Source organism: Nyctibius grandis, chromosome 5 (genome assembly GCF_013368605.1).
Source record: "Nyctibius grandis isolate bNycGra1 chromosome 5, bNycGra1.pri, whole genome shotgun sequence".
NCBI lineage: Eukaryota > Metazoa > Chordata > Aves > Nyctibiiformes > Nyctibiidae > Nyctibius > Nyctibius grandis.
In genome coordinates this window covers 37,236,028-37,308,116 of record NC_090662.1, presented here as the reverse complement: position 1 = coordinate 37,308,116, position 72,089 = coordinate 37,236,028, and the positions used below count along the sequence as shown (strand labels likewise).

The following is a 72,089-nucleotide window of genomic DNA, read 5'->3' as shown; positions in this document are numbered from 1 at the left end:
CTCCTCTCTCAGCCAAGGTGACCCAGATGCCTGTGACTGTGTTGATGTTAGTAACAAATTCTGCTTGAAGTTCCCATAAAGCAGTAGCCTTCTCAGAAACATCTGGCAGAAGTTATCACACAGTAAGAATTGGTGCACTCAGCCTAGTTGCTACAGAACAGCTTTTCACCTTAAAAGAAATATTCCATAGTCACAGTGAGAGACCTAACTGTTTACAATGTATGACCCCCTCAAAAAATGAAAAAAGACCTTTATGCAGCAAGACAATACTATTTTCCTTCTAGGTACCCCATTAAAAGACTTTGGTCTTCCAGCAGATGAAGAAGCTCCAACAGTCCTTACCCTAAGTTTTTGTTTGGAAGAGAGAAAGAATCATGAGATAAGATGATTGTTAACAGCTTCTGGTTTTTTGTTTCTGGCTGTTTTAGTCCCTGCATGTGACTAGAGACTAACCAGCTGACAACATAGTTCTGACTTAAGAGGGACATCAGTTATTTCTTCCTTTTAAGTTTATTGTATGTCTAAGTGATTTTGAGAATGATTATCCTGTTTAAATATCTTCCTATCTGTTATAAACTCACATAAATATTTGGTTTAAAAAAACATCTTCAAAGTGTCTCCTTACAATCAGTAACAAACCCTTCCCAGACAAATACAGCTGGATGTTTTGAAATTCAGCATGATGAACTGTGAAAATGCAAACCAAAAATTGTTAACTGCACATTCTTACACAGCTGGATTTTTGAGGCAGTATTTCCATCCTCTGAAATACAAGCTGTTTATACTGCAAGGACTCTGGCAAAATGTGCAGTCCTTGGTGGATGGCCGAATGCTGACCGATGATGATTACAAGAAGATATTTTGATTTTCAGCCTGCTGTAACAGAAGACCTCTGAAGGGGAAGGAATGAAGGATGAAAAGTAAGGCTAATCATCCTTAAATTGATTGTAAAAGTGTCAATGATTTTAAGAGGAGATTCATGTTGCAGGTTTACATATCAATTTAAGAAGTAGGATCAATGATTTTCAAGACGTAGAAAAAGTAATTACTACTATGAAAACTTATTTAATTGCTTCTTAGAAAGCAGCATGTTTAAAGGGACATTAAATAACTAAAATCAAAGTATGATTATTATCTAAGTAAAATTATTCTAGATTCATTGCATCAGTAGTAGAAATCATTACTTTTAAGCATTAAGTGGGATACACCAAACATGAACATTTCTTTTTCCATGTCTGCAAACTATAAGGATAGAGCAAATTTTTTATTTACATACAGAGACATGCAGAACAAGAACTGTAGTACTACAGAGTGGTCAGAGAAGTGATACTCAAAGTGTGCACACATTGAATGACATGGTAGGTCACACAGGCCTCTTTTTGTCCAGTGAATTTCCTTTTGCCTGCTTTCAAAGCAAGACGTGCAGGTATCTGGATAGAGCTCATCACTGAGAATGGTTTTGCTACAAGCACCTGGTAAATATGTTCTGTACTGTAAGCACAGTTCCCTTGCACATCAGCTGATTGCTACACTAGCAAAATGTTCCAAATCAAGAGGATTGCAGTTGTGGAACCACGCAGGGCCGAGGAGTAGTTAGGGTGAGAAAAAGAAATCATAAACATTTTTAGTCAGACCTCATTAGTGAGAAGTGCTAATTCTTCTTGCTCTTTGCATAGCCAGGGCATCCACATTACTGCTAGTTTTCTGCTATGTGCTAATATTCAAATGCAATCAAAACAGAACTTTGCATAAGACTTGCCCTCTCATGCTAATGGTGAATTTTGGGAGTCTAAGAGAGACATCATAGATCTAAAGTTTAAGCTTCAAACAATGTGAAGAGAGAGCAAGTTACAGTTGGATCAAAGGTTTATTACCAGGGCTGAGCACTCAATGAGAATGGATCCAGAATGGACAATTTCTACACAAACACCTTTTATTTAACTAGCACTTTCTCCTGAGCAAACATCAGTCTGGTCTTAGCAGAAGTTAGAGCCACCATCAACCTGCTTTGACTTGTGTCTCTTTGCCATGACCCCAGGAGGCTGCTCCCACCCTCCTCATTTACCCCAGGAATGCCTCCCCTGCTGGATGGCAGGAGGAGGAGATCTGCACCGTGTGCTTTCTAGAAATGTCAGTCCCAAACATGAAAGTCATACATATCGTCACAGTATATCTCAGCGTTAAGCCAGTTCTCCAGCTTTTCTGTGCCCAAAGAAAGAGGAATGGCCAGTGACAGTAAGGCTACATCAAAGCTTGAAGTAGAAAACTGTCTTTATTTTCTCTGTCTATCAAGCTGCTACTATGCTCCCTACCAAAGAATTCAGTGGGTCACGGCTGGAGTGTTGAACAAACTGTGAAGTCTGGACCTAGCAAATGGGAATTTTAAATATTTACAGTTATTATACTATGAAGGAGTACAAGTTACCCTGCCCAACTAGAATATGCCAGATAATAGAACTATGGCATGCCTACTTAAGTAGCAGTTATTTTGATAATAAATGCTGATATTAAAAAAACGTCAAAAATAATTAATTTATATAAAGTTGCTAATGCCCACTATTAGATGTTGTTAAAGTGACTGGAGAAAATGGAAGAAGATGCCTGTCTGCATATGTTTTATATTAATACCCAGGTTTTAATGCCTACATCTAGTTTATTCAAAAATATATCTTTGTTTCAAATAATTACAAGTTCTTTTATTGTCTGGTTTATCTTTCCTGAATTGCAACCAGAACAAGATCTGAATGTGTATCTTTTTTTTCAGGTTTGTTTTGCTTTTAATGTTATTATTTAGTAATTCAGCTGAGATGGCTTGAAATTAAATTTAACTAAAATTACATTAAAGTGGAACAAGAATCACTAGACAGTATTAAAAAGAAAAGAGTTATGCTTGTTGGTTTTGCCTGAATAAATCAATTAGAGCAGCCTATTGAGATTAAGAGCAACTAAACAGATCTCTGGCATAAATATCTCTGCTGACTTTAAATGAGGGCCATGAATTTACTCTGTTAGTATATACTATAGGATGGTGCAGTGGGGAGTAAAATAGGGAATCATAGTCTTTGTAACATAGGTGACATCAGAAGAGAAACATTGTCTGTGGACCTGCTTCTCTACAGATCATGGCAACCACAGTCATCAGTTCTTTTAACAGAAAATGAATTCCACCCCATTCACAGCTACATTATATGTTTACAAGGAAAGCAAACATTGACTAACTTCATTTAAAGCAAGTCACACCCTCCCCCTATTTTTAATAATTTCATCAGCAAGAAGGCATGCTCTCCTTGGTCATAGAATCATAGAATGATTTGGGTTGGAAGGGACCTTAAAGATCATCTAGTTCCAACCTCCCTGCCACATGCAGGGACAACTTTCCACTAGACCAGGTTGCTCAAAGCCCCATCAAACCTGGACTTGAACACTGCCAGGGAGAGGGCATTCACAGCTTCTCTGGACAACCTGTTCCAGTGTCTCACCACCCTCACAGTAAAGAATTTCTTCCTAAAATCTAATCTAAATCTACACTCTTTCAGTTTAAAACCGTTCCCCCTTGTCCTGTCACTACTTGCCCTTGTAAAAAGCGCCTCTTCTGCTTTCCTGTAAGCCCCCTTCAGGTACTGGGAGGCTGCTAGAAGGTCTCCCCGGCGCCTTCTCTTCTCCAGGCTGAACAGCCCCAACTCTCTCAGCCTGTCTTCATAGGAGAGGTACTCCAGCCCTCTGATCATCTTTGTGGACCTCCTCTGGACTCATTCCAACAGCTCAATGTCCTTCTTATGTTGGGGTCCCCAGAGCTGGACGCAGTACTCCAGGTGGGGTCTCATGTGAGCAGAGTAGAGGGGCAAAATCACCTCCCTTGACCTGCTGGCCATGCTGCTTTTGGTGCAGCCCAGGATATCGTTGGCCTTCTGGGCTGCAAGCGCACACTGCTGGCTCATGTTGAGCTTCTCATCAACTATCACCCCCAAGTCCTTCTCCTCCACATATTGGAGTGTACGCTTACAGAAGGCTGATCTAGATACAAGTCCTATTTTCCTTGTCTTTATCACAGAATGCCAGATTTAGCCTTTAAATGCGCATTTTTTCCTTTTTAATTTCCTCATTGTTTTTTTTTTAAAGCATCTTTTAAATATTGAGAAGTGTGAAGTAATTGCCATAAAAGCGCAACTTATTACTGGGTGGTTGAAACCGGATGTTTCTTCACTTTTTCAGTGCAGCAAATTGCCAAACCAGCCCTGTTGGGATGAACAATGCTCCATGACTCCCTGGGGGTTTGTTACAGTGAAGTTAAACTGCACTGGGAAAGTACTGACAGATTTTTAACTTCTTTGCGTGCAATTAAAAGAAGGAAACAAAATGAATGAACACCACATGATCCCCTGCACTCTCCAGAGACTACCCTACAGAACGTTCTGTAGATGACTGGTGGCCCACGGAGCACAAATGAGGATCTGCTGGAAGAGAGATGGTTTTGTAATGAGCCTGCTTTGCTTGGAAGTGAGTTAAATGTGCATTTCAAAGCGCATTTTGCTACCACATATTTTACATTCTGTACAAAGCTCATGTAGACTTTTCTTTAATTAAAGTTTAAGCACTTAAGAATTCTTGTAAAATCACAATAATTTCTGTGTTTTTCACACTGTACCAACCCATAGGATCGCTTCATGGCATCTTAGGAGAAATGCCCAGGCCATTAAAGAGGAAACATGTTGATGTTTCTCAAATCAGGATACTAAACTCAGAAAGTACAATAGGCCTTTTTAGCATTACTATTGATCTAAATATTACAAGACATAACGGTATTCAAACTGGTTGTGGTTTTTTTTATTCCTTTCTTATTTATAAATGATTTTTTGGACTATACAATTTCATAATCTGATTTACTTGTTCATAAAATATAAAATACAAAATACATCTGATTTCATTGCTGTATAATACAGACTGAAACATTTTTTGCACACAGAACAAATAAAGGGATGACTATGTTGTGCACTTTCTGATTACGGATATAAACAGGCTGGAAATTATGTGACATATTATGCAGAAGAGAAAAAAAGCAGTAGTTAGACAGAAAGTATAGACAGGAACTTTCAGTGTCCTGAATACAGAGATACATGCTCTTCTCTGAATAGGCTTCACAGCGTACATTTTTTTGAAAACTACTCTTCCAAGAACAGCCCATTTTGCTAAAGAAACCAGTCTTAAATTCAGAACAATTTTGGATTTGTCTATTTTCTTCTTCCTTTAAACTCTCTTTCTTTTTTTTTTCAAAAAAGGAAAACCTATCTGCCCCAGAGTTGTTTTAACCACTGCAATGATCCATAATCAAGCAATCAAGGTTCTGCAGCTCTAAAGCTGAACTGACTGCAGCAACACTGATCAGAAATATGGTGCTTTATGACAGCTGGTTTTGCTTTCAGATATACAACATATACATTTGATATACATCTCCCTTTACTATACTGTTGCTTGAATGTAAGTTCTTAATTTATCTGCACTCTCAGATAACATCCAGAAGTAACAGTCAGAAGAACTAGTGGGAAGGTGAGGTTCTGTAATAAAATTTTCTGTAAGTAACTCACATACACAGAGGTCATGGAATGATTTTTAAAAGGCAAAAAAAAATCCAACAAATATATATAAGAAAATGTATTAGTTGGCTATTGGATGCAGGTGAAAATACTTTCTCTTTCTTATGCATTTTTCTTGATATAACAAACCAACAGAATATCTCAGTTGCTTTTATTCTTACTTGGGTACAGTATAACTAGTATAGAGTTTTTTAATTTTATTGTATTGCTTGAAGTATCAGTTCTTCAATATTTATCATCACAGGCATTTGTATCCATACGAATAAAGACCTAATGCAGGATCAAGTTGTGAAAATTAAATGGATTTCACAAAAGTGCAAATCCAAATCTCACCAAAGGAAATTTACAGATCTTACCGAATACTGAATGAGATTCGTGATGGATGACCTGATGCACACTAAGGACACTGAACTCCATCTAGGACTTAAAAATTCTAGGCAGAGCATTATATGTATGTGTACGTATATATACGACCTTAAGACTGCCAAAATATAGCTAAATTGTTATAGCCTTATTTTTATTTTTAGCAACATATGTTGCTAAATATGGCATGAAATCATATTATTCAAGCTATTCAAGCAAATGTAATGAAACCATTTACCTTTAGAAAGGACTGCTTTCTAATTATAAAAAAGAAATATCATTAAAATCAGCAACATTGAAATATTTGCTTTTAACCACAGAAGAATTAGAATTATTTACTTTCTTTCAAGTTGTTTTCCCAGCTGTGTACTTAACTGTGTTTATGTCATGTTTATTTTAGTGGAAGAAATATTAATTTTTTTTAGGCATTAGTGCTACAAACAGTTTAGACTTAAAAGATCTTCCCAGGGCTTCTGTTTAAAAAATACAGGAAGTTACAACTACTGGACCTGTGGTCATACCAAAATGGTCTGAGCATGGTGCCCCAGATGTAAGGATTGCAATGTATAAACTGAATAAGCTTATAAAACGTCAGATACATACACGTGTGACAGAAATCTGTCTGTTGAATCAAAGAGCCCTTTAGCAGATGAGATCTAAACAGATCTGAAAGCTGATGTAAGCTACATTCACTTTTAAAATAAATGCATTCTTAACAGTGAGAGTAATTTATTAAGGAAACAAAATAATTAGAATATGTTTGAAGGTTTTGCATTGTTTTATTTCAAGGTGATAAGATTAAATAAGCTACTACTTTAAAAGTAAAACACAAGGATCATGACTTATTTTTTACTATTTATTTTTGATTCTTTTATTTTTAGAATGACTGAAAAAAGGATCACCTCATCTAATTTCAGCTGCCTACAAGCTAGGAATTTAGTCTAGCCACATTTCTTAGGCTCCCTTTATAGTTAGCATTACTTTCAGAAGGAGAATCATCTTCCCTCTTCTAAAGAAATCATTACTACTTTCAAAGCCACTGTGCAGTCCTGTGCCACAACTTCAATAACCAAGGTTGTGTAATCTGCAACCCCCCTGCATAAAAAATGAAGTAGTTTACATCTGCCAAAGCCAGGTTTTCATTTCCTAGACATTTGGCCATTTTCTTCTCACTCATCCACTTAGACTGTTGTGCCCTCTCATATCTTAAGTACCATATCTTTTCTCCAGAAGTTCAGTAATGTGCAAATGACTGCAAGGAGGAGTGGCAGCATGGGGACATTGGCCAGTGCGTAGGCTCAGTTGTATCAGTGGACTTCATGCTGTGAGTAGTGTTTTGGGGAAGTCCACCATACAGAGTAAACTATACCATATTCTTAAAAAACAAGCTCCCTGATCTTGCTCTTTCAGTTCAGAACAATACAACTGAATAAGGTAGCAAGATTTGCCACAGTATTATAAACAGTATCATGCATTTCATAACACTGTAATTGTCTTTTTTTTCCTTCTAATTTACTTTGAGGTTAGACACAGTTGTCATATCTTGAATACCAACAAGAGTGCCAAGAATCTTCATATTACGCAGTCAAAGCCAACTAATGAACTCCTCAGGAAAAATAACCTACCATAAAATGCCAAAGTAAATAAAATGTCTGGCACTTTCCAACATATAGTTTTCACAGATAACTTTATTTGGCCAATTCAGCTTCTTATTCTTGAAGTCTTTAGGATCAAATATTGCTTCAGGAACACTTGTGACTAGCTGTAGAGAGGCTGAAAGATGATAATGTTTGTAGTATCACAGACAATGAACCCATTGATCAGCATGACAAAAACTATATATAACATAGAAAAAGCAATGAGCTGCAGAATACAGCATGAGGCAACTTTCAGATACTTTTATGATCTCTAAAGGGACAGTTTAGCCACGGTAGATGTTTACTGAATGGCAGAGATACAATACCTTCAAAGTAATAAGACACAAAAATTATTTCTTTGCTGTCACTTGAAACAGAAAAATGAAATTAAGTGGATAAAAATTGTGTTAATGACTGTATCAAAATAATTCAGCCAGCAAGATTTCATCAGTGGTGCAGAAGAGATGAAATGAATGTCACTTAATCTATGTTAAGTGTGCAGAGTGCTATACAGAAGTGGGAGAAAACATGGCACTTCCAGCTAGTTTTCTAATCAATGATGAACAGAGATTAGGATATGCCACTATATAAGAAACACTAAACATCTTCCATGGTCAGATTTATTCTTTAGAAATTCCTCTTTCTAAATGAGAATCATCTGGAGCTCTTCCACTTTGGGAAGTCAAGGCAGAGTAGTAGTTAGATATAAATCCATACCTTACCACTGACCTCCATAGCCAGGTCTGTTCCAAAGAGTTGAAAATCTAGAAATATCCAATTCCATCCTATGTCCAGCCTAAGGACAATATAGGTTTGCTCTCTTCAAGTGCTGGGAAGTCAAACTTTTAGGTGAAAGAGCTGCCTTTTTTAAAAATGCTTCTACATAGAGAGCTGATATGAAGTCATTCTTATGCTGTCAGTTGATAATGCTTAGAATATGGTCATATGCTATTTTCCCTAAGTTGACAAGCTCTCACAATAAACATGTCTTCTTCAATGGGAACCAGAACAGTAAAACCATACAAATGGCACTGTGGTCTCTTAAAAAAATTAAAGAGTATGTATAAATTCAGTAAGGATGGATAAGTTCTTGCTACTTTATGAGAAAGGTTATTTATTTATAGATAGATTTCTTAAGAATATTAAGAGATTTAAGGACATTATTCAAGCTTGTTTGTTTGTTTATTTGTTCAGTTACAGAGCAGACCATAAGTATTTATAGACAGATTGCACTGAAACAACCAGCTTCTGGCAGACAAGATTGTGGCTGAACATACTGTGTGAAGAGGGGTAATATTAATCGTCAGTGTTTAATACAGCAACCCAAAGAGGCCATCTGCCTGTCATTTGCAAGCGTTTCATAAAACCTACTGAAGCATAGACATGGATGGCTTGTTGGAACTGTGATAAGAGCCAGGAAAAAAAGTAATATGTATTAATTATACTAATTCCTAATTGCTCATCCTTTAGGAAATAAACAATACTGTTTCTACTGAACATGAATAAAATGTTTAAAAATGCAGATGGGTGTGTGGGCACAATCAGTTGCTTACAGAATGGTTGAAGAAATTCAAGCCTGACATGTGAATCCCTTATCCAATTATTGTTCTTCCTGCTTTTTGGCTTATGGTAACTAAAAAAAAAAAAAAAAAAAAAACAGAAAAAAAAAATAAAAAAAAATGTTATTTGATATGAATACTTTATTATTGATTAAAAGACAAAACAGGCAGAAAAGATTTACAAAAAATGATGATTAATTAAGCAAGGCCAGCCTGATTCTTGCGGCCTGACTCATCGTTTGGTCATGATGATGAGCAGCAGAGCTAAGCACACAATACTGGTTCACTGATATCACTAATGAAAAAGGAAGTACTTAGAGAGAAAAACAAAATCAAGCCAACAGGAGGGCCAATGTTCATGAGTCACATTAGCTTTTTGTTCCCCAAAATTGTCTGCTGAATGAATTTCAGGTCTGCATAAATACAAGGAGAAACTATATAAAGACATTTGCGCTCCTAATCCCAAATATATTCTTTTTCCTCTTGAACTCTGAGTCTTTGTCATTTCTATTATATTACACTTATTCTGTCTTACAGGCAACTATCTCCCTTTCAGCGAGCAAGGTTGGGTAATTAGCAGTAGTGTCAAATTTATGTCTACCAGGGACTTTAATTACCATAGAGGAGGCCTAGTTTCTTTAGCAGGCAACCCGGTCTGGGACACACTGTTGTGATTCAAGTCTTCTAATTCTCAGGTACATACTACAGAAAGGAAAATGTTCCTAAACTTGCTATCTCAACTGTTTTCTGTTGCATTGATTTCTATTTCTTTTTTACAGTACCACAGTCCTTCTTAAGCTGAACGAATGTGGTCAAAACACTGCATAACCTTTTTTACCTGTTTTCTGAAAGGATGGGTCTACATTACATAGCTTCTTCCAGGGCCAGACAGATCTTTAGCCAACTAGTTGTGATCAGACCACTAGAAGACAGGCTAGGATGACTACAGCTTCCCCTTTCTCTCCTACTAGCATTATTTATCACCACTTGTGCCTGATGATAACCCCATTCACAGAATGTCTGGCTCAATCCCCAAATCAGACATTTTTTCTTAATTAGCTGATGACTGTTCACAATATATTTTCCACTATTCTGGTCTCATCTCTTATTAGCAGAAGGGGATTTGATTTGCTTTTGATGCAGAGAATATGATTTACTTTAGTCTGTTACCTTTGTAAACAGGACCCATTGTTGGAAATAGTGTTGCAGAATATTACCTGTGTGGAAGATGACTGTATTTCACAGCGGTGGCCAAAGGCTCAGACACTGCCTGACAATTACAGTTCTGCAGCACTCTCAGATGGAGGTAAACTATTTTAAAGGTGATTAAGAGTATGTACACAGGATTACATTAAGACACTTAACCTGTTCCTGCTGATCAGTTCATCACTGATCCATAAAAGAGTATGTGCATGTTCTTAGTTGATTCAATGGCAAGGTAAAGCACATTATTTTAATATGTACTAATTCTACTAAGTCAGATACTTTTAAAAATCTGTGAAGTACCCAAAACTACATGCAGTCTTTCCCAAGTACAAACATCCCAAAACAAAGCAATAACCCACTTCTTTTAAGTTACTACCCACCGCATGTTGCCTATTTTCTTTCCAGTTTAGTTTAAAGGTTTCCAACCTCTAAGCTTATCACAGACAGTAGATATTTTAAGTCTTTTGGATGATTCCCAGAAATTAATTAAAATAGATGGCTCAATCTAGGACTGAGCCACACCATTGAAATGCAGCATACAGTAGTTTTCAGACTGGAAGCCTTCAGTACTGGACTACAGCTTTGTCACAATGGTGGAGAGCAAGAATGCAAAAGCTGCTATAACCATACAGAATTTGATCGCTACTGCTCTCCTGTTAATGGAGGTCTCCCCCTCTGACAACTTTAAAGCTTTCTGATGAGATAAATGTTTCTGGAAAATCTTCTGTGAGATGAACTTATAATATATTGTTCTACGTGATTCAGCTTCCATGGCATTTTCCTAGGCAAACAGAAATGTAAGGCGTTTTAGAGACCTTTAGGACATAAGATGATAAATTGCACCACATTTCAAGGAAAAAAAAAGGTCCTTTTGATCAAAAACAACATTCACAGCACCTTTATTAGAAGCTGAGACACTATGCAGGCAATGCAGGTAGTCTAAAGCACTGCAAGGTGAACAGTGATGAAGTGTACATTATTTTTACTTCCAGCTCATTGAAGTCTTCCATTGCTATTAATAGAATTGAGCAAAATATTTCTAATTTATTGCCATTACCAATAGACAATGCAACCTAAATATTTATTACATATAGCAATGCATGTAATACCTGACAGACATTGCCTAACAACTTTCCAAATTCTAAAACAAATAAATGAAAGTCTACAGTAGCACGTATTCAGAGTCTACACCAATGCAGGTGGTGCATTAGTGTACAATTAAGACTAGTTTTTGGTTCTAAAGATTAAACTTCACCATTCCTGCGCCTAACTGTGGCTCTGTTAAGTAGTAAAAATAGAAAGGTATCAGGTGACAAGCCTTATTTTCCCTGGAAAGATTATAAAACTAAGCAAGCTGTTTTCTTGTGGGAGAGGATTTGTGTTTTAGCTAAGTATCTCATTCAATTTGAACAGCTCTTCTGAAACTTTTAATTTACCTGTCTTTCCACCCTTAGTAGCGTTTTCTATTGCAAATGTTCATAGAAATTCTGTCAGTATTCTCCTCCTGTTTTCTTAACACTTAGGGCATTGAACTCTTTTGAGAGGCCCATTGTCTTCCTTTTCCCCTAAAAAGGAAAAAAATTGTTTTCTCGTGATACAAAGACACTCTCAACACAAGGGCTACTTTACCTACGATCAATAATATGTTAGAATATTTTGCTGACAAGATATTTAGCAGATTTTCCCACTCCATTTTAGTATTACAAAGACAGGGTGAAGCAAGCTTTCAGCTTGCAGATGGATAAGAGCTGAGTTTTTTAGCTTCTACTTTTCCCTAGCAGGGCTCTAGCTGGAACAGCTTTCAGTTTCTGCTCAGCTCTGTATTTTCCCTCAAAATTGGCTTTATAACCCTACCTTTAATAACTATAGAGCAATAGTTACCAGCTTTCTTATAACACATCTCACTTCCCATGTCTTCCCTTCTTCCTCATTCCCTCTCTCATTCCTCGTTCCCAGGCTCACAGCTTGGACTCCAGCCCAAATTATTTTTCTCCAGGTCAGAGTTATCTTTCCACAGTGTGTACTAAGGGCAGTGAGACTGGGCCAGAAGAAATCCTGCCACATTCACTGTATGCTAGCAGAGTCTTGCTCAGCTTGGTCATACAGCACATACATAGGAGAAGCCTAACTGGTGGAGCGGCTACTTTCAGCTTCTGGTTGAAGGAACATCTGTAGACAGCTCTGCAGAAGCGTCCTCTGGATCTCCACACCTCTACCACATATAGAGTGTTTCCAGGAGGAAAAAAACAGAAGCTTTGAGAAACTCAGAGAAAAAGACATAAAACATTTCAAATCCTGTGTACTAGAGTTCAGTTTCCCAGCAGATTAATGCTCCATTGGCATGAACATTACAGATGTTCAAGCATTTTGGTTAATGGGCAATCTGAAATACACTTTGTTGATCAAAATGTTTTATTTGAAAATTCAAATGTTTACAATTGTAATCACGTGCAAACATGTCTTCAAAAAGAGGTAACAATCTTTTAATACTTTCATTCTCTTCATATAGAGCTCCTGCAATACATGTTGCAGTCAGCATATAGCTTTCGCCAGCTGAAAACTGCTTACTTTTTTCGGTATGTAATCTATCTTTGCCCAGTTGTGAACTGCACATTAATCACAAATTCAGTGGAATTGTGATTGTAGTGCTGATATTTTACCCATGACAAACATGTTGAACCATAAGTCTTTCCTACTTTATGTTCAGTCAAGTCCCTCTCATGCAGCAACAAACTCATCCTCCCCAATGGTTCATGAACTGCATACTGAATAATAAATAAACACAAACAATGCCAAGGTCTCTACTCAGGAAATATTTACAGAGATGCTGCAGATGCAGAGGTGGCAAGAAGTCAAGCTGTGTACATATAGAGCTGGATTTTCTTGTACCGCCTCTGAAGTACTCCTTTGTGCAATCTCCTCCTTTTGAGTTCCCTGACAATAATAATCTTGCCTTGTCTGTATTTTTTCCAAACGGCTGAACATGTGATCACTCAAAAAGAAAGTTGCCATGAAGTGTTTCTCCTGATTCAGCCAAGTCCAGCCTTAGTCAACATAACCTCTCTGTCTCTGAGCTTTAGAGCTTTAGATATTTTGGTTTGAATTCACTTTCCCAAATACTCACATGTCCAAAGAGGCACCCGGCCACAATACCCTGCAGATTGGTTCCTGTCTTCTAGCATATTTTAGCTTTACTATCTCCAGTCTACCACCAGCCTGCTTCTGGGTTATGGTTGGCTGCATAAGCTAGAAGGGAAAGAAGGACTGAGAACAAGTAACAAACATTCTCTGTTGTACAAGCACAGGTTTCCCACCGTAACTACCTTCCTTCACCATCAGCAGCCTACAGTTCACAGGTGCTGGAGAAGCACTTGTCCACACTCTAGAGCACACATCCCTTGCTGCAGGCTCCACTTCAGGGCTCAGAGAATGAGTTTTGTGCTGTTCAAGCCAACCTCACGGCCTAACTTTACTCTGTACTCCTCCCTCTTATTTTCCTGGTGCACTGGCCCTTGTCTGATTCCCCAGTAATTCAGTTCAGCTCACTGAAACAACAGCCTTTGGAAGCAGCAGACTTTTTTTCCTCTGGGTTAGTTTGCTGATGGTTTGGGAAGCTCACCCAGCTTTCAGAGGGCTGGACAAGCACTAGACACAGCTGGAGGGAAGCAGCAGGGATGTACAGCCAGATGGGTGAGGAAGGGGGGACACCACTGCCTCTGTAAAAGCAGCTAACAGGTAAGTTGGTGATAAGATGCCATACCTTAAGGGGCTTCTCATTCTCCTCTTGAAACTTTCACCTCTTTTGGAAGTAAGGGAGAGGTAATAATAAAGGCTCCTTTCCCATAATATTTTATCTTTAAATAAGAGCGACATAGGAACAAAGTTTTTTTCTGGAAGAGATTGTTCACCTTGCTATCTGCATGTATTACAATATTTTGTACATACCTAAGACATAAATGATCCTCTACTGGCCTTTGGGAAAAAAATCACCTTTATATGCATTTTGTATACTAGAATTTAAGCAGAAATGGGCATTTCTAGTCAAATGAATATATGTAGTATTTTATCAGCAATTGAATTAAATCTATAATTCAATCTATAAAATCCATACCCCCACTTTTAGATTAATATTTGAAATTAATAATGGTCCCTCACAGAGCACATACCAAGAGATGAACTTTCAAGAGCCCCCAGGCATCTTGCAGAATGCATCAGTCTTGCATTACTTAGAATGAAAACTACACTGCCTGGGTCAAGTTGCTTGACTATTATTTTGTTAGACTCCTAACAGATTAAAATTGTCAGTGTTACTAATAAACTGTAATGTTCCTCTAATTTTATTTAAACATGTTTTACATTAATTATAGTTTATATTTCATAAATACATTTTAAAATATTTTAAAATTATTATGAGTTTTATTAAGATGCAGTAAAAACTTAAATTCATTCATTAATAAATAGCCATGTTTATAGCATCAAAGAGCCATGCCATATTTCCTGGATGGAGGGTGCTTTTTGAACTTGATACAGAATTGGTGGCAAAATACCTTTAATCTTTTATGTCAACTCTAGCTTCATAAAAACGATAGAGTTCCATGTAACCAATTAAGGAGCGGAATGACAGTAATGGACAGAACACTAATATTTCCATTTTTCCAACCAATTTCATTTTCCTATTCTCTGCTTAACAAGCTCACATTTGGTTTCATTTCTGGTTTTTGTTTATCACAGTCTTTTGTCATTATTTAGAGGGAGTTTCTATAGCACAAATGTCCAAAAAGATCCCGTAAGGAGAATTCTCAAGCAGTTCCAGTGTAATTAGGTTAAAAAAAAATGAAATATGCATTTCATTCCATGGCAAATGCAAATGTTCAAAAAACATACAAGAAAAATGAAATTACATTAGAAGAATTATTCTTTTGAAAGCAGTGATTAGGAAACAGTGTTGGCATAGGTGAATGAACTGAATCAACAGTTTATTCTTTGTTCTGAAGCATGTTCACAGATTTCCTCTCAGCTCTTATCATAAAATATAGCACTAATTGAAACTTAATAATTGTCATGAATCTATCTTTGTGTTATTAAGATGTATATTGGTAAGGTTATTAATTACATGTGTTATTTGGAAGATGATATTTGCTAGCTATTCACTATCAATGCTCTCATATTTTACTTACTATCAAACAAACTTTAGGTGATGGCTGGATTCAATCTACTGAGAAGACTGCCGAGATGTGGAAAGACCCCCAAAAAAATTGCAGAGAAGGAACTGCCTAAGTTTGAAGTCATATAGCAGTTTGCAACGAGGCAGAACAAGAAAGTGCTTGTCACTATTCCAAATGTAAAGTACCAAATTAAATGCCTGAAAAGAGAAAAGGAAAACACTGCTATGCCCCTAGTTACTACCTATCAGTCATACCAACCATAACAAGTTTTAGTCATTGAAGTAGCACAAGTTTGCAGGAGTTTTAAAGAAAGTTGAAAATGATAGAATATATTGGCTAATTGTCTAGAACAGGAAGTTACTAAAAAGTTAAATCATTTTTTCAGGGCATTGTATTTTTGCCCATGAATCAGATTATTTTCTTGAAAAACAAAAAGTCAAGAAAGTGATAAAACTTGTATTCTTCTTCCAGTTCAGAAATAAAAGTGAGATGGAGAGGATCTATTAATTCTAAATCTTTGACAGACTTGGTCATCTCCTGATTCAGTTAAACTATTAAGTATAGCCAATATTTCTTCCATATGACAGAGCAATTTAAGCACCTGGTATTTTTATTGCTTTTATTAAAGAAGTGAAGAAGGGTTTCTAATTCAATAGAAAAGGAAATCTGGTTTGCGTGTAAGTGGATCCTAATTTCCAATCAAATGCAGCTTGCCTCGACTTCCAAGATATGTATTAGTTACTTAGTAATCAAGAAATACATTGTTTACATTTTCTATGTTGAAACACTTAAAAAAAAAGATTTATAAGTACATGTAACACTGTAAAAGTTATTCAACTTAGAGATTTTATTTTTTTTGTATGTCAAGGTGAATCTTCAATTGTAAAGGTTAAATTTAGCTGAAAGTCAGGATTCAAATGAGTTATATTGGTGATGCTATTATACAGAACCTTAATTGAAATGTAAATATGCAAAAGATGTTAAAACCAAATACTTAATTGAAGTTTTCCTGATCACTGATTTAAATCATGATTTATGATCAGTGAATTAAATCACTTAGATTAAATTGAATGTGGCAGGGGGGTTGGAACTAGATGATCTTTAAGGTCCCTTCCAACTGAAACCATTCTATGAAATTTGATTAACAGGCATAGAGCAGACAAAGGCTGAAGTATGTATTGTGATAACTGAGAAACTTATCAGTAGACCAGACCTGAAAGTGAAACAGGCAGACTTTTCTCTGAGAATTCAAATATTGAACTGCTGTTGTGTAAATATAGACACAATCCTCACACTTGAATAAAAAATATCTTTTTCTTCAACTTTGCATAAAAATATTGACTTTCCAAACAAGTATTCAAATAAATTAAATAATTAAGAACTGGTTTTCATTTCCAGTTGCAATGTTATGATAACACTGTAAAAAGACAAATTAGTTATTTTTTTGGTGTCATGGATTAGTTAAAATGTGGCCCTAACAATCTTCTGGACTTCAACATCAGTAGGTTATCAAATGTTCCAGTTTGTTGGAGATTAAACCAGTGACATCAACCATAGCCTTTTTTCTAATTACACACAATAATGTAAGCAGTAAAGCCCGTGGATTTACACTTCTTCCTAAAAGTAAGCAATCTGCTGTTCTAATTCTGGCTTTCACTAAGCTTAAATCAAATTATATGCATGTTATGACATATCCAGGATAAAACACACAATTTCAGAATCAAAAGAATTTCTCGCAACCGCATGTTCCGCTCTTTTTCAGAAGACTCCATCTCAGGAATGTTATTACTCCTAAATGAAGCTAGATCAATTTTTAATTAATCATAAAACACAAATAGGTTTTTTTATTATTACATGCAGAAGGGCTTTTGTTCTACCCAAACATACTCAACGTTGAAGCTAAATTCCTAACCAGAGATGGCTTACTAAGTCATGTGTTGGCATGATGTTAGCAGAAACGTATAATAATGGATTTGACATGGGTTTTCATCAGGGTCATGCTGAATTCTTAGCATCTTGAAGGCCTTCATCTTCCACGCCTATCTGTAAAATGCATTATACAAAGACATAACCAGAGCCAATGACTCAAAAAGAAACCATACTAAATCAAACTGAAAAAAACAGTGGTTACATATGGGTAGAATGAGTAAATATTTAAACAAACTATCATGGGAAACAGTGAAACACTACATTTCTTACTATTCATAACCTGAATACATTGCTGGAAAAACAGACTCTTTACAAGTAACTGTTATTGGAGGGGTGCCCGTGTGAATCTCTCTGCCTGTTTGCTTAGACAACACGAGAAGGCATCACAGTCCCTTCTTTCCTTGAAGCATATGGAGTAAATAAATAGTTAAGTGTTGAGTGTCACTGAAATGATCCTGGCACTGGTTCTGCCACCTTTTATGTCAAATGGTTTTAATTTACGTCACCATATTTGATCAGGCATTTTGTGCATGTCTGTGTTCTTGAATTTAGTAATGACTGATGATAATTTTGATGATAGTAAATATTTGTTTTAGATTTGGGAAAGTAACATTTGATTAGTAGATATTTAAAAGGAAATCAAGTCTTTCTTAAAAAAAATGTTTACCTTGCACTAAAGAGGAGGCCTGCTATTTTCATTTCTCTGTAAATCTCATTTAAGACATTTAGTTAAAATATTCATTTCACTCCAGAACCGAAGGTACATTTCTCATCCCAAAGTAGAAGCAACTGTTACATAAAATCTGGGGTGGGGGGAAATGTTGAGGAACAGGGCAATAAATGTGTATACTTTCCGGTTTTCCCACTTACCTGAGATGGTTTAGAAGGTGTCTGTCGTTATCTGTCTCTCTTCCTCATTCTTTTCATCTATGAAATGACAATAAATCATAGGACTCATCTTCATAAAAGCTCTTGCAAATCTGTGCATAGATATTGATATATAAGAGCCGAGCAATATTACTATTACACTCCTCTTCAACTAACTCTTGAAAGTAACAAAAGTTGAAGCTACGCCAAATCAAACAGCATTTAAGAAAAATTTAAATTATCAATTCTTTTCTCATCCTTTCATCTCAAAATGGTGGAAAAGTTCCAAACTACACTGCACAGTCCCCAGGTCTGGCACAAAAACAGTACTTGCAAAGCACTTTTTCCTCTGACTGCCCATGACAAAATAATCCAGGCTTGTCACAAAAACAATTCCTGTGCAGTACTTTCTTTATGACTTGCTGTGAAGAGTTGAAGGCATTTCCTCAAAGGTTTTCAAGTTTGTTTCACTTCAGCTTTCTCCCTGTTGTTTTCCTTTCCCGGGGGTAGTTGGCCCTAAAAGTGTCATTACCTGCAAGTGGATCTTTTTGCCTGAGGGGAAGGTAGATCCTCCTGCCTGTCTTGAACCTTGCAGGACTCCAAAGAGACTTTTCTGGCTTCACGTAACTCTTCTAAAGGTTGGTTGGCGAACTCTCAAAGCCAGAAGAAAAGGACTTCAAAGGTGAAACAAGACAACGTAATGCTACAACAATCATTTCACTAACAGAAATGATCCATCAGTCATATCTGCAACTTTTTTGTGACCAGAAAGGAAAAGGCTTTTTTAGGTTATAGCTGCTTATAAAGCCTATAAATGTCATTGTGAATTAAGTGTTTGAGAGCAACAATTTACTACCACGCAGTGTGCTAAACAGTTTGGAATGAGTGTACTGATCCCAGGCCAAACACAAACTCCTTAAAAGCAGAACGGTGCATCCACACAAAGTCCAGCAGAGCTTCAGATCAGAGTTCAGACTTCAGAACTGCAAGGAGGCTGCTAGAACTGTATTTAACCATAGTGGGTAGCTCACTATAAAACATCACCATGCATTAAATTTGATATATCACTTTTAAATTACAAAGTATCAAGTTCTTTCAACGGAGGAATTCATGAAGGCCTTGTTTCTTATGGATCTTGCAATGTTGTATTTCCCCCTGTCGTAGTACCTCCAGCTTCTCTCGTTGTGATGAGCCCCCTTCGCCTGCTACAGAGCTACCCGTCTCCCCCCACAATCCCTCTCTATCCATGTCCCCTACGCCCAGTGCTGGGGCTGGTTCCCAGCTTTGCTATGCTGTATGCTGAGCAGTGTTCCTCTGGTGACTGTCCAGCAACAGGACAAACAGAGCGGGCTGCTTGCAGGTTTTCTCCCAGGAAGGATTTCTCTTACCCGGCTACAATACGCACTAAATTTTAGTAACTTAATAACAAAAGGTCTGTTCATCTGAGAAATGTCATTAAGATTGAACAGGAGAGTAAAACTTTGTTTTCATGGAACGGAGATACACAGACACGCGGACAGAGTGATTACATAGCCCTTATTGCCTTAGAAAACCTGCTTAAAGATTCTGTGTTAAGGAAACCCACATAAGGAAATCTGTATTCATCACCTTATACTTTCAAAGAGAAGCTTAGCAAGGGTTTTTTTTTTTTTCTGATTTGTTTTTGTTCATTTACCCTCTACTCTATGTGGATGCATGGGCAGATAGGCAAAAACCAATGGCATGAGGTTCAACAAGAACAAGTGCCGGGTCTTACACTTCGGCCACAACAACCCCATGAAGCGCTACAGGCTGGGGGTAGAGTAGTTAGAAAGCAGCCCCGTGGAAAGAGACCTGGGGGTGCTGATCGACAGCCGGCTAAACATGAGCCAGCAGTGTGCCCAGGTGGCCAAGAAGGCCAATGGCATCCTGGCCTCTATTAGGAATAGTGTAGCCAGCCGGTCTAGGGAAGTGATCGTCCCTCTCTACTCGGCACTGGTGAGGCCGCATCTTGAGTACTGTGTTCAGTTCTGGGCCCCGCACTTCAAGAAAGATGTTGAGGTGTTGGAGTGAGTGCAGAGGAGGGCGACCAAGCTGGTGAAGGGTCTGGAGGGTCTGACCTATGAGGAATGGCTGAGGGAGCTGGGGTTGTTTAGTCTGGAGAAGAGGAGGCTCAGAGGTGACCTTATTGCAGTCTACAACTACCTGAAGGGAGGTTGTAGTGAAGTGGGAGTTGGCCTCTTCTCCCAGGCAACTAGAGATAGGACAAGAGGACACAGCCTCAGGCTTCGCCAGGGGAGGTTCAGGTTGGACATTAGGAAGAATTTCTTTTCAGAAAGGGTTATTAGACATTGGAATGGGCTGCCCAGGGAGGTGATGGAGTCACCATCTCTGGATGTGTTTAAGAAAAGACTGGACATGGCACTTAGTGCCATGGTCTAGTTGACAGGGTGGTGTCAGGGCAACGGTTGGACTCGATGATCCCTGAGGTCTCTTCCAACCTGGTTGATTCTGTGATTCTGTGAAACCACAAACACAAAAGAAGGTTGTTATTTTGTATGACATCTGACAAATGCCTTTGTGCTGCTGATCCCACACACCAGATGGTATATTGCCATAACCAAAACTGGGGCTGACATAAATATTGTCCGTACTTGCAAATTTTAATTATTTTTGGATGCAAGACACATACACATTCTTTTTTCTCTAGGAAGCTTTGTCATACAACTTTGAAACAAGAAAATAACTGCTAATCAAAATATTGCTCTAGATTTTCAAACATTCTTAATTAGTTTGTGTAACTGGGATAGGGACAAAAGTAGCTTTTGCTTCTTTTTTTTTTTCAGTGTGGGTGATTTTTACTTTTAAAAAATCTTTGATGACTTTCTGTGTTTTGTGATACGCTTGGATGGATGTGAGGATAAGTTGTAAGTTGATTTCCCTGAAAACCAGGTTAAATCCTCAGGCTGAGTGGGACAGCTATTAGCAGCAGGAGGTGGCTCTTTTACCCGGTGGCGACATGCAGACCCAGGCTTAGCTGAAAGAAACCTGAGTTTCCAGTAAGATCTCCTTCCTATTAGATTAGAAACACGTAAATTGGGGGAAGGGAGATTTACACAGAGGAAAAAATACATTTTTGGCTGCTGCAAAAATTAGGAGAATACAGAAGAGAGCTCTGTATCCCCAGACAGCTGCTGTAGGCTACCTGTACATTTCATTTGATACAAGTGACTGTCTCACAGAAAATCACTGTCAGAAAGCTCACAAAAAGTTGCCATCCACTGACAATATCTACACTAAAATTAACAATTTTAACCAATGTTACTAAGCAGCATTGAGTGATTCAGGGGTTTCCTGCTCAGGAGAAAACTTGTCAGTCATATCTGCCCAGGAATGGGGATCTAGGTTTTCTCAACTTGGGCAAGCTGAAGTGGGACGTGGGAGCTGGCTGCTCAGAAAGGCTGTAAATAGTCAAGACCCTGGGAAACCCAATCTGACTTCAAATTTGCCTCTGCTTTGGGCAGGGAGATTGAACCAGATGACCACCAGCAGTTCCTTCCTATCTTAAGTACTCCATGATTCCCTGACCTTTTTTACAAATGTGTTTCAACAGTTTCTGATTCATGCTAGTTGAGACACAATATCAACCAGAAATAAGCTTACCTATGTTTACTTTAGTTCACAACCTTTCTCTGTGCATGTTTATGACAGTTATCAGTTACAGTACTGCCCACTATTTTTTCCATTATCATTTTCCTTTCACACCCACCTGTAAGCACTCCTCTTCTCTACTGTCACAGAAGGATCTCTCTTCTCCCAGCCGTTCGGGCCCCAGGACTGGTCAGTATAAAAACAGAAGACATGGAGTCACAGTTCACGTGTCAGGTTCAAGACCCAGCACAACTCCCAGCAGCAGTTTTTTTCCCCTTGCTCTGTCTTACACTGGGGCATTCCCAGTGCAGCAAAATCTTTTGGATATTTGGTCAGTAAAAAACAGGTTGTCTCTTTATTTATTATGCAAAATGTAATTATTCAAAGGTTTATAAATTGACTACTTCCTCACAAATTCTTGCAAAACAAGGAGGTGCTAGAGCATTTCCAAGAAAAACTCATTGGAAATGTTAACACAGGCAATACTGGTTGTTCATTTGTCTTTTTTTTCTAGATGTATTTCAGAATGTTTCAGAAATGTCTGACACTTCCTAAACAAACATCAGCTGAGGCAGATAGACAGTGTGTGATATTTTTGCTCTGACTGTGAAATTTTCACAAGTTTATAAGCAACCAAAACCGAGGATTTACAAAGGGGAGTACTTGGTGACCTCAACAAAATATGATGTTATCAGCCCTTCCAAAATTAATCCCTTGGTCACTGCTTAAGAATTGGTATGCAAACTAACAATCTGGAGCATAAGTATACCTGAGAACATACCGTCTCTCTAACATCAAGTACCCACCAGCCATGTACTGTCAGCCGAAACCAAACTGAAAATCAAGTCTGTCTAAAATCAAATTTTGATATGTCTTCGTCTAAATAAAAGCTCTGAGAGGGAATGCACATGTCTCACAAGCACTGGCTCAGCTCAGATGATATTAGCCATTACAGGAGCTTTGCCAAACTTACCACACATATTTTTGTCTAACATACCAAATATTTTTCCTCCAAAAACAACTGAACTGTTCCTCCACAGCTATGACAGTGTTCAGAAGAATGTGAGAGAAGTAGATGATGGCTGAAAACTCACCACCAGAAGTGAACAGGCAAGGTTTGAAAATAGGGTGAGTACTGGCTGTATCCTCCCAGTTTCCCACCCAAAACATCTGTAGAAATGCAAAGATTAAATCATCCTGCAGCTACTGACGGCACCAACCAAACTAAGGAATAAAGAGCATAGATGACCTGATAGACTCAGTAAAACTATTCATACATACTACCTGAGGACATGCTTTGATGTTTGGCTGGGTGCAAGCCATGGGTAACATCACAAAACTCATGAGCAACAAAAGGATAAAAGAAAATGTGCTGTTACTGACTGTTCAAGATTAGAAAGGTAGCAATGGCCAAAGATGAAAAAGACTAAGTTGTTCCAATATAAAAAAACAACTGACTCTCAAAATTCAGTTCTACAAGTTAGGAAAGTTTGTCTCTGCATTTCAATTGCCAAAAAAAGGAGTTATTACTAAAAGCAGATTCAGATTCTTTCTTGGATCTTAATCTTACCATTGTCTTCACTCACACTAGCCTTCGTGACATCCTACTGAACACAGACATGAATATAGAAATCAGCACTAGCAAATCCAGAGAGAGACGTATTAACAAATTTATGTGAGGCCAAGAATAACCATAAAAGACGCCCAAATTGTCATCTCCTTGCAGCTTCTCCCAGTGTATGATCATAATTATTGTAGCAATGCCAGAAAACCAGGGAGCTATATTTAAACTCCAAAGAAGGTATTTGGAGTTCAAAACGCTAATTATATTTACGTAGAAAGGGAAGGAAACCTCATAATAACATACATATGGATTTTATTGGCTTATTTGTGTTCATTATAAGCAGATGCTCTCTGTAGCCAAAAGAACAGGAGTTTACAGCAAGAGAAAAGCAGACTTGGCTGGTTAAAGCACAGCAGTTATTTTACCTCACCATGTGTTGTTTTTCAAGCTTCTAGCAGTCAGATGTCTGCCAGAAAAACACGGTCATCTGCGACGGTACAGGGAGTTGATCAAATAATAAAGGTTTTGCCTGATAAAAACTGATCTAGTTCTAAAGGCAAAAGAGTAAAACTCCTTCCACAGGTTAAAATGGTGTTTTATTTCACTGCTTGGAATGTAAGCTTCCTATTTAAAGTATTTTACTTAATAATACAAATAAAACGCACTGATTTTGTTTCTGTTTCCTTGAACACAGTAGTAGATACAATAATAAACTTCAAAAAAAATCAGCTGAAGGCAGATCTGACATTCTTCTGACATCAAAATTTGCTCGTTTGTAAATCTCTTCCCTCTGGTTACTTCCTGCCATGAAGGATAAAGATGTGTGTGTCCTGGGCAAAAAAAAAAATGGTAACTTAGATACCATCATGATCTCAGGCAGCCTCAGATTTTTCATTTTAAATTTGCAGTAGATCTGGAAAGCCTTATAGCCAAAGATACAGTCCAAGAAAGGAAAAAATAAGATCAGTTCAGGGAACAGTGATAATGATGGGATGAGTTTACCTAAATGAATAATAGATGGAGGAACGTCCATTCTGTCCTGCATTTTTAAAGCTTTTTGAATCGAGCAGGTCAGAAGACTCTAAAGTGTCATTTACCAGAATTATCCAATACCATTTTAACCTCAGTAATACCTGCCAGTGTAACTCTGTTTAGCTTCTTATCAATTAGATCAGCCATAAATGAGGCTATACTGGCTCCTAAGTGAAAGTACCTGCTGAAATCAATTATACCATATGTGCACAACCATTAACACAGCTGACTACAGTCCTCCACACTTAAAGGCACAAATGGCAGAGACAATGCACAGGATCTCCCACTTTTCCTTCTTCAGGGCCTAGGCATTGTAATCTTATTCTCAGCTGTTCTGCTTATAACAGGGTGCCTCAAGTAAATGAGGCTTATGCAGATAGGCTCTCTGTCTCAGTAGCTCTCTGTCTCCCCAGAGACTTTGAGTTTCAGCCAAACTTACAGAGGAGTGGAAGTCTCAGACATAATGGTAGACCTACAAGCTACATAAAAATAATCACCTGAGTAAAGGAAAAGTAACAAGCAAATGCTCTGACTGTGGGAAGAAGAACCAAGTGAGTGAATGTGAGCTTTTTAGCTTTACTAGAGACTCCACCTGGATAGGATACCTAGCAGATGCTCTGGACATATGAAAATCTTTAATTGGAGCTTGTAATCAAGCACAAAACACAAAGATTAAAAAAGTTTTTTTGTTTCAGGATTTGGAAGAACTAATTACTTTTTCAGGACACTGAAATGAGAACAGAAACCAAAGGGGAGGCAGAAGGGGTCAGTCTCTACCATATGCTCTTCCATGTTCCCAAACATTTCTGCTTTACTTAATGTTGCAGGTGGTGGCTACAGCAATGGCTTGTGGAAGCTTCCAATTGCAGCATTTCTTTTTTTTTTTTTTGCACAAGATCAAAAGATGTTTCTCTGCTTTATTTGCTAGGTAATCGGTTTTCAAAATAGTCTTTTCCTCTGCTTTAAAATTGGTCTCAAGTTCTCGACTTGTCAGGTTTTTTCCAGCTACATTTGAAGTTCAAAGGACAAGCTATTTTGAAATTATTCTGAATATATTAATTTTTTTCTCAGTTCTTCATTTTTCAAAACCCAAGCACTCAGACACCATCAGCCATCCAGACACCACAGGTATGTTGGAAACAAATCCTTATTAGCAGAGACCATAACCTCAAGTGAGTATATGGATAAGAATATATAATACATTCTTGAAATTTACTCTAAATAAAAATATATTCTTTTATACACAGGCATTAACTGCTATATTGAAACAGGGATACTGTCAAGTCCACAATTTGCTAGATCCTATGCCTCAAAACGTAGTCAAATTTAAAAAAACATAGTTATTTAAATGAGTCTTGCCCTTCGTACCAATAACAAGGTTTAAAGGGGACTCTCAGGCACACTTTGCTATGAAACTTAGCCCAGAACAGATGCTGATACTGAGTTTTACCTCAGTACAAGACATAAGCCAGACCGAGAGAGCAGGACAGGGAATTCCAGTTTCTGCAAACACAAATAAACTTCAGAGTAAACTGTGCTGAACAACATTGCAATCATTTCAGTCCTGAAATCTAAGGATCAGGAAGAAGAAGAGACAGGTTCTCTGCAAAATCTGAAACGGGTCAGACGTCTGCTCAGTGTGAGAGGCGCCCCCAGCACTCCCGCAGGCATGGCGAATGAGAAGGCAACACACGGTCATTATGGAGACACGTTGCTGCATTGGACCGTGCTGGTTTATGGCCGTAACAGAAAGAATGAGCAGCATACTGAACATGATTCTGCATGTAAATGAAATTCCACCCTTACAGTAACCCTTGCTGATTTCAAGATGCACGGTTATAAATAACGGGCAATGTGACCTTTCATTTCCAGCTTATATATTACCAAAGGAAATAAGCAGGGAAGCTGCATTTGTGTTCAGGATCACGGTGCCTGTTCCCAATATTTTTTTTTCCTTATATCCTTCTTTTCTTTTTCCCCAAAAGTGACCGGTGATAATGGATGGTTGTGCTCATCCCTGTTACTAGTTGAAGCAAAGTCAGAGCAGTTTCAGCCTGGATTAGTATAGATCATAAAAGCCTTTGCAAAGTGTTGTTCACCGAAGTAATAAACAATTTTCTTTCTTTCCTACGTAGTTTTCCTGTGTTACTTGGCAACTGCTTCCTAAGTGCTAGTAGTAAAACGTCTGTTTTAAAAAGGACACTGGCTGTGGGGGGAAGGCACCATAGTAATTGTCAGGAGCTTCAGGTTGTTGTTTTACAAAAGGTAAAACCATGTCGTTGGTTCGCATCTCCCAAAGAGTATTTCTGGTGCCTTGCAGCCATAACGCACCATCATGAGGAGTTATAGGTCTGTAACTACCTTTTGCAGTAATTTGTGTGCAGAAAATTGTCTGTCCTTTGCAGCTGTGTAACTACACCACCCACCCCCACCCCCCCCAGAGCAAACTCACAGAGCTGCTGTACTAGACCTAATGTCTTCATATCAGCCTGGAGGATCCTGCAGCACCATGCTCTGGGGTTCCATGCGCCTGGTCACAGAATGGGGGCCCACATCTGGCACCTTGAGTCATATGAGAAGAAACAGGTGCAGAGGAAGGCTGCAGGGGGGGGCTCATCTTCTATACAGGCTTTTTTTTAATACTTTTGGGTTTTCTTCTTTTTTTCTATGCAGTGTACCCCCTCCTGGGCTCTCTCCCACTCTATGAATCCAGGCATCAGGCATGCCCGTCTGACAGATCATGTTTAAGACTGGCCATTCATGATCTGCCATATCCAACATGTGGGGTCTTGTAGTGGGAGAGAAAATGTGCAGAAACTCCATTAAAATTATGAGGGGGAGCAGGAGGTAGGAGCCGATTAAATGAGTCACACACTCGATATGAGACACTTCACAGAACCTCCTCAGTCTCCTACCAGTGCTGCACATCCACAAAATGGGTTTGCGCTATACCTCCTGAGAAGTGTAGCCACTCTAGTGCAGAGAAGCCTATCGTTGCATCCATGAACAATTAAAGTCAAGAGGGTGAGATTGCCCACCTTCCTTTTCCTTATGCTTGATATTGCAAATCCAGAGATTATTCGCAAATACTTCATATATTGCCATTGGGTAATATTCAAGTTTTAATAAAAAATCCACTTGCATATTCTCTCTTTAGCTGTTATTTTAGAGTTACTGCAGTAACTCACTACAGCCATTATACTGCAAAATGAATCTGGTGTTCTAAAAAGCTTTCCTGCTTTTATTTTGGCTATATGAGAGACGTATGGTGTCTCAAGAAATAAGTAGTGCCTGACTGCATTCAAAAATCACCTTTTAAAGTCCATCAGCAAGGTTTATTCGCATGAAGAACTGCATTTTAAAGATCAGGTTACCTACTTGTTATCATAGAAAAGCTATTGTACTGCCATGACAAATTACTTTCCCAAATGTTCTTACTATTAAAGGCTAAATTCACTGAACCAGTAACTTTCTGTTAATTTGTAACATTTTCTCAAGTGCTGCCTTTGGAATAGAAAATAACTTATCCTTTGGTGCTTAACAATGCTTTCCTTGCATATAAATGTGCTCCAAAGGCTTGAAGACTGATTAACAATGTCTCTGAGTGTATTTGAGGTCTCAAACTCTAAGACTTAAGGACCCTAAAAATCCACAAGGACACACAAGCCACTGACACCTCTGTTCTTTCTAAATTTTTAGATTTCAATGGCCAATCTAGCTCAAAATAATAATTCATCTCATAATGTTCATTCACTTTTCATAACAGATATGAAACACACCTGTGGATTGGGAATACCTCGGTTCAAGATCTTTCAGTGTTTTGGAAATCATCCAGGACATAAACTGCATGTTCTGTAAGTTATACACAAACTTGATGGCACCAGCACACAGCAAGGAGACCCTTAAAGTAAATCAATTTAATTAACAGAGACTTGAGATTTATCTGCTGGTCTTTTTCCCATCTTCAGTCCTATGAAATCCTTGAGATAGCAAAGACATCAGAGAGGACTACAACTGACAGCAAATCTGCCAAACTGAGGACTGGACATTTGAGGGGTAATAAAGAAGCATCTGAATGAAGAAAGGGCAAGAAGTCAGGGCTAAATCAATAAATATAAGCAGTAAAAAGCTTTTATCCCTGAAGTATATTCACCCCTAATGAGAACTTCAACTTAACATTAGCTGCTCTGACTCCCTGTTCAATAGTACTTACCAGCTGGTGGCAATTATGAGAACAGAATGGGGAAAGATAGCACTGGCGGACAGGTGGTGCTCCACAGCTCTTTGAACATCCCCTCCAGGCCTGCAGATCTATAAAACTGAAAATAAGGAGCAATAGAACAGGTTTGAGTGACAGAGAGGAAGAAAAGTCAGTTCTGAATATCTAAGGATGGAGAGCAAGCAACCGCTTGCCCATGGTAGGGAGGGAGTACAATCCTCCCACATCCCACACATTGGGCCTAAAGAATCAGTCTCTTATTTTCTTTTTCCTTAGTCTAATGAATAGTATTTCATTCCCATGTGAGAGTGAAAAAGGAGCTTTCAGGCAGAAAAAAAAAAAAAAGAAGAAAAAAGGCTGAGCCCATGAAGACTGAGTAGCCTGGTGAACAGTGTCCTGTTGGAACAGAAGAGCTGGGCTTAGAGCCCAGCTTCAAACTGCTCGTAAAACAGAGTTGAAAAGAGGGATTACAACTCTCAGGTGACAGTCCTGCTCATCATCTGATATACACCAACAGCTTTAAAACCCAAGCCTGCCGTTGACACCCCTGCCGGACCTGCCTTTTGTTCTCTTCATCCCCTGAGGCACTGCAGGATTTGACCCTCGAGTTCCCCAGACAGGACAGCAGTCATGTTCTGCTTCAGGGCATGCCAAAAGCATTAGAGGCTTGACAGGACCAAGCATCTGTGTTTATATCTCACACTGAAGCCCAGACAGGATCCCAGGACCCAGTGTTCTCTGCTAAGGGGCTTGGTCCACTAGGTGTTGTCAAAGTCCTTTGGTTTAGACTTTGTTCAAAACATAGTGTCAGCTACCACTTTCTTCTATAACACGAGTGGGGGAATAGGAGATACCCTTCCTCCTAGGTACTTGCAAATTGATGTTTAAGTCCTCAGCTTGGTTCCCTGCCTTTCTCGGGGGTTCAGATTTCATGCACTTGGGACTGCAGCCCATGTCTCCCAGCTCACTGAAGTACCCTGACTGGACTTACACTGAAACAGAATTAATTCGGGACCAAGAGAGAGGAATCACAAACAGGAAGATGTGTCTCTAACCCTTTTTACTGTGTGCTATCTAAAGGCTATAATGTATATAACCAGACCTTAAACTGGAGATCAGAAATCCTTCTTCCTCTGTGAGCATGATGGCAGAAAACCCATGCCCTTGCCAAAAGCAGAGTGTAAGAGGAGAGGTGGAATATATTCCTTTCTTTCAGTACTCTCCTCCTAGTTAGACCATAGCCCAACAGTTACATTGCTTGCTCATGAAGGGACTGTAAACTCCCTGAAGCTAAGGTGAATAGGATCTGCTTTTGAAAAAAAAGTCCTTTAATGATCAATTTAATAATATAAAACTGCAATAAAATCGCTGGTTTACTCAAATGAGTTCTTTTGAAGATACTAGAGGCATTTCTGTATTTGTGGGGGCTTTCAAGAGCACAAAGAAATATTGTCATTAAAAGCCCTTCTCAGGTCCCATCAATCTGGTGCAGCACGGGACATGAAACAAGAACTGAAAAGCTTTCACTCTAATAGCCAGTTTGGTACAGGGGCAGGGAAACACAAGCAGGGTCCTGATGGTTTTGGAGGAAGGAGACAGCTATCAGCAATCCTCTGCAATAAAATCTCTACTTGGTGATGCCAGAAGGGACCTTACATTTGTAGCAGATTATCAAGAGAAAGGTTTCACACGTCTTAATTAATGAACTGTCAAGCTTCACACAGCTTGTGCCCATGTATGATCAACAAAGATTTTGGATAGGTACTTGTTTTCACATCAGTACTATTTGGTAGAAGAAAGCTAATTACCAATTGTTCCCCTTCCCAAATTAGATTTAAAAAAACAATATTCCCTGTAATTTAGTATGTAACAAGTGACAAAAGCATACCTTTATGTTGTGAAATAGCACAAATGAATTAGATTGCATCATGCCATGAGCAAACTTGTGAACATTCAGTGGGAACTACGAATCGGGCTTACAACCAGATGGTTTCCAGACTTACAAGAATCCTGTGGTTCTGAACTCCTTTCAGACTGCTCAATGCATCGCTTGATCATGATTTATCTGCAAAGTCTGCTTATTGGCAGATGGCCTCTATCTGTAAGCTGAGCATCTCATGTAAGGATAATCACAACTCCCATCAATTTCTTGAGCATCTGGGCTCCAAGATCTCCAACATAAAAAGCAAATCCCAGTCAGCACTAACAAGAAAAATAAAACTGGAAAAGAAAATTCTTATTGCCTTAAAGTATTAGATACTTTGCTGTGATTTGTGTCCTGCTTTCCCCCAAAGTAATTATCGCTATGTCCAGATCTCATGACTGGAATCTAAATAACTTGGACTACAAGCAGTACTGTCTCTTTGCACCTACCAGTGCTCCACACACACCAAGGTCCGAACAAAACTGCAACTAAAATTTAGTCTTTAAAAAACCAGTTTAGCTTAAAGAAAGTGTGCAAAAAAACTCACAAATAGACAGCTACTCCATATGCTACTACAGACAGAATTTTAATTCCATAAGTAGGTCTTTAAGAAGAATTCAAGCTCAACATTTTCAGTTTTGATAGCAGGGGAAGGAGACTAAAAAAGTTATTATCATCTTCCTCAGATGTATTGGCAATGTGATCAACTCAAATTTTACTCAATATTTTATCACGTCAAGGCAACTAGAAAAGCGTAACTAGTTTAGTCTAAATGAAGACAACAAGCTTCTTTAAACCACATGAATATTCCAATGGAGGGTCTGAACCAATCAATGTTGAATCAATAACCCGGAGATATAAAATTACTTCACTAGTATATCATCCAAATGCACAGAAACACAGAAATTCAACACGAAATAAGAATGATGAATAAAAAGTTGAATTTTTATAATAAGGTAGTGCTCAAAAGTCTTCGAAATCAATAGCAGTATCACCCCATGGCTCACCGGGCAACCAGTCTGTATTGGATCATATCTTTAACAGATACCTTGTACCATACCAAAAAATTTTAGTTTGCCTGTAGCATGAATTTTAGGACAAGAAGGAACCTTGAGCATTATATGTAGCCACAAACCCTTGTATTAAAATCACTTTGCTATGTGCCCTTGGAAAAGTGTGATTTACAGCAGCTTTAATACACAAGCCCGTTTGCTGAGGATTATGCTGTAAACTCTATGTCTGGATGACAATAAATCCACAATCTCTGTTATTTGCTAAGCTAGCCCCTGTTCAGTTTCAGCCTCTAAATGTAGGGTACTCTAAATTATGGCCGAAATGTAGTGAGAAACTTTGCTGGGGGAGGTTAAAATCAGTGTGTAACAGAGGCAAGTGTGTTCTTAGGCTTCCAGCTGCAGCTTTGCCTCTTCCTGACCTGGTCGTGCCTCCCCAATTGCAGCAGCTCTCCCACGGATCCCGTGGTCAAGACAAACCGGGTACATGGCAATTAATTTTAGATAACCCCTTGTATCATTTGATAGACTCTTTTGTTTTCACCAAAGCCCAGTTTACTACGGAGCCTCCGTGGGGTTTGATCATTTAATTAACTGGAGGATTGTTTCCCAGAGCTAACACAATGCCGTTTAAATTTATCTGCCCCTTATGAACACCCTGCGGTTCCACCTCCGCGCACGGGGAGTTTTGATGCCTTTAACGGGGACCGCATTTTCTGCTGCGCCTTCCCGAAAACCGCTGCCTCCCCGGCGGCGGCTGCGGAGCTGGGCTGCCCGCCCCCCGCCCGGGCGCTGAGGGGCTGCCGAGAGGGCTCGGGGCTGGTTTGCACCGGAGGGGCTGAGCCCACCCGGGCTGGGGGTGGGGGACAGCTTGTCCTGGCTTGGCGGGGGCAGCGGGGCGGTGAGGAGCGGAGCCGGAGAGGAGCGGGGCGGAGCAGCGGGCACTCCCCCGCGCGGGGGCCGCGGCCCCCCGGGGCGGCGGAGGGGTGGAGCGGGGGCAGGCGGCCCGCTCCTCCCCCGGGGCACCGACGGCTCCGTCCCGCTGCCGCGGAACCCCCCGGGAGGGCGTTGAGTCCGGCGCTGGGCGGCGGGGGAGGACGGGAGGGCTGAGGCAGGAGGGGATATAAAAAACCCCAGCTCCGCTGTGACCGAGAGTCTCCTGCCTTCTCTCCTCACCCGCCGGCGGTACCGGGCTCCGGGCCTCCGCTCCATCCCCGGGGGCAGCGGGCCAGCACTGCCTGCGCCCGCGGGGGAGCGCAGCGGAGCCGCTGCCGTGCTCTCGGCGGCCCCCAGCTTCCACCGGCGGAGCGGAGCATGCGGGGCCGGGGCTGGCGGCGGCGGCGGGGCCGGCATCGCGCTCCCCGGACATGAAGCGGCCGCCGGGAGCTCCAGGTAAGGCTGCCCGGCGGGGTGGCCGAGGAGACATCCCCCCAGAAACAGGGGTACGGCGGGCGGGTAGGGTCCGGAGGGGCTGGAGCCGGGGCTGAGGTGGGCCGGGGTCTTCGCTTGGGCGGGCTCGGGGCTCCCAGCTCCGGCGGCGACTGCAGCCCCGCAGCGGGCGGGTGAGACCCGGTCCCTCCCTCCGCCGCGGAGTGGAGCGGCTGTGGCCGGGCCCGCCAGGGGAAGGCGGTCAGAGACCCCTCGGGGTGAGGTGGGTGGGCGAGCCGAGGGGACGGCGCGGTGCCAGCGGGTGCCCCAGCACCGATGTCGGGCGCCGAAACTTTGCCCTCCGCCGACCCCCTGTAGGGATTGGGGGGCTGCAGCGGGCAGTCCCCATCGAGAGGCTGGCAGGAGCCCCCCCACAGGGTAGGCAAGGGGGTTTCTCTGAAGTTTAGCCCGTCAGAGAAGCCTTTGGAGGCGGTGAGGATCCTACGCTGGGCAACTAAACTTTCATAAGATCTGGCATTGCTTAGAGACTGGTTACTGATATTGTAACAGGCACTGTTGCTTATCATTGCATTTTTTCTTAATTATTTGCTGATCTCCTTAGCAACTGAAATCATTTGCAGGTTTAAACTAGGGTGCAGCTTGATTTACAAAGTAACATGGCAAAAAGGATGCATTGTTGTTTCACTGGTGCGTATTTCCCTCGTACTCTCTCAAGAGGGGTAAGAGCTGCAGCGTGTTGACTTCATGTAGCTGGTACTGCCGTAGACAGACTGCTGATGATTAGTCCAACTCAGGCTCTGTGGCACGTCACACAGTTGCTCATCTGTGTCTCAGTTTTCTTTAAGCCAAGTGAGTTATCATGGGTGCAAAAAAATAAAATCTGTCTTCAGAGAAATTCAATCTTTAGTGAGGGATGAGTGGGAGAAGATAGTTTTAGCTGGCTAAGGTTACTAGGACAAATTCATCTCTAATTCAGCACTATTGAGGTCTGGCCAGGTGCTGGCCAGAGAGACCACTCCATTTGCCAGACTGATCTCAGGATCAACTTGCTGCAAAAGTGATGTAAGGCCATTTTTTTCATCACTGTTAGGTCCTGAATCAAGCACAGCTTAGCTCGGTTCAGGGATTTAGTCCAGTGCATCAAGACATCACCCAGATGTAGCTCACCAACAGCCTCTGCTCTCCAATACACCATGTCACTAAATCTCATAGATTACGATGGCTGGGTAATCCAGATCTACTCAGTCAGAAATGCTGAGCGCAGCTGTCAGGCAGATGTGATGCACAGAGTGCCTTTCCCCCTCAGGAGTGCTAAAAGCAGAGTAGAGCCTGGAGATTGGAGTGAGGTGGCCACTACGGGGGTATTTCCTCCGGCAGCATCCCACATACACACGTACAAGGAATGGAAGTTTATGCAGACCTTCCTTATAAGTGTAAGATTTTTAAGGATTAATTATGTAAGATGCCACTAGTCTGTTTGTAATTAATGGCTCTATCATGTACTTAAGCAGGATTCATAAAGGTAGGATTAAAAGCATGAATAATTGTACTTGTATAATATTGTTGTTATAAATTACTAAAACCCAATTCTAACAGTCACTTTTTCTTCTGTGTTCATGATGAAAGCTTTGTCAAATGCCATGCAGAAAAAAAGGGGGCTGTGAGAGGAAACTGTTAACACCTGAGCCATTGCTATTTAATTTCATGTATTACTACATTTAACTAATACAGCCTTGATTTATCCAATATCTAGACTGGTAAGAGGGAGAGAGCAACTATGGGGGCATTGGAAGTCAACGGGAAGGTGCAAAGGTGCATGAGTGACATGGTCTCTTGTGAGACTTGGGGACAGAGGAGTCAAGGAGACAGTCACAGGAGACATTGGCACATGGGAAAGAGCTAGGAGATGTAGAAATGACGTGAACCTTCTGGAGGGTGGACTGAGATCTTTAATATTTTCTAGTGTTTGAGCTCTCTAGAGACTCAACAGTATTCCTGCAGTAGTGGGGGGGATGGGGTGCAAATATTTGCATTTTTGCTGTGCAGGAAGTGCCAGCCAGATGTGGGACTGTTTGCATCACCAACATACAGGAAGATCTTAGTCCTACTGTAAAGCACTTCTCGATCTGGTTTGTTTAACATTGAAAAGGCTAATGGTAGCATTTGCGAAAGTGTTCAGATGACTTGTGATCTCCAGTCCAATTCACTGCTTAAGTTACAAAATGTGCCACATAAGGATTTTTTAGCAAAGTCTCAAATGAACTGGGAGAGGTAGCTTGGTGTACAGCTTTGCCTGGAAGAAACAGCGATAAGCCTGAAGGTACCTACAGGAGAAGAGCAAGCTTGTGTAGAGATTATTAATGTAGCATTAATGTGAGAGAAAGTGGAAATGAGTGTTTAGGATATTATTATTTGATTTTGCAGTGATAACTGATGGTGAGGGATGTGTTACAGGTGCCCAGCATTCCCCTTTTTCCATAAGCAGCTCTTGGTGCTCATTACTTAAAAAAAAAAAAAATACACAAACACAAACACAAAAAAACAACAACACAAAAAAACCCGCAAACCAACAAACACACAGATTAAAAGATCAAAACCAAGAAGCCAAATCCTCAGCTTTCTCTTCGAGCTGATCATTTGCAGTTCAATTGAGCTGTTCTGGACACTAGAGGATATTCCCTATGTACGAGGCTGCGTCCTGCATTTCTTCTCAAACAGTTAGAAGGCATGTGCACCATTACTGTGCAGAATTATGATCTCACGGAGTCCTGTGTTTTTGGCAGTGAACTTAAAATATCACACTTTTAACACCACAAAGAAATTATTTCTTTGAAAAGAATTCAAGTACAAAACTCCCAACCCTGCCCTTCACTTCACTATAAATCAAAAAAGCTATTTACCCGGCTCATTCAGAAATAATGGTGAAGTACATAGCCAGAGTCTGTTGGCACATGTTAGCTGATAGTATTTAATAGCAATATCTCTCTTGAGAAAATACATAATATTGAAGTTTGTAAAATAGTACATTTCTAAGACCTGAAGTAATGTTATTGGGATGAAACAAAATGCCACTTTTAATATAAGGCTGAATGGAGGCTTTGTTCTTCCTTGCTACTTAACACGTACACATTACTAACCCAGAACTGTTTATGCAGTCATTTTGAAGAAGTTCAAGTGATCGCACAGGTTATAAATATCTACGTTGAGCATGCTTGGCTTTGCAGACCATCCTGTGTCATTTATGCAGAAGTTTTGGGGAACACAGGTTGAGGGGCAAGTTGGAGCTCAACAGTCATACTCTCCAAAAGGGCAAAGAACTTTTTGGGAACATAGGCACTGCACTGTGAGTTGGGCATGGCAAGGAAGGTTTCTGCTTGTCAGGGTGCTCTCAAAATAGCCTTGTGTGGCCCGTGGTATGTTTATGATGTCTGTAATTTGGATTTGCCTCGCCAGGCAAGGCGAGTTATCTGAAACAGTTCTCATTTGGCAACTTCAACAAGCTTTTGAAATGCACAGTCAAGTTTTCAGCCTTTGCAGAATGTTTTTGCCCCTTAGAACTCAAAGGTGTTATGCTGATTTACACCAGCCACTGATCTGCCCTTGGGATTTGGTTGCAGACTAGCTCAGAGTTTCTGGTGAGTTGGTTGTAGGTATGGACAGAAACAAACATGCGAGGCTATTTAGTGTATTAAACTTGGTAACCCTTCCAAAACTGAGCATTGACCTAGTATGTCCCATTTGGAGTGTCTCCAGGATCGCAGTTATATTCAACATAGGAGCTGATTTTTGAAAGTGCCGTTCATCTTTTTGCAAGTGCAGTTACATTAAAAACTAGGCTGCATAAGCTGCAAAATCAGGCATTCAAATATGAGTGAGAAAGGCAACCTATGCAACAGCAGTTTGTCTCCCATTTCGTGGATGCTTTATAATTCAGTCATGCGCATGGTTTTACGGTATGCAGTTTTCAGATACCTTGCTTCATGCAATATGCTAACTAAAAGAGCAGTTCTTAAATTTTTTTCATCTATCAGTGTGTTTCCTTTGTGCCTTATGTGCTGCATGCCATACAAATCCACACTGAGGTACAGAATTTTTTCCTGATGGTCATTTCTATAATGCTTTCATAGGTCTCACCCTCTAGAAGAACTTTTATCTATTAATTGCTGCCACTAGCTAGCTAGCAAAACCAACTAAGTTAGTTGCTTAGGACTGGTTAAAAAACTATTTCTGTGTTCCTAACTTTCCACTGAAAACCGCATGCAGTTAGATACTTCAGTAGGATGTAAAAGCCTAAAAGACTTTATGAATCTTGGTACTAAGCTTTTTTTCCTAATCAATTCATTTATTTTTACGATATTCTTATAGTTAAGATCATGTTGCTATATCCCTTTCGTAGACAGGGAAGCAAGGAGAGCCTTTATAGTCAGAAGCGCCAGCTACAGTCATAGCATTTTGACTCTTGTCTCAACACTTCTTCAGATTGGTCCTTCCCAAACTTAATAATAAATAGATGTTCCTTATTTTCTAAGTGTCAAGCTGGTGACTGTAATATGTTATTTATTTTCTAACAGTCACCACTTCACATAATTTTCCTGATCTCACAGAAATTCTGTGGCAAAGGCTAGGATATGCTCCTGTTCTCAGGTATAGGCATTTGCTGAGCTCTTGATGTAATCACTCTTTCTTTTCCCTGTGCTTCCTCAGATCCTGGGCACAGTGTGAGAAAAGGTTTTGGGGAAAAAAATCAAGCAATTGTGTAACTAAGGGCTGTATATAAAATTAAAAATGGCACAGAAAACCTTAATTCTGACACTTTAATTTTTGAGCACTTGACTTGGCAGTCTTGCCATTCTCTTAATATAGTTTTTGGGTATGCAAACATTTAAAGCCATTGTATATATAAATTCTTGTGAAAGGTGAATTTTTCCATCCTGCTGCCTTCATATTTCTTCTTTTAATGGGTCATTAGAAGGCTCAGCTCCTTAGATTCATAGCACATCCTTTACCACTTGATTTAAGAGTAGAAGATTTGTCAGCAGAAGACAGCAGTCTGCCAGATTGACAGAGGGTTGGAGAGGAGGGGAATAAGGAACTGAGGGGGAATGGAAATTAGTGCATTTCACATATATTAATTAATTGCATAGATAATCTTAGATTCCTAAGTAGCAGATGGAAATTATCCAGAGAAATGTGTTCTAAGGTTCACCGCCTGAAACTCTTGCCTCTCTCTCTGCTTAACCCTCTTATTGCCCTTTACACCCTCCCCATCTGTTTTTCCAGTCATATATGCCTTAACTGACTTCTGCATCCTCAAACTACCTCCTCCTCTGTTGCTTCATTAGTAACAATGATGATGCTCCATTAGCATCCTCCTACCCTGGTTTTGCCCTTCCTTCCCTCTGCATCTCTTATCCTCCTTTTCCCTCTCTCCCTTTCTTTAGCTGCTTCTCTGCCCTGCTGTCCTCCACCCTTTAGGTCTTGATTCTAATGTTTTTGTACTCAAGACTCATCCTTTCTTCATCCATCTTGCCTCATCAGAGAATACAACTTCTCCTTTTATTCTGCTTCTTTCCCTCTGAGGCTGCTTATTTCTCCTCCTCCCCACTGCCCACAGGCAGTCTCCCAGCTCCCGGCCATAGCTGCTGTCAGCAGCGCAGAGCAGACATTGCGGGGTTTGTCCTGCTCAGATACCGTACAAACGGGTGGGTGAGGTTGCAGAAATGAGTATGAGGTTAATATGTGGGAGCTGAGTACCACGTTTGAGCTGTGAAGGGGTGGGGATAATCAATGCATATGGATTCACCTGGGAATTTACTGGCAAACTCTTAACAGGTATCCAGGATGAGCAAGAGTGAACAGAAATGTTCATTACGCTGCTAAGTATGTGTACATTTTCTTAGGAGATGGCAAAAAGCATATCCCTTGGATTCCCTAGGGAATCACTACCCTGACAAATGTTACATCCCTGCTTCAAACCATAGTGAAGCTAAAATATTCTCAGAAAACAGTATGGTTGTTTTCGTTCTTACTATTTCAGCATGAACAAAGTATTTTCTTCCTTTACTAAGTTTTGAGAAATGGCTGACTCATTCTTACTGAAAGTTCCCAAAACTTGCGCCTGAGGTAGGCACCAGGCGTAGAAAATTTCCTCCTCAACAGTTATTTTGGCAAAGGTAGAAGCAGCAGAATACAAAATATTCCAATTGCACATCTTGAATAACTTTAAAAATAGGCTGTTGCTACCTGAACTATCAGTCACTGAATTAAAAAAAAAAATAAAAAAAAATAAAAAAAAAAAAAGGAAAAATAAATTCATATGACATTTAAAGCTAAGTAGTCCGAGAAAAATTCTTTGCTTGAAAATGTGTGACATTTTCTGATTGGGAAGAAACACATGTTGTAACTGCTCCCCACTAGACAAGAAAATAGCATTTTTGGATGAGGCTTTTTCTTTCCTGTACCAGGAGTTTTCTATCTGGGTTGGTTTGGAAACAGACAGGGGATGCCATTGCCCAGTCATGTTCCACAGAGGAACATTTATGATTTATTTTCTTAATGAACTGTCAGAAATAACATTCCTTTGTCCAAGACTGAAGAATAGTTGCATTGTTTTTGAAGAGAAAAAAATATCATATCTGTATTGTGAGTATTTATACGAGTGCAGAATTTCATATTTACATAAAACGAATGTTAAGCTTACATCACCTAAGAACAACTAGTTCTTGTGATTAACCATATGAAACATTAAGGATTAATTCCCTGTGTTTTTGAAAAGGTGTGCATAAGAAATCAGGCAGGGTAAGAATCGTAAATGTTAACATGCTGTACCTCTGTATCCCTCTTTTGACAGCGATTAGTGCAAAGCTAACTGCACGTGTAATCTGTGGCAAGGAGCACTGGGAGACAGCTAAGAGACAGTGAAAATGTCTTTAAACTGGTGGACAATTCCTACTCAACTTGGAGTTTTTAGAGTGAACTGCAAAGGACTGGCATGCCTTTTGGTCTTCACAGTGAGCGTTTGTGGCAGCGCCCCAGGGATGTGTCCAACAGCCTGCATCTGTGCCAGTGATATCATAAGCTGCACCAATAAGAACCTCTCTCGGGTGCCAGGAAATCTCTATAAATGTATGAAAAAGCTGGATCTGAGTTATAACAGAATTGGGTTTTTGGAGCCTGAATGGGTCCCAGCACTGGTTGAGAAACTGAACACTTTAATAATCAATCATAATAGCATTAGCAGCATTATCACTGGAAGCTTTTCCACGACGCCAAATCTGAAGTACCTAGACCTGTCATCCAACAGCCTGAAGACGCTGGGTAGCCCTGTGTTTCAGGAGCTAAGGGCGCTGGAGGTTCTCCTGCTGTACAACAACCAGATAACACAGATAGAGTCTTCAGCCTTCGGAGGATTGTACAAATTGCAGAAACTGTACTTAAGCTATAACTTGCTCTCACATTTTCCGCTGGACTTGTACACTGGAAAACATAAACTGACAGACCTTGTGTTGCTGGACATTTCCTTTAATCACATCCAGTCGATGCCTATTCAGCGCCTGAGTTCAGTGCTGGCCAAACATCTTAGTGGAATTTATCTTCATGGCAACCCATTTCATTGTGACTGTATGCTGTACTCTATGCTAATCTTCTGGTATCAAAGGCACTTCAGCTCAGTAGTGGACTTCAAAAATGAGTATACCTGTTTGTTGCGATCAGACCCAAAAGGTTACAGTAAACTGCCCTTACTGCATGACAACTTTCTGAATTGCTCTGAAAGCACCGTCAACAGCTCTTTCCAAGCCTTTGGGTTTATTCACAATGCCCAGGTCGGTGACAGGCTGATTGTACACTGTGACAGCAGAATCAGCGATCCGGGCACGCACTTTGTCTGGGTTAGTCCGGACAACAGATTGCTGGAGCCAGACAGGGAGACTGACAACTTTAAGGTGTTTCCTAACGGCAGCCTGGAGATAACAGATGCCCAGCTAGAGGACTCAGGGTTGTATTCCTGCATCGCAATAAATAGGAAAAGACTATTAAATGAAACCATAGAGGTTAGAATAAATGTTAGCAATTTCACAGTGAACAGGTCCCACTCTCACGAAGCGTTTAATACAGCTTTTACCACCCTTGCTGCCTGTGTTGCCAGTATTGTTTTAGTACTGCTGTATCTCTATCTGACCCCCTGTCCGTGTCAATGTAAGGCCAAAAGGAGGAAGAGGAAGCTGAACCAAAGCAGTGCCCACTCATCCATACTGAATGCCACACCGCCGCAAGAGCTGCCAGCCGACGAGAAGAAGGCTAGCACTGGCAAACGGGTGGTTTTCCTGGAGCCTGTGCACGAACCAAAACACAGTCAGAACGGGAAAGTAAAACTGTTTCCTAATGACAATATCATTGCTGAGAGTATCTTAAAAACTACTCGAACAAAATCCGACTCCGATTCTGTCAACTCCGTGTTCTCAGATACACCTTTCATGCCATCAACTTAGTTTGCTGCCTGTGTTTGTATCGTGCAGTTACATTTCTGAATACCTCCTTTGCTTGTAGCAACCATCAGGAAAATCAAATAAAAAGAGAGAAAATGTTTTAAAAAAGTATCTGTTGTCAGTCCTTGAACTGCGTCTCCTCTCTTGTGAGTGCAGGGCCATGCAACAGTGATGTCTCGTTCAGGAAAAGCAAACAGCGTGGCATTGATGTGGATGTCTTCAATGTAACCTTAGCCTTGGCTTTTACTCTCTGGTCCATACACAGCAATCTCTCATGCATGTTTAGAACCGCTTTCTGTGTATACAGCTGACCCCTATAAAACACTCTCAGTCATGCTGATAACTCAGCTCCTCTGCAGTAAGCACAGAAGCAAACTCCCATGGCTACTGAGAAAAATTCCCAAGCTTCCTGCAGTTCCTTTCACAGGCTCATAAAATCTTTACAGTAAAATCACTAGGGGAAAGAAATCATGAGTTTTCTTGGACTGATCAGAACAAAAAGATTAGATTAGCCACCAGGATGCCTAGCAGCACTGAATAAATGTTTATGGCCTTCAACTGATAATGTGTTTGCCAATAATTGCTTGAAAATTTTAAATGGGGGGGCTTTGTACTCATATTATTCAAAACTTAGTCAGGGAATTACTCAAGAGAAGTGAAGTGGTTGTATTTGTTTATAAATATTGACACATAATGAAAATAGGTACAAGTTACCGTTACCTTTGCAATTGCCTTAGTTGAGGAATGAAAGTTGTCAGTCATGAGGACTTAAGCTAGTCAGCAGTAACTCATTAAGTCGCGATAACTGGATTGATTATAATCGGTTGTCTTAACCTCCACTGCTCGCTGTATGCTTGGCATCACATGTGGTGAACAAGCCTGCCACCATCACCAGGGCTCCTGCTTCATCTTAGGAGTGGGTGGCTTCTCTTTAGAGGTAACTTCACGAAATAGGGGAAATATTTCAATTAATCCTTTCAGTGGCACATAGTTCCAGCAGTTTTACAAAATTTGCTTCCTAAAGATTCTTCTTAAAAGAGGAAATACAGTATTTGGACAAACTCATGAAAAATATAGAAGACTATGCACTGTGAATTCAGAAAGCACAGCTTTTCTCTAGACTTGGCCCTTGTCTTGTATGTACTGCTTCCTTACTCGCCCAAATGTATCATTGTCAAGGTTTATGAGCCTGGTAAGACTGGCCTGGACTGGTCAGGCAACATAGATTGCATGAAGTGTTGTGTTAATGTAATGAGCATACTGTTCTATTTGCTATTTATTTTTCTGTTATATTTGCCTTTGGGGTTTTTTTGTTGGTTTTTTTTTTTTTAGGCTTACTTACATTGGGACTGGGCTGGACTTTGCCAATCTTCCTCACATTGATTAGTACCAACTTCAAAGGAGTTTTGCAAGGAATTACAGCTTACGGAGGAAGAGTAATTGGAGCGTGTCTGTCTCATTCTGTCTTTGGGGAATATACTGGAAGGGTAAAGGATAAACAAAATCAGAATCAAAGGGCTACATGGTATGGCAACTGTAATTTATTTTTGAGAGGCTTACTGTAACAGCCACTTGCCATTTTCTGTGATTTCTTTTGAGAGGCATGTCATCACGCTAAAGCTTATATCTGGCTGAGCCGTAGCTATCAACAATTGATTCGCTACGGAGAAATCCTGATGTAGCTAATTGTTTGAAAGCAAGCTATCTGGAAAACAGATTAGATCAGGAAACAGTGTTGCTGTGATGCGCACAAAGTATGAGGACTTAGAAAACTGCTGGAGGTTTTATTTCAGATACTCAGGGAAACGGAAGATGGAAATTCTTTTCCTAGGCAGAGAATAATAGATATTTAGGAGAGAACGATGACCAGGGGTTTGGGTCATTTATTTGTATATTTATCTGTGTAAATTTAAAAATGCCTTCTGCTATCAAGCAGGTTAGTGTCCTTTCATAAAGCTCTTTCCCTCTTTTGTCTGTATACATGCATTAAACCAAAATCCATATGTTTACATATAAGGTATGATGGAAAAACAGTGATTGTCTTTGCTAGAATCAGAGATATAGTTGGATCATCTGTTAGTGAGGCAAGGGCTTGACACTGTCCCTTTCTCAAAGATTTTTTTACTGAAAAGATTCAACTAAGCTGTGTGATGGGCTGCTGTGGGTGGTGTGTGGGTGTCCTCCATGTTGTTTAAGGAGATGATTAGTGGCCTGGGGCCAAAGGGCTGAAATGGTGGTGAGGCAGAATGGGAAGTGAAAAGGCAAATACTCCCGCGGAAAGTTGCACAGATCGGTTACAGCTCTGGGCAGGTATTATGCTCTGTTGTCATACAAGAGATTAATTGACCCAGATTTCAGTGTTTACACAAGAGCGCTGATGGTCAGTTCCAAGTTGAGCTGAAGGAGAAAACAGACTGTTGCTGGTGTGACTGGGAGGCAGATGTACACATCTCCTGAGCAGCTACAGCTGAGCAGGTGCACCCCGCTGCTGTTTGCAGTGCAAGGCAGAGACAACACGTACCACACTGACCATGCATTTTAAATCTGCACGGTAGTCCTGAATAAAAAAAGGTAGAGATCCTGCAGCCTGCCTTCCGCAGGGCTGCTGTCCTGCAGCAAGAGCGTGGGGAGTTGTGGGCTCAGATTAATCCTGCCAGATGACTAGAGAAGCTGAACATTGCTCTAAACAGCAGATATTTACTCTGATTATTAACTGGCTGTATTTTACTGACTGCTTCAAAGTGGTCACAGTTGTAACTGTGATTAGGAACAAGGTTGTAAAACTGAAGCTTTGGAAGGAGCTGTTGGCTTGTTTGCTGCATCTTTGCACTATCACAATCTCATGAGTTCAGTAGGTGCAGTTTTAATACAGATTTTTAAAGTCTTTACTGAATATTTACCATAATCAGCAACACCACAAATCTACAATCCCAGTTCTCTCCTTGGAAGGCTGTGGAAAGCCAATGCAGCTGTTCCTCTCTTCCCACCGCAACTCAAGTCCCCCAGGGGCTGCGAGTGCGGAGCTGGCGCTGCCACCCAGCCTCACAGCCACACAGCACCCTGGGTGGTCGCATGGGCAGGAGAGGCTGCCCAGATGCCACACCCGCAGCTCCAGTGTGGTCCACCCTCCCAGTGAGCCTTAATCGGCAGGCTTGCCCTACCACCATGTCATCCCCATTAGTCTATCTGGATTTCATGTTGCTGTTTCCAGCAACTACCAAAGAGCTGAATTATATTTTTAATACTCAGTGAGCTCAGTTCTGCCAGGTGTTGAGTGCCCTGGTGCCAGTCCAGCCATGCTCTTGAAATGGGCTTGCAGTAAGGCAGAGGTACCAGCCCAATGGCAAGAAGTCTCTGGTTGTGCATGGTGTTGCTCACTGCCTCTGCAAGATGCCCAGAATGAGATATTCCCCATGCATCTCAGATATCCCTGGGTGAGTTTTGTTCTCCCTTGTCTTCTTTCCAGTGCCTGAGACTGTGCCACACAAGGTCATAGACAGAACTTTAAGCTGTAGCTGAGTACTGTGTCTTCTTGTGGGGCTCCTTTGAACCTAGGTCCTCCACCACTTTAATGGTGGTGAACAGCTTTTCTCTTAGTCAGGGGTCTGTTGCATCAGTTCCAGCTGTCTCACAGATCAAAAATAACAGTAATGGCCATGGACAGCTCTGGGAGTGTCGTGTCCTTGCCTCTGTGTGTTTCCAGTACTGCACATGCCTGCAAGGCATAAGCTTTTGTGGAGTGCATTAGAAACCGGTTGTGTGAGGCCAGCATGAAACCTCTCAAGCCAGCTCTCAGTGTAGGAACAGCAACTGCACAATCACATTGTCCCCATATTACCCACCTGTAGTGGCAGGTGAGAGGGAAGTCTGTTAGTCATGTCTCCTGACCTCAGTAAGGTTAAGTATCTGACTGGGACCACCTCACTAACGATGAACACATACAATGGTCCCTCAAATATGCTGAGCAAGAATCTTCCAACTGAGCTGGAAGCTGGGGGTGAACCAAACCAGCCCTTAATCTGTTATTGGTTACAACAGCCAGTGTCATGTCATTTTAGCCCAGATGTTCACCCCTGGCTTGTTAGGCAAATAGTGCTCCAGGTTAGTAATGTATCTACCTCCTTAGCGTTGCTTTTTCGAAAAGTCCAATTTCTGAGGACTGCTAATGACAGGGTCAAAGGACTAATGGATGATATAGCTCATTCTTCTGAACAAGCAAAACCCTAGGGTCAAGTTGTGATTAAAGCATAAACTGTCATTTAGGATAGCACAAGATTATTTTTTTCTACTAGAGTAAATCAACCTCCTTCAGAGTGCTTTTATACCTTGACTGCAGCATGTTCCTAATAACCTCTCATGTCTCTGAACTGGGTGAGAATAAACCAGCCTTTATGGGTCAAAGCCTGCTATTGTGGTCATCTCTAAAGCAATGCAGAAGTGACAGTCCCCTGTGGACTACACCCACTGGCCATTCTGCCCAGCACACACTTCTGCTCTCTTCATCAAGGCTGAGCCATCACCATTTGGCTGTGGCAGGTGCAGGAACCATTTCCAGCCTCTTCCTTCGTAGTTCTCTGTGTCAAGACTGGCTTCCTGAAGACGGTTTCTGGATGTACTGCAAAGTTGCTGGAAGGGATTATTTTAATTGTTTAATTAAAACAGCTACTTCCAAATGGCTTCTAAATGATCAGAACTGGCATTGGTAAGTAGTAGCTTTTGAGAAGACAGGATACTCGTTTCATTTACGGATGGAGCAATTTAGATTTTACTGACTTTCTTTTTGCTCTTTCTGGTAAACAATACTTGAATCATATATAGAGAGAAAGACAGTGCATATTTAAGGATTTTTTCCTGTGTTTCTTTTATGTCTTTCCATTTATCCAGCAGGTCTCAGATGTAGATAAGAGGAGAAATTTGAGGATGAAGGGGATAAGGGCAAGAAATAATTTTGGCCAAAGTTCACTTGATATTTTTCAAAAGGACTAATATCTGAGCTCGTCTTCAGTGGGTACATGATAAAAATTTAAAAATGAAACACTTTATACATTTACCAAAATATGGAATTCATGGGTATTTTGGAGGGCCTTGGTGTTAACAGAGTTCTGACAGTAATACGGGTATGAAAGTGATCCATACAAAATCAAAGTGTAAGAGTATTAGTATTTGGTTTTGAAGAAGAGATACCCCAAACTTGCTGAAGAGGTCATGCCACAGGTAAAAGGATTCCTCTCTGCCTCACTTGATAAAAAGCCCTAATTTTAATATTAAATAACTGAACAGATGCAGTGGAGCAAATATTTTTCTTGTGAATTACTGGTTTAGGCTCTCATCATGTTAGGTGGATTTTTTTCCTTACATAAATCTATTTTCCTTTCCTTTGCAGAATAACTTAATTAACTGGAATTTAGTTCTCCTAATGAAGTCTACATTTGGTAGGGGAGGAGAGGAGGGTCTAGAATGATACAATCAGGAAAAGCTAGTTGTGGATTCAAGTGTTTTCTTTGATCAAACATAGAATCATAGAATCATTTAGATTGAAAAAGACCTTTAAGATCGTCAAGTCCAACCATATCCGACCGAATCCAACATGAGGTTATGCAGGCATAGACCTGTAGGTTGTTTTAATTTAACTGAAATTTTCTGTCTCTTTTGACTAATTTTAAATGGCATATTTTAAGCCTTCTATTTTTTACAGGAGAAAGACTATTCATGCAACTTCTTGCATCAACTTCACTAAATTTATTTAGAAACCATCACTAATGTGAAACAACTCTGTTAGCATGAAGCGACTCTGGCATACAGAGAGGCTGTCCAGTCCGTATGATTATTTCTGATGACAGTCCAGGATTAGCTGTAAGTATTTGCTTGGCAAGCTAGAGCCAAATTTCATCATGCAGACCTTTCCTAGACAAGTGAGGTGTTTTCTTCAATCAGATTAGCTCAATCAACAACTCAATTGAAATCCTCATTTAGCCCTTACCACAGATCACCTTTTGAATTCAGTGACTTTATTTGCACTTTTGAACTATACATGGAGCATCACAGGCTGCTACAGCATATGTCCCTGATAGGGACATCAGGAGAAAGGAAGAGTGGTGGGGAGGGAGTGAACATGTTTGCTTTAGAGCTGCCTAATGTGGTACACTACCAATTTCTCTCCTCAAGGGTTAATGGCCCTAAAACCAAAATGCTCACCAGGACCAAACACACCTTAGACACCTGCTCCAGAAGGGGGTGGAGGCTCTGATGTCTGCTTCTTCTGCACAGCACAGAGCCTCACCAAGTGCAAACACTGTCCTTTGCATAAGACAAAATGTCCTTTCACAGAAACGAAAGGATTTCTAGCACTTTCTCTGGTAGCTGAGGTGCTGTCAGCAATAACGTACCACAAAATAAATTAACTCAGATAAGCACTGCTGTTGCCTGGAGCAGCTCAATTAGCCTTTTGCACTTGGAGCAGAGGGTTTTATAGCACTAGATAGAGCCTCAGACCAGGCTACATCTGACTTTTGTCCTCTTTGCCTTTTTTACCTGGTGCCAGAATCACTGAAAACCACCGGGTTTGTTTTGTTTTGTTTTTTTTTTACCTGAGTATTTAGAACAAACAAAGTCTTGAGCCTTTCCCCAAGCCATCCACTGTTGCCTAAATGTTAGTGGAGGGAAACAAAGCTTTTCTCCTCGGTTTCAGTGCCAGAACCAGGATTCTTTTTGATTTAAGCCATGGAGAGAACAGTGTTGGTATGGTGTTACTACTGCCACTAACACACTCAGATATGTCAGTCAAGGCTGGATCCTGCTGAAGGGGATATTTTGCAAAAAAAGCAGAGGGTATACTTGCTTCTCTGACCTTGTTTTTTAAAGCAGAAATTAATATACTTGAGCTATTGCCTGAAATAATTTCAAACCCTATTTTTTAAACTAATGTTCATGAGGGCAAGTGAATAACATTTGTAATTGCAATCCAATCAGTAATTTTGTAATTTGGGGATGAGAGAACTTTCCCTTGATTTTATCTCCTCTCCATCCCTTTTTGTCCGTATACTAAAAAGATAGCTGATCAATTTTTCAGTGCATGTGCCTTCCCTTCCCTGTTTATTTTCAAGCACGGATAATCACTGCATACAATTTAAGCAAAATGATCATGTTGCAGTGAATGGTCTCTGTGATCCATATGTTCTGTAGAGATAAGCCGTTTTGTTGAGTATGCCATCCTGTATTTCATTTCACATTTTAAAAATATATTTAGACATGCTGCTGTTATTGTTGCTACATTTGTGGTATATAATTTTCTTAAAATTTCCTTCCCATTACAGAAAAATTTACAGTAAAATGTCAGAAATCACTGCATTTACTAAAAGCAGTCATTTTTGTCCTTTAACACTGTAATGTCTTTGTCTTTTAGCAGTCCCACCTAATTCAGAGTCAGTGTGGCTTTCAACAGCACCTGCTTCATATCAGTTGTGAAAACAGGCTTCTTCACTTAGCAAGGAAAACACCTTTTTTAATGAATAACAATACCCATAATCACAAGGTCTGTCATAAAATTTGATCCTAGGTGGAGCCTGTGACCGGTTTAAGAAATGTTACAGGTATGTATAAGCTATATTCTTGTCATTTATTCCGCAAGAATTTTATTATAGGGTTAGCTTTGTGGCTGTTGGCATTGTCATTTTGTATCAAAGAAAATGAATTCTCATTGGTGCTCCATCTGCAAAATTGCCTTTGCAAAGTGCTGTTTGCTGTATTGAGACGGCTTGTGATGAATTCCCCACTCAATCATGTGCCTGTCATCTTGTGTAAGTGCCTGCGAGTGATAAGAATGCACATGGACAACTCTCCAGCATGGGCAGACCCTGCTCCTTTTATACTCAGCGGGGAGAAATTGTTGGAAAGCACGCCAGAAGAATCAATGTGCTGTGTACTTGGCACATTAATGGTGATTTATAATTGCTTCATAAGAAAGAAATGCGATAGAAGGAAGTTTTAAAATTCTCATCATCACAATGCACAAAACGGTTATAAAGCTATCCTGTCATTACTGTGCCATTTTCATATTCTTCAGAAGTACAGGTAAATCTCTCCCTCTCCAGTATATAGTATAGTATCAAATTAGGCCTATACAAAATACCAAGCTCTCTGGGAATAACCCAGAGTTATGGGTATATTTCCTGTAGCTCTACTACAGATCTTGCTCAGTAAGGCATAACTTGCAAAATTTATGTTCATCTACTGCAAAGAATCATGGAATATGCTAGCTTCCATTGCCAGTGCGGATGTGTCCCCTGGTACATTATGCAGGGTGCCTTTCATAGTGGAGACATGTGTGAGGGGACCCTTTTTCTTATCAAAATGGTGCTCAAAAGGCAGAGTGAGGTCTGGGGCTCAGACGCGGTGCTGTTTTCTTGCCGCCTGGAAGCAGTGAGCTTTTCTTGTGGAGAGCACAGGCTGCTCCCTGTGTTGGCCATGCAATCTAGTAAAAATAAAAATGCTGTAGAAGGAAATTTTTACCAGGCAAAAGATCCTACCCTCTGAGTTAAAGGTGAGAAAATAATATACAGGAGTCAAATGTCAAAACTGAAAAATGAAAGCAGTACCTGAGTCTTGGTAGGGACCCAGGCTTTTGAAAATATATAAAATCTTATTACTGTCTTAATGATATCCTCCTGTGTAGAGAACTGAAAGATTATTTGTTGTCTCAAAAATGCAGGTGCAGATCATTCATCCCAGAAATTAGAAGACCTTGTCATGGACAGAAAAGTACTTTCTGGTTATCTTTAATTGTCATCATGTCATGAGATCAGGCCACTTTGCTCACAGTAGGTGAACGACGGTAATATTAATCCATTATCTCCCTAAGAGGCAGTGGCTAATTGGAGTGATTTTAAGGGTGGCACAGGACTAGTGACCTGGGCATTTCCTTAAGTTTTTGTGCTTTTGAGTAGATCTCTTACTATCTCCAAGCCATCACTTGTAAAAATAAATAACTTTCAGGAGAGATGCTGAAATCTTGTCATTGAAGTAGGAGTGTTTAGGCTTTTTATTTTTCCTCTACAGAAAATCAAGTAACTAACTTAATTGTGCCCTAAAGACAGAATGTAACATTTTCTTCTTTAAAGATGGATCCGCTAAATGGTGTGACATTGCAACAGGGTACATGTGCTGCTGTCAGCTTTGCCAATTAATATTGCACCCTTGTAGTGGGAGGAGAAGAGCCGACATGGTAACAAAGGGAAATGCATGTACATCTCTGGAGACTAAATATAAAAAGATGAGGATCTATATGGTTCCCCAAAGAGCCAGTGTAGGAACTCATGTTCTCATGGGGGCCAGAAGAAACACAGCTCTTCTGGCTGCTAACTGCACCCTGACAGACCAACACTAGCTGTCACCAGAATGGACGGATGCCACAAATTTCAGGTATTCCAATGCATTTATATAAAGCAAAGCAGGATTAGCCTTATCTTTCCAATAAGGAATGCTTCACTTTCCCAGAGCTTGTGAGAGGAGTTTGACGAGACTTATAGGACTTGAAAAAGGAGCTTCATGTATGTGTAGGAAGCTGTAATCTACAATTTATGACTATTGATAACCACTGCAGAAATATTGTGCAACGATATTTTGATAATGCCTACTTTAAAATCTGTCTCTGAGCATCTTTGTGGAGCTTGAGTCATCAATAGCTGCAAAACATTTTCATTTCTTGTGACAGGAAGCATTATAGTAGCCCATATTATATTAGAATTTTTCCACACCATGGATGCTTTTTGAATGTCTTTCTGCAGCACAGTAAGTGTGCATTGTACTTCAAGGAGAAGATACTTTCACAGGTAGGTACTTACCAATATACGTCTGTGTTTTCAAATATATGATGACATTACTTGCTATGACTGTAACATTTTCATACAAGTGCTCCCAGGCTGTAGCCTGCTGCCATCTACTTAGGTTGAAGAGAAATATTTTCCTCCAGAGGACAGTTTAGAGCTTCAGAAAGCCTTTCTCTCTGCACTGACCACACAGGAAAACTGGGGAGACTAATGTCGTTGAACATACATTAGCCTGTGGGAATGCTGCCATAATGGACCATTTGAGTCTAACTCTCTGAATCCTTTCAAAAGGCTGTGCTCTAAGCAGTGGCAAGTGCTTTTCTGTAACATCCATGCTGAAAGACTCTCCAAAAACCAACATATAAAGCCAACCCTTGAAGTCTTGCTGTGTGCTGCAGTAGCCAGAAAGGAGCCTCACTGATCAGTGAAGACTGGATGCCAGCTGACCTTTCCAGGCTGCCAGAAGTGCTGATTTTGGCTGTGAGGATTCAAAGCCTCTCGTTGCTGTGAAAGAGTTGTCATCACTGACTGCTCCATGGAGTAGCACTGGCATATTAGTGACATTAATCTGCTGACACAACTTGAGTTCAGGCTTTGCTTGCTGCCAACTCTACTGTGAATAATAGCAGAATCTGGAAGTTCTGTGGGTTTGGATTTTTTTTTCTAAAAAAATTTTCTAAAAAATTTTTTCTAATCTTGTTTTTATTTAGTTTCTACTTGAATTCATGAACACGAGCCAGACTTAACTGCACTGCCCTGTGCAACCTCTTTTTCCTTTATTTCCTCTGCTCTGTATCTCGTGGGCATTGCTCATGGCCAGGCTGAGGTTGTAATTTGCACCTGGCAAGAGGTCCAAGGAGGATCCAAGGTGTCCAAGGAGGATCCAAGAGGACCAAGGAGATGGTTTTACCCCTGAGGAGTCCCTGCAAAGGTGAATAGTTTGGAAATATCCAGTTAAGATCTGACAACATAGGACACATCACTCTTGATCTATGCCAAAGCCTAAAATTGTCTTGATATTCAAAGCAGTGTTTCTTGAATGTTTCAAAAACTCTCTGAGACTGTCAGTAATATTTACATGAACAATATATATGTATACTGTGTCTGTGAGCAATTTTAATTTTGGCAGCTGAAGCACAGAGCCACTGCAGTTTTCTATCATTGTTTCCAATTTAAGAATACCAGTAACAAAACCCTCCAATTTAGTCACCCACAAACCTGCAATCACAACATCAGTGAGGCTGTTAAAACTAGAAGAGTATTGAGCTACATTTTAGAAGAAGGGACAACGAGAGAAGCCTAGAAAGCAGTAAAAAGAAGTGTGACTTGCGTGTCTGAAGTAGGTAATCTAAGGCATAGAGCATGTCAGGAAAGGTAGGAATTGCTGACAGGAGCTACATCAAATGCACAATGATAAACTTACAGGAGATAACTTAAAATATTGGGAGCAAAGTGCATTACAACTGCACCAGGACCTTGCTAAGAACCCAAAATCAAAAGGACTCATACAAAAAGTAGAACTAAAGAACATAATTAGATATGAGTTTAAAAGGAATTGAGAAAATTCAGATGGTTAAGGTGTTAACATTATTTTGGAACATAAAGGCAGAAAAAATATGCAAGGTACAATAAGTACATGAGAAACAAAAGAAGGGCAAAGTAAAAGTTCATTGCTTAACAGGCAATGCACAGACTACTGAAGTGTTCACTGTCTTCACACAAAAAGATTAATTTCTGATCAGACACTTAACCACATTAAATTTAATGTGAAAATAGGAACATAGCCAGAAAAGGGAGAAATCAAGTTTAAAAATGTCTGGATAAGCTAAATGTATTTGAAGCCACCAGGGCCTGATGACATTGACCTTCACTTGTTTAAAGGAATAGGAAGAAATCTCTGGAATATTCACTATTACTTTTGAAAACTCACAGAACAAGGGCAGGTCCCAGATAATGCAAGAAAAGCAAATACAATACCTACCTTTTAAAAAATAAACAGGGAATTATAGATTATTCAGTGCAACACCAATTCCTGGAATGCTTCTGGAACAAGTGGTTAGATAACCAATTTATAAGCCTGGAGCATACCAAGATGGTAAAAACAGCTGACAGATTTGACAAGAACAAATTGTATTGACCCTGTTCACTGCAGAGAAGTTAACTGGTCTTGTCTGGATAATAGGAACAGCTTTTTGGCCACCTGGACAGTAAAACAATGGGAGACACTATGGACTGATGCTGTTGCACCTTTTTTTTTTGCTAGAGGATTTTTAAAAACAAGTTAGGCACACACCTTCTGGGAAGGGTGTAGGCGTCTTTGATCTTTATTCAGTATAGGATGTTGGACTAGAGGAGCTGCAAGATCTTTTCCAGCCCTACAGTTTTATGTAGGCAATGTTTATTTAGGTCCCCCTAGCCTTGACCCATGACTGACTTCACATGTTTCCTGCCCTGGATGAAGGTTACTGAAGATTGGGATTACATACAAACTCTTTTATTCCAAAGTGACCTGAAATTGAAATGCTTCATGTGTGCTTCATTTTCCTTTGGAAATTTTAGCAGAAAGCAAGCAAGATTTTTGCCCAGAGTTTTGGTTTGATTTTGCTCCTTAGGTTCATATAAATGGTACTTCTGAAATCTGCCCCATCCCAACAGTACCCCTGCAATACATGTCATACATAGGATGATGAATGAATTAGTTGGGGAACAAACTGTGGTCATTCCGTTGTAGAAGTGAATGCAATTTTGTCCTGAAACCGTCTCACACTGAACACTAGCATGTTGGGAAAATCTTGGGCCATACTATTACTTGTGAAGCAGCTCCACAAACACTGTCATTTGGGTTCACTGTCCCTGTCCACGGCAGGGGATTGGAACTAGATGATCTTTAAGGTCCCTTCCAACCCAAACCATTCTATGACTCTATGATTCTAAATATTTCCAGGTCACTGGCCCAAGATATTGCCTTTGCCGTGAATGCTGATCATTCAAGATGAGTCTTCCTCTGTTTCATTGTTTCTATCAGTGCAGGCAGGTTTAACTTGGCCTTGGGGTACAGAGAGGGGAAAACTTCTCAAACACTCTTGGGACCTCTAGTGAGGCTGAAGTTTGCTTTGCAGTGAAGGCAGCCCATCATGAAAGAGTACGAGGCATGGTCAGTGTGACTGCTGGCATGATTTAGTATTACTCAATAGAAGGAAATTGTACAGTCTGGACTGGACTTCCAAAAATGAGAGAGGTCTGTTTCCCCACTCAAAACGTGGGTCTGTCACCACAGAGTGCCCCAAAGTGTAACTGAATTGTTCCTTCTCCCCCCATCTCCCCACAAATTTATGTGATTGTAACAAGTTTTCAAATACAATGTTGTCTTTGAAAGGCAGGGTTGCCTTCACTGTGTATAGTACATCTCATTTGACTGTCTCCTATTTAGCAGCAAAACTAGTATGTATTTTTTCAGCTACTAAAATACTTCATCCCCAAATGACAGGCAATCCTTTCTCATTTCTGATAGCACTTCCGCTAAAAGAAGACATTAATCTGCTGGGTGAGCAAGGCAGAGCAACCTCCCTACAGTTATCTCCTTACCACTTTTTCTGCCTGGCCTTTTTTGGGATCCAACCTCTTCAGAAAAAAACGGAAGATACTAAAATATCCTTAATAAGTGGCATATATAAGCATTCAGACCTTTTGAAAGTACGTTTTCCTGGTTATCATTTAACAAAATCAAGATTATAGTCTGAACAAGCTTGTGATGTTAAACACATCTTAAAACTCAATCTGTCTAGTATTTTATTAAAATAATGAGATGTTATTAAAAGCTAATTTCCACATTTCATTTTAGAGTGTGAGCTCTTAAAGAATACAAGATATATATTAGCTTCACACAGATTTAGGGCTTGATTGTTCTCTTTCAGATGGTTGCATCAGAAGAGACTATTAAACATAATAAAATGACAATAAACTAGACTGAGAGCAGAATTAGGGCCCGCAGTACAATCAGTTGCCTTTTGAGATCCTGACAGCAAAGCAACAATGAGACGGAGCTTTGCAAAACTAGTAATATACTTCTTAATTTTTAACCCAAGTATGAACTCTGGCTGAGAAATTTTGGATTTCCCACATTATATATATTCTATCATACTGAAGTGTTCAGGACACATTCAGTCATCAGAAGCATGAGACCATGAGACTGGGCTCCTAAATAATTTATGTACTTGATGGAATAAAAAAAAAAAGACACGGAGTTATCAGCATTCAGCTGAACAAACTCTATTTATACAACATGATGTTTTCCATCCTTTACATTACAAGACACTTGGCATTTGTGATACTCTGAGATACCTTTGCAGGAAGCTGTATGGAAGAATGGTAGATGATAAAGGCAGCTCTGGAGAGCACAAAATGGTGCCAACAAAATGGACTGTATTTTGGTCTAGGCTTCTCTTTTGTCCCATACTGGAATTGCAACTATATGTTAAGCAAGGAATGAGCCTTTATCCTGAGACTATCCTGTATCCTCAGATTATCTGTGTGTCTTCAGGCAAAGTTACTGAGTGCATCTGTGCCTTGATTTCCCACAGATAAAAATGTGTAGAATGTAAACGAGCTGATTCACAGTGGCACTGTGGGTATAAAAAATTACTCAGGATTGTCAGAAGCCTGGGAACTGTGGCTGGTCTGGGACCACCAGCTTTGAAAGTGCACACATACCCTCATCTTGATCCATCATGACTCATCCAGGGCCAACATGGGACCCAGCCTTATTGTGTTCTGCTGGCCCCTGGAAGTGTGTACCCCGTGCTGTTTGTCTTCCTAATCCAAGTGCAAAAACAGAGATCCAGAAGAGCTGCTTCCTGGTGTCAGGTAGATGGCTGGCAATTTTTGTTATGGACAATTTTAGGATTTTCTGTACATTATAAAGAAATAAAATTATTTTTAAAATACTCAGTTTTACCAATTTCTCTTGAAATTGTGACACTGTTGCAGAAAAGGGCAACAGTTTCCTCAGGTTAAATATGATGCCACACTCAAATCACATTTGCATGAGTAAAGTCAAATAAATTCATTTCAGGGCACACAGGTGTAACTGAGATCAGACTCCAGCCTTTTGTAAGTAATCCGCGTTCCTGTGGCTGAAAGTCACCTAAGTTTATGCACATTGAATGCATCTTTCAGGCAGAGAACTTACCCCGTGAGAGATGTTTCAGTTCACTGAGCAGCATTTCACAAAATATTACAACTGCCTCTTGTATTTTGCAGATGCAATTTCCATTCTATTATCTTTTCTCCTACACATTCTTCTGAAAGAGTTACACAAGGAGAAAAATCTCATCAGTAGCCTGCCACAATGAAAAACTATTTGCGATCAATGTAATGTGTGCGTTGATTAAGTTCCCTGTGGAGCCCTCAACTCCATGTCATCTTTCCGAACACTAGATTTTGCCTTTACATCTCTGATGTAGCCAAGATGTGTAAAAATTAATGTAAGCTGACAACTTCTTATTAGTTACACATCTGAAGAGTCTCAAGTGGATAAGCTATTCCTCCCCAAGTCAGTTATGAGTTATACTTGCTCATTGACTCAAATCTGCCTGGTTTAGGTACTAGCGTATTAATAACTGAGGGCAAGCCGTGGCTAGATCTAGGGGGTTTGAGTCATATCATGCTAAAACAATTTTCATTAAAGCTACCTGCTATCATTGTATTTCCTTAAGCTGGAATCCTTATATAATAAGAAAATGTGTTTCAGAGCCAGTTCCAATTCTCTGCTCTGTCAAGTGACTGTCAGAGCTGTTTGTTGTTGTGAGCTGGAAGATGGGATTGCTGGCTTCCTGTGTGAGAAATGGGGCAGCCCGCTGCTCTTCAGTGCCAAGGCCCCAGAAAGAGATCAGGCACGTCAGTCTCCCAACAGCCATCTGAGCAGACACAGAGGAGGGAATGGGAGGAGGGGGGAGAAACAGGTTGGGGGAAAGGGGTAGGAATGGGAAAAGGAATGAGAGCAACAAATGAAGAAATTGAGAATAAAGCTACTATGAGAAAACAAGAGGAAATGTATAAACACAAGTGTCTCAGGTCACAAAAGGTGCTCAGTGAAGACATTGCTCATGTCTGAGCTAGGCTGTCTCCAGCCCACAGGTAACTCCAGATAAACTGTTTGAGATGCCTGAACGCCTGCTGGAGCTTGGGTGTTGTTCTGCTACACTGGCTCGTTCATCACACCTGTGTCCAAAAGGAACCATTCTTATGTTGTCTGGTTGCACACTGCATGAATTTAAATAGTTATTATAATTTATTTTTATGTAAGATCACTTATTGTGATAATTTCAAAATATTTTCAAAAATACATAATACTACATAATAGGAAATATGGATTTCATGCTACATTGCTATACACAAGCTTTGAACATACAGATAACTGAAATAAAAATAAATAAACCCAAAACTATCTATTTCTGTCTAGCCAGCAGAAAACATTTTGATACTACCATGACAGTTTTAATGTTTGGCTTTTTTTTTTCCTATTACAATTTATTCACATTTTGATACATTCTTGGGAAAGATTTGTTCTTTGGAGCACTTCCCAAAGAAAATTATTCTCTAGAAAATTTTTCAGCTACCTTTATTAAAGTTAGCTTCCTGTAACTACAGTCAAAACTCAACAGCTAAAATAAAACACATTCTCAAAGGAGTAAGTCTGAAGCTGTGAAGGGCATGGACTAGAAATGAAATGCTTAATGATTTCATCTCTAACTAACTAACTGATCTGTTTCCACGAGAGGAAAAGCTGCATTAAAAAAACCTATGTATGGGAAGAAGAGGAGGGAAGGTGAATAAATAAACCAAAAGAAAAATTTTAGGAAAATTATTTTATATAAAGCAGGTATTTGAATTATCACATTGAACTACAGGAACAATTTTGTTGTTGATAGTCAGAAGGTTTTAGTGAATACAAGAGAAACAGGACATAAAAAGAACAGATCTGCAGGAGCACTAGTATGGAACAGAAATGGGAGCAGGTGCCCAGAGTTTGTATATACAATTTCTTGTGTAACAAGGATTAGTTTTAAGGACTGATGTTAACTGTATATTTCCATATGAATGCTTGTACCCATGACATTTGAGTATTTGAGGCCTCCTTAAAAAAAATATGATTTTAAAACATTGAAATCTCTTTCTCTCACCATGAGCTGCTTATTCTTATACCACGTTCCAGATAATAAAAACACTTGGCAAGACCTGGTATTTCGAGCACAAGCAACAGTAATGGACAGTTGGCTTCTGGCCTGGAGCTGAAGAACAGCAAGGTTGCATTCTGTCTGCCACCAGGTACGTGGGCATTCCCGAGCAATACCTTTGCACCTTTAGTAAGACAATCTGGGATAAAGCATGTCAAATTAGTCTCTGTATCCTTTCTTTAAAAGCACTTGACATTTTTCTAAGATTCTGAGGACATCCTTGAAATCGAGAAACTTTTCAGTGTTCCCTTTATATTATTTTCCCTCTTGCAAACAATCTTCCAGTAAACAATACACTCAGTTCATGAAGATGCAGACAGACTGAGATTTCAGGATGGGCCAAGTTGCAAGTGTGGAAACCTAGAGTAACAGCTGCACAATCAGTGATGTTACTTTAGATTCAGGCTGGTCCAGCTGAGATCAGATTCCAGCCGAATCAATGTCTACGTGCACAGAAAATGTAGGTCTTCTTCCAAAGAACTGCCATTGCACATATGAGGAATATGTGAACGTGAGGCTAGTTCTGCAGGATTCCTCTGTGACGCAGAGTGTCAGGCATCCAAACAGTTAATTTATGGCTACTTTCTGTGGCTGCATTGTGACTCTTTTAAGGCAAAAATCAATAATTTTTTTTAAAAATCCAGAGGAAAAAACCACATGTGAGAGATGAGAGGAGATTATATAGTTTTCAAAATACTGTCTCCTCCCTGAGCCACATCACTGTGATTTCAGCTAAGGTTAAATTTTACGGATGAAGTATTACCCTTCTGAGAAGTGTCTGCCTTATGAGTCTTGAGAAATTTAAAAAGAAATTGGCTTAGTTTAGTCCCTCAGAAGATTTATCTTATCTTTTCAAAGAATGTAGGCCACGTGCACAGGATGGAGAACCATGCTCTGGCATGCGGTTATTTGGAAAGGATTTGAGGGTCATGGGAGAAAATTACGCATGCTGAGGCCCCAAATCAATGGGAATCCCAAGTAGGAGCAGGAGAGTATGTTACTTTGAGGGAAGAGTGTCCACTTCTGGTGTCCATTCTTTGAGAGGAGTATTTAGAAACTCAGGGGAGTTCAATGAAGAATAACGTAACAGACTAGGGAAGAGGGGGAAGGAAGGGAAAAAAATCTTTAAGATAATTCCAGCAGCTTTGTATGTTTAATTTAATGAAGCAAAGGTGAGGATGTCATGAGCATATCTCAGAGAAGAATTTATTCCACATGATCTTAGCTCATCTAGTGTCATCTAGTGTAAGCCGTCTCTTCCAGGCCCGCTCTGTAACTGATGGAAAGAGCAAGTATCACCATCTCAGGATACTTTTCCTCCAGCATAAAATAAATATCCCAAACAGCTTGGATAAATCATTATCTGTCTCCATGGGCTGCTGGGGGAAACTAAATGATTTGTTCAGACTAGGTACCTGATTCTGAGACAAGTGAATTAAGAAGAGATAAATCCCCTCACGCACTGCATGGGAACAAAGCTATGCAATAGCTCACTGGAGCAGGCCAGGGTTTAACGAGATCTATCAGATAAAAGTTGAAGCTAGACTAATTCAGGCTACAAATAAAGCAAAGAGCTTTAAAAACAGTATAAACATAATTAACATCTGGATCAATTTACTAGAAAATGCAGTAGATCCTTCAAGACTGATCATTTTAAAACCAAGATTTGTTGGGGTTTTTTCATAAAATGCTTTAGCTCAAAAAACTCATTTCAGAGAAATCCTACATCTCACATTAGTTTAGTAGTGGTATTCAACTGTCTTAACTTAGAGATCTAAGAATGTATCATTTACAGCTAAACTCAGCACCTCAGGCTGAGGTGATTTCCTTACTCACAAAAAGTAAGTGCCTCCAGAGGGTGATAAATTTAATCCTAAAAAACAGGGTAGAGGAATTGTTTACCACAGGCACCTGTTTCTTTCCGTTGTTTCTAAAGGACGCACTGGGCAATTCACATTGACACAGGACATTTAACTTCTATCCAAGTGAGATGATTCTCATGGTAGATTGTTTCTCCTGGCCTGACAACTCATGAAGCTCTGACCAAAGTGATGGGCAGTGCTTTCACATCCAGTCAGAGTTTGTACATATTTCTTCTCACTAATGCAGATCTTGACATAAAACACCAAATAATTCCCTCCATTTTCCTTGAGCATATCACTGTCTTCCAGTGCTTTTATATTTATATGCTGGATATTAAAATACAATTCTGGTCAGTTACATGACTATGTAGGAACGGCAATGTTTTATTCATTGATTTGATTCCAATACCCATTCTAAGCAACGTTAACTTATTTCTTCTTCTTTTTACGGAAAATAGAAAAACTAAGCTATTCCCAGTTTTCTACTCTAGAAAGTCCAGCAAAGCAGGATAAGCAGAACATTTTTATTAATATATTCTCAGCCAAGGGAGTTCATCTGAAGAATCATTAAGCCTCGGTCATAATAGCATGAGGACAAAATAATGGTTGTATATTCCCAACTCACCATTAGAAAAGCATTTGTTCCACTTCTAACCTGAATAATTTGAGAAGACAGACACTTAGACAATGCTGTCCCTATCCTAGGCCTTGCCCTCTCTTGTTCAGCTTTTTGTTCATAGGGAATCTGATATGCCATTGCTCAGTTATATCTCATGTTATGCATTCAGACAAAATTTCCCTCTCCATGCTCCATGCGTTTAAAGGTATGTTTCACAGACATGTTTTTAGAGGCATGAAACAACCTTAAAATGCTGCCTTATACAAAAAAAGGCATTGAGAGCAGATGTTTCTTCCAAGTCTTGACTAATAACAGTATGACTCTTTCTGAAGTCTCCAAATAGCCCCTCATCTTCATTAAATGCAAAAGTGGTTTCAGAGTTCTTCTCGCAGGCTTTGGGCTCATACAATGCATCAGTCCCAAAGGTGAATATGAAAAGCTGCAAATTCCCCCCCCACCATCAGCACCACTCTGTCCTTCCTACAGAGATCCTCAGAGAGACGGATTGTGTTTTGCAGAGAGAAGCAGCATAGTCTGCGCAGCAGAACCACATTTATCCCTCTGCCAAAGTGCTTTATACATCTGCAGTGCAGGGGCCAGATTTGCCTCTGCATGCCAATTTGTCAAAAGAAAAGCCTCAGCTTTCCAGATTAGTGGTGGAATATGTTTCGGCAAATCAGCCAGACAAGATCAGAGAGACACACTTCCATCTGTACTAGGCCTGGACATAAACCTTTAAAAAATCCCACTTCACAAAAACATTTGTGGCACATTATAACATCCCTTCACGATGAGACAAGAAACCCTAAATATGGGGAGAATTGTGTAAGAGCCACTCTGTTATGAGCTCTGTCAAAGTGCTACTGGCACACACAACTCTACAGAGAAACTTTCACTGTAAGTACATATTCAAATGTACCCTGAGCAAGTCATCAGAAGAGTCAGTCTGTGAGCAGATCAACACAAGAGTCAATGGCACCATGTCTTCAGGGCCATGGGGTGCTTGTGCTCTATGGGACAACCAACAGCAACAAGGCCATGGAAAGAGAGCCTACTAGCCCCAGTCCCTGATGGAGGTAGGTGGTGGGTTCCCAATCGCATAAGTTGAGCAATAGAGAAGCAGGGAAGCGTACCCACAGTGAGATTCAGCAGATAACCATAGCCTTCTCTTTGGCTGATGTCTACATCTGAGCTGATTATCTAGATTTCCTTTATAGCTAGTGAACAGAAGCACTTGTCCAACACAGGTCATATGTTACGTGCCCTTGATAGCTCTGCTGAGTACAAAGTACATCCCTATGACTAGCTCAGATATAGACATCTATACTACAGAGATCTACCCTTCAGTGAAAACTATCCCAGAGAAAATGTCTGACAGTGTAAAGACACCAGGGGACAAAACTACCTATGTGAGAAGGATCTGGTCCCTCTTCTGTCCTGTGTGCAATATTATGGCTAAAACAGGCTGTGTGGCCATGGCTAAAACAGGCTGTGTGGCCTCTTCATAGATGGAAGAGAAGGCTTAATTGTGCTGCAACAGATATAGCTCATTGATTTGAGGCTTGTCCACAGGATCAGACTGAGCTTTTATGGGGTACATTCACTCATAATTGCATAATACTAGAGGGAAGTGTTCACACTAAAAACCACAAACATTCATCACAAAATACAGGTTCACTAATCACAACATATTACTGAAATACACAAGGTCATTAGACTGCAGAGAAGCCTCAGTATCTCAGAGCTGCTGAAGGGCAGTTCTCATGGTGGAGGATCTTCCAAACTGTAGAGCCCTGGAAGCCTCAGTTGTTGCCTAAACTTGACATTTCTGCTTCTTCTCTTTTCATTTGTTTTGCTCAAAGCAGGGAGCTGACAAAAATGTCAGTTCCTTTCAGTTGCTGCCAGAGTCTGGGGAAATACATGGTGTGTGGAAATGCTTTACTGCTCTCTAAATTACAACAATAACAACTATAATTTTTTTTTTATTTGTGAAAAAAAATTAAAAGGAAAACCTGTTTTATTCCATGTCCATCAAAAGCAAGATCTGAAGAGATCAAACTTCCTAGGAACAAGAAATCCCAAGTTTAAGTTATGTCCAAGCCAAATATATTTGAAACAATCCTCCAGAAGAATAGAATCAAAGGAGGAGGAATTGCCACAAGAAGTCATTTCCCTGAGCAATATGTAACTTGCTCTTAAACAAGTACTGTAAAATTTGTGGTGTCTTTCTTTCAAGGAAACTAGCACTCAGAAAACTGTTTCATGCTTTTAAGTGAAATTCATATGTTAGGCAATTCTTTTCATCTTAGTGGAACAACAATCTTCATTTTAATTTTACTTCTATTATTTATTCTATCTTCAAATAATAAAAGACTCATCAGTTTTCCACTGTAGACTATTGATATTGATTACATTAGCATAACAGGTACTATAGCCCTGGCTAGCTGTTGTGTAAAATGTCATACATGCATTCCCTGCCAACACTGGATTTGGCAGAGAAGCAGAATAGGCAAAGGGTGAAGTGGGCAGGTACTGGAAGTGTGCCACTCTGTCAATCCATCCACTTGCATACGTGACCCTCTTGGGCTGCAATCTGTTTTTAGAAGCACACAATTCCTAGAACCCAGCTTCTGGGTGTTCTGTTAATTTAAAAAAGTTCCTTGAAAACAGAAAAGTTAACAAAGTTGACCAGGAATTTCTACAGGCAGAGATAAACAGCCACAGATAGGTGGGAAAAGCAGCAGGTATCTTCATTAACTACAAGACCCCCACCCTCAGGGGACCGTAGTAAAGGAGTATCATGGGCGCAGTACACCAGCTGAAGAAAGCCAATATGCCTTCCTTTCTGAGACAGTGCAGATCACTCAGATTTCAGGAGAAACCCTCCTAATTGCTGGAGGGAAGTAGTCAGCCCTTCTTTCCTCATCTGCTGCTCTGGAGGAAACAGCAATTGCATCTCCAGCACCCTCAAAGACTGGCAGAGGAGCAGCTGGGAGCACAGCCCATGCTATGCTGAGATGCCCAGCAGCCTCCTCACATGCTCTCCTGGAGACTCTCTTACCAACGGCTGGGGCTGCCATCTAGACGGACCACAAGTCTGGATTCAAAAATGGCTACAGGTTAGCACTTGGAAGGAAGCACTGACTTCTACTCTGTGTTTATTCTGGGGATATGATTGCTTTCTTTTCTAGTTATTTCTGCATCTCACAGTTCTCATGGCCTCTATAGAAAAGTTTTCCCACTATGCAATACTGTCCGTAGGCAGGGTTACCCCACTCATTATACTTGCTTTATCGGTTAGTCCTAGCACAGATAGAAAGTCAGCAATGTCACAGGATTTGCATACAGCTTGCTCTTCAAGCTTAGCCTCTGACAGAATAACAAAATGACGGACATACAAGAACTGATTAGAGAGAACGTGAAAATACAGCCACCAAATGCACAGGCACGCACTGCAATTTGATAGAGGCCAACAGTCACGTTACAGTGCAGAGCTGAGTTTGTATGATTCACAGCTAATTCAGTGACATCTCTTATCCATAGGCAAGTTAGAATCATGCCACAAGAATTTTCTGTCACTTTCTTTTCCCCTCAATAATCTCCAAGATCTGTTTAATACTCCAGTCTGCACTGGGGACAATCACAGAATCACAGAATCACAGAAGGCTCTTAAGTAGCTTTTAAATAGCTTCCCCATTCTCAAAGTAAAGATTTTCAGCCTTCCCATGCCGTGAACTGAAGTCATAGAAATGTCACCTTTCTCATAGTCTCAGCACTTCCTTCTTGTCCAGCTACAAAGACAGTAAGGAGACCACTAGCTCATTAATTCTCTTTCCAGCTCTCAACCAAAAAAACAGCCACTAAGCAAAAGTAAGCAGCAACATACTTTCTAGATGCAGAGTATATTGCTGATGTAGTGCTGGTGAAATGTTGTTTCCTAGGAGCTCAGCAACCCCATTGTTACACCAGAATTTTAAAAATGTCATTTTTGAATAGCTTTTGAATAACTCTTATCACAAACATTCGCTCAATCAAGCTATTAGATTCTGAAACCAGAAAATTAGTATTTTGTCTCTGCAGTACTAGATTTTATGTTGAGAGAAGGTTTTAAAACAAGCATTTTAATTTCACTGCAGCTAGAATCATCTGCCATTGTGTCATGGCCGGTAATATGCTTTGACTACCGTGCCTCATTTTCAACAACCTAATATTCAGAATTGAAATAAAAAGCAGGAAAACAGCAAATATTTGAAAGTATTCTGGGGTTCCACACCAGCATTTTCATGTTTCCCCCAGTCACTGCTAATTGACCATTCCTCAGTTCTCAAGAAAAGCCCATGTCTTTTTGCCTACATTGATGCCCCCCTTTTCGCATTAGATGTGTTTCAGGTATAACTCTTGTTAGTTTAGACACCATGGCCAGATTCAAATAAACTAACTTCCACACATCTTAACCCTGTGTCTACTATATCCTACCGACCAGACAAGAAGGGTGAAGAATAGTATCTGTTCAAAGGGACAGAAGAGACGTTTGGGCTTTGTGAATGTGAACCCTAGTTTAAATATTGATACAGGATGAGAGACTGTAAACAGCCAAGTTAATGACACACTTGTGCTGATTCCTCGGGGTTGATTCCTTCATTATTTAATATTATTGTTATCTCAGTGATTCAAATGTCATTACTGCTAACAATGGCTGTTACTAACTTGCCATTGTCTTACCGCATGATCTGCTTTGCTACAGTACTGAGGCAAAGGTTTGCCACATCTAATTTAAATGTTAATTATCTATCCAGCCTAAGCTACTCAGGTAGGCTTTTCCATAAGCAGTGAAGTATATCTAAAATATGTATCTAAGGATCTTTGAAAAACTTGCTCTGTGAACGTGTCAGTTTCTCTCCCCTTACATGAAAGAAGCTAGATGACTACCATCTTTGCTAGTCTAGTTCCCCTGTGTGTTCCTAATTTAGCTTTGACAGCTAGAGTTAGGCAAGACAGATTCAACACTAAAATATTAAATTGCCTTTTAGTCTTATATTCTGTGACCTGTTATAATTAGCACATGTAATATAAGTTCTTTACAATTTTCTTCTAAAACTAATTATTCTAAGCCATGAGCTGCTTGGGTAATTCATACCTTGACATTGGTGTTTCAGAGCTGTGCCACCTTAGCGAAGCAATGCAAAGAATCATGTCAGGTCCAGAGGCACATTCTGTGATTCTAAAACAGAGACAGCAAAAATACGCATTAACCAACTTTTCACAGGAAGGCCAAGCAAAAACACAGAGCAAACAGCTGTTCAGAAAAATGGCTCCAAAAAGTGGGACCACTATCAGCCTAATTAGCCACATTCTTCCTCATTCAGCTCCTCTCACCAATAACATGAATTCAGACTATGATTATGTAAGAAAAGGTTTCATAGTATATTTGTTTCCAGAGTCCCTTTATTGCAAGAATTTTTCTTTTGGCTAGTGCTCCCAGTTTCACCACTGAGTAGGACACAGAGTATTTGTAGCTATGTAGATAGCAAGGATCCCTGCTAGATCCCTCGTATTAGTCCTTCAACATAAAAGGGATGAAGAGCACACCAAGCCAGTGCCTGGCCAAAGCTCACTTCACTTCTCCAGCCCCAGTCTTCATTCCAGACAGCTAAGGGGAGACGTGGGTCATCAAGCAATACGCACAGATCACCTGTGAACACAGCATGGCTAGCAAAAAAGTTGCCACACACTGGGTTCCAGCCACAACAATAATGAGAAGAAAGCAAGAGAGATTGAGGTCATCACTGCTCCCTGTAACAGTAGCAACAGTGCTACGTCCTGTGCCCACAGCGCTTCCATGTCAGGAGGGTCTAGGTCATTTTGGGGGTGACTGGGATGGAGTTGGAGATGGAGATACACTCAATAACGCAAGGAAAGAGCCTGCTGGGAAGGGCTCCCCTGAGACACTACAGCATCATTGTTATGCTTAACCAATACTGCCCACAAGTAATTAATAAGCATTAATTAGTAATATATATAACATGATATTTCCTTTATAATAATCAACTGTATTAATAATTAAACTTTATCGGCACACCTATTTAATGCAAACAGTACAGGAAATATTACTCAGGTAAGATTTTTCTATGCCTGGATAGTTCTACCCAGGACAACTTTGCAACTATCATCTTGGCTCAAGCTAGGCACTAATGCAATTAATTTTTTTTTTTAATAATCATTGCATTACTTTAAGAGACATAGCTGTAAAAACACATTAAGGCAATCCTAGGTCTAGAAGTTGTGGGGTGACTTGGCCCTCTGGTCTTTGTGCAAGACCTTACCCTGCATTATAAATACACAACTCCTGCTGCAAATAGCAAAATTAAACACATTCTTTGCAAACTCTGCAGCAGCTGGACCACAGAAAGGTCAAGCGTATGTGCAGTGGGTCTTACTAAAAGGTCACAAGAGATGCAAATATGAATCACCTTTAGCATGGTCCACACCATTTCTCCCTTTGGAAAATGCTCACTAGTCCCTCTGGCCAAACCTCTCCCCCTCCTCCCTGAGTGCAGAGAGAGCAGGACAAGCGGTCAGTGCACTTCAGTGGTGGCTCTGGCCACAGGCCAGCTCTCCAAGAGGTGTCTCCTGACAGGACAGGCTGCGAGGAGGGTAGCACAGCACAGCCGGGTCACATTAAGCCCACAAATCATTACAGGACTGATGTATACAAATACATACAGGAGTAGCCATCTTCCTTAACCTTTTTCTTGTTTTATTTAGATATTTCTTCTGTATAATTTTTTATCAAAACATGCATTCACCAAGCCTCTGAAAGGCAAATACATTCATAGACATTAATATGGGAAGATAGGGGTTTTACCCTTACTGTGTTTTACCTCATCCTCTGCAGTTAATCATGTCTCAGATTAAACCACCTAAAATCTAACACATGGATTTAAGAGTAGAAGTAATAAACACATAAGTAACTACTCCAGGATTGAGACTCAGCTCATTGCTATTCATTGACCATATTTTTTCAAACATGCAGGAACGCCCCTGAGTACTGCACATCAGTGTATAAATAATAAAATGATAAAATCAAAATAAATAAAAAAATGTTTTTCCAAATATTATTTCAGTTGGTTAACTACAGGAAATTTCATTTTGCTGTTAGAGTTCAGTACAACACCTTTTAAATCTGCTTATTATTTTAACAACTGAGTGCTTTAAGATGGGAGCTGTAGGATTCCCTGGACAACAGGCTACTGAAGTCAGACCTTTCACTCTATTTAAGCAAAAGTACCTGGAATTAATTACAAATTATCTGGGGGTCAACAAGTCAAATATTTTATATAGCGTAAACACCCTCTGAACCAGAGCTGAGCCTAGCTGTCTGTATGGTTGGGTCACGCAGGGCACCACATGCCACAGTCACAGAGGGTCCCTGGGCATGGCCAGAGGCACCCTCTCAGAGTAGCCATGGCTCAGGGCTGTTCTCACAGAATCACAGAGTCAACTAGTTTGGAAGAGACCTCTGGGATCATCGAATCCAACCTTTGACGTAACACCACTCTGTCAACTAGACCATGGCACTAAGTGCTACATCTAGACTTTTCTTAAACAACTCCAGGGATGGTGACTCCACCACCTCTCTGGGTAGCCCATTCCAATGCCTGATAACCCTTTCTGTGAAGAAATTTTTCCTAATGTCTAACCTGAGCCTCCCCTGGTGCAGCTTGAGGCTATATCCTCTAGGACACTCTCCCAGAAAAGCCATGCTAACCCTACAGTCAGGCATCACCTTCTGCCTCCTGTTCTGCCTGGTGAAAAGACCACTCACTGCACCACATTTATTGTCCCTCCTGCCTGGCTATCACCACCTCCCCAGCTCTGCCAGAGCAGTTCATGTGAAGCACTTCTTATTCCAGGCATTTCTTCATCCATTTCTTTGCTCCAGGAGAGGTCTGTCAGGCCAAGTCAAAACACCCTTTAGAAATGCTGAACCTCAGAGGAGCAGAGGAGGGAACGCCCATGCAAAATGCATGGCTGATGGGAATGAGCAGGTCAGGCATCTGCATCGCCAAATGCCACATCTTCTCGCTGATGGGAGAGCCCATCAAAAGCCCAGAGTGGGAAAGGGTAATGTCTAGAAAGGTCTTCTGTTACTGAGAGCACTCTTTGCAAAGCATCTTTCATGTTTGTTTTACTGGAAATACTTGGTGAGAGAAAATGCCTTTAGAATCAGCTGATGCTTTCTGGTCTACTTAATCTTGCTCAGTGCTCTGCAAGTACCCTTTCTACTGAGCGAATTGTCTGTGCACCTATTTAAAGATTAAGCTCTATATGAGTAATTGTGAACTGTCCTTTTTAAGGTAGACAGAATTAAGTAAACTATCTAGGTACATATTGCACAATAGTATATATAAAACAAATTGGAAAGGTTGCATTGAGTCACAGAAAGTTATAGAAATAATAGACAAAATATCAGCCCCATGCTGTTAATCAAAGAACATCAGCAATAAACCAAGAAGGCAAAAGGACATATTTATATAAAATTTATTTCAATCTCAACAAGCAACAGTGTACAATAGACAAATCTAGCATATTTCCAGAGAATATTTTCCAAACTAGCAGTTGATCCATTCCCTCAGGCAGGGAATTGAGAGACTGGAAAGAAAAGGCTTTTTTCTCTGAGGATGTAGTTGGATATTTCTGGCTGTCTCCAAGCCTGGAGTCTGGGCAGGAGGCAGCTGAACTGGAGGTGATCCTTCACCCTTCCCTTGCAGCAATCTCCCAGTGCCTCTGTTGTGCTGGTCCTCCTGCTGCACCTTCAGCTGCCCACACAGGAGCGGTGCTGAGTGCTGGGGCTGGAGCTCAGCCATGGCTCTGCACCTCGGTTTCCTCCCATTGCCCACTGATGGCAGAAAAGCCATTTATCCTTATGGTCCACACTCAGCCAACAAACATGCAGCTACCGCATATGGCTCACGAGTCAGCTGAACACGAAGTTTAATTTCATTACACTAGATGGAAACCCAAGCTATTTCCGTGAGCTCTCTTCAGCCACAGAGACAGTCACCCCACATGCAATCATGGCTAGACAAATTTTTTATTGAATAAAGCCCTCAAAGATAAACAACTTTACTATTAGTGCAGTGTAATGAAAATAAAATCGATGGCAAATGGTTGCCAATGTGTCTTGTTCAGACACTTTAGATAAACACAGGGAGTGGCAGAGAGACACAGCAAGTGTAAAACAAAAATTGATGGAAGTGAACGATGTTGTGGATTCACCACTCTCTTACAGACTCCTTTAACCATGGGAAAGAAGAGGTAGTTGGAGATTTATCCCTTTCTGCTTCCTCCACTCTAAAAGTTTTGTATACTACAACATTTACATACAAAATAGAAACCTTGAATAAAGTAAAAAATTGAATATAGAAGTCTAGAAACATGAAATAGAAGTATAACATAATATGCCTCCTGCACAGAAAAGGAAATAATAGAGAAAAGTCTATTGTTATTGTAAGAGTTTTATTATTGCCATCTAAAACGCTAGGGATGTGTTTTTGAGTCATCTTGTCCAATTGTTTGTATATATATTTTAAGCAATAGGCCTGAAATTAGAGCAGAATGGAAAAGTTTTGCAAGCATCTCACACAAACGAAGACTAGCTGCATTGAAGGGCAGCATCTTTTATTGATTTATTTTATATTTCATTGAAAGCAAAATCCATTTCCCTTTGTTAATACAGAGATCATAAGAGACAGAAATATGTGATTTAATATTCGTGTGTGTGTCTATGCACATTTAAGTGCTGATTTTATTTCAGCATTTTACCATCAGCTGTCTCAGTGTTCCAGCAAGTCATGGTCAGCCAAGCCAAAAGCTGCCTGTGATAGGAATTGTGAGGCGTTCCAGGTTAACAGTGTGCTGTATAAAAACACATTTTCTTTTATCGGTTTTTAAATGGCTGTTTTTCAATTTCACAGTAAGTTGACTTTTTCTTCTGCTATAGAGTTGAATAAAAGTGCACTTTTTGTACCATGCATTACATAATTTTGTCAAATCTCTTCTTTAAACTAGATCGGTCCTACTTTTCAGAATCTTCTACCTTCATTTTCAGCTTTAATTGCATCAGTCAAACAAGTTTCTAGATATTAATCAAATATCTCTTAGAGCAGCTTTTCTTCCTGTAACTCCAGCTTCCAGCACTGAGGAGAGGAAAAGTACACGAGATCTAGGAGTACCGCTCCTTCGTTTCCCTCATCACCCCTCCTAACTTTGATGGGGGGGAAATCCCATCAAAATATCCTAGTAACTCCACTGCCCTATGTTTTTATGGGAACAGAACAAGACTTAGAGGGACCCTCCTTGCACCACTGCTGTCTGATATCTGTGCAGTGCCATCTGCAGAGGTGGTACCCTGTGGGGATGCTGTCAGCCCTAGGCTGTGGCAAGGAATGTTACAACCCACTTCTAGCTTCAGACCCCTCTCCCCCATGGAAAAGGATGGGGCAAGACAAGGTTTTGTTGTCAAGAGATGAGCCAGAAATTTGTGACAAGTGGTATGTTTCATCGTATGTCAATAATAAAAAATCAATGATAATGATAAAACAATGAAGGAATGAGAATGCCAGGCAGATAATTAGGCATACAAAAAAGACAAGAACTATACTGTGAAAAGTAAAAAAAAAAACAACATTACAGAGAACCTCTCATTTCTCACAAACCACTGTGCATTCTTACCCTCACTCTTTCATTAAAATCTATTCAGGTGATGATATAGACCCCCAGATCACCTGCAAACTACATGCTATGCCTTGCAGCTACCAGTTGTCTTGAGGACTCAACTTGGGGAACACCAGAGCAGGGTCAATGACACTATTTACTGAAACAGGGTCTCTGCCTATTGAGTTTCTACTCCGTAGTTGAATAAAGTGCAGGAGGAGCACCTGCAAGTCCCCACTACACCAAGAGGTACTAGTGCAAT

The 72,089-nt window shown here is 40.2% G+C and overlaps 1 protein-coding gene across 1 annotated transcript; it reads left to right on the top strand.

The window, feature by feature from the left end:
• Positions 1–32,997: 32,997 nt before the first annotated feature.
• AMIGO2 (adhesion molecule with Ig like domain 2) lies at positions 32,998–41,653 on the top strand. Its single transcript, XM_068402079.1, has 2 exons — positions 32,998–33,088; positions 39,936–41,653. The coding sequence occupies exon 2, from the start codon at positions 40,009–40,011 to the stop codon at positions 41,572–41,574; it is 1,566 nt and encodes a 521-aa protein (XP_068258180.1). The 5' UTR covers positions 32,998–33,088; positions 39,936–40,008; the 3' UTR covers positions 41,575–41,653.
• The last annotated feature ends 30,436 nt before the right edge of the window (positions 41,654–72,089 follow it).

What these genes read in the sequence shown, in the direction of transcription:
- AMIGO2 (XM_068402079.1), top strand. Translation starts at nt 40,009, where the DNA reads ATGTCTTTAAACTGGTGGACAATTCCTACTCAACTTGGAGTTTTTAGA.